The sequence below is a fragment of the Sebastes fasciatus genome, chromosome 7, assembly GCF_043250625.1.
Source record: "Sebastes fasciatus isolate fSebFas1 chromosome 7, fSebFas1.pri, whole genome shotgun sequence".
Taxonomy (NCBI): domain Eukaryota; kingdom Metazoa; phylum Chordata; class Actinopteri; order Perciformes; family Sebastidae; genus Sebastes; species Sebastes fasciatus.
Genome location: NC_133801.1, coordinates 2,531,270 through 2,595,934, shown reverse-complemented (window position 1 = coordinate 2,595,934; position 64,665 = coordinate 2,531,270). Strand labels below are relative to the sequence as shown.

Below are 64,665 nucleotides of genomic sequence, written 5' to 3'. Positions count from 1 at the left end.
TTGTAACCTTGTTTTGAAAGGTGCTATATAAATACAATTATTGTTGTTATTATTATTATTATTATTAAAATTATTATTATTATCTTCAGAGTGTGAAGGGTCCTGAACTCAAACTGAACTTACGAGTTACGATCAGCTCTGCTCTTCTGGTCAGATGTGCAGTTTCCTCTCCATCTTTTAATCAGCTCATCAGGCTTCGTGCAGTATCTCTCTTAACGTCAGCGTCAGTGGATTTGCTAACAGGAAGCTGCAAGTGCTAATCATATACTAACATCCTGCACCCTGGTGATGTTTTTAACATCAGTTAAATGTCAGGTACCGCAGTAACATTTACTAACTGGAACTGGACTGTGTTCCAGCAAAAGTGTGACGTGTTTCTACCATTTGGGAAGCCTGAAGGGGAAAATATTCAAATTATAACTTAACCCCATTTAAAAGTGGGATTTAGTTTTTTTTCACTGGTTTTCAGAATTCATTTTAAAATCAGGTCCAGCATTTTCAGTGAATGTTTAAATTGACTATATTTGAAATTACTCAAATACTCAATACTCAAAAAAATGTTTCTAATGTGAAACTATTAATAGTAAAACGATTAATAGCGCACAGTAAATGTCCTGTATTCAAATGATTACTTCAAGTGAAGAGTGAAAGAGAGGCATTATCAGCACAATGTACTTAAATTTACCCAAAGTCAAAGTGGAGCTTTCAATTCTAAAATAATGTTGAAAAGTTGAGTAATTAATAATAATGCATCATATTTTAATTGTTATATATTACAACGTTCTGCCAACAATGAGTGATTTTCCTGTCAGCAGACTTTCAGTAACCAAGAGGTGGCCGAAGAGAAAAGAATCAATCTAGTTCCACTCAGTCGATGCAAGCTTCATTTATTGAGATACATTTTAAAAAGCTCATTATTTAACAGTTCAGAAACATTAACAACACATTATGTTTGTAATTTGGTTTTAGTGGCTTCAAAGCCATCGACTCCTAACTATTTACACATTAAGTCGATTATTTTAGCTCTTAAATTCTTCATAGATTTCTCTGAAAACTCAGTAGTATTAAAATTAGCTACATGCTAACATGTTAGCTCTGTATCTGCCATGTAAATAGAACTGTCTGCTCACAGCAGATGTTTTCTTCTCCTCTGGGATGATTCTGTCGGTCATTTCTCACAAATGGACTTGTAAAGACAAACGTAAAACAGAGTGAATGTTTAAGGTTTACAGAGTTTATCAGCAGCTCTCCGTGTTTCTACTTTCTTTGTCTTTTTTTGCTACTTTTTGGTGACTTCTACCTTTCTACTGCACTTAGTTTTGTTAATGATAGTATACTGCACACTATATGTAAATAGTTTCCTTTTTCACAGCCGTCTTATTTAGTTAGCCAGACCAACGGGCATGATCGGCGGCCAACGGACAGTGTATTCGCGTGAAGCGCTCCTCGCCCATCGGGACCGAGTAGCAGCGCCACCGAAGGATTTACCTGCCGAGATACGGCCACACAGACGGGGATCAAGAGCCGGCGCGATCGTCAGGGAAAGGAGGGAGAAGAGGAGGAGATTTAAACCATCTTGGACTCAATCTTGGACTCAAACCACTGGCGCACTTTACACTTACTTTACTCTATACATCCTATATACAACTTTATAGACTGCACACATGTACATATTACATCTATTTATTCTACATACTACATGTATTTATTGACGGACTGCACACACTATGTTAATAATCATAATATTAATTAAAGCTGCAAGCAGCGATGAACGGGCCCTCGCCCTTATGGGCACGTCTGGGGAACACGCTCGTCGGGGTACCTGCTGTCGTGGCATGTATATGTCTTCAGGCCAGGACTATTATCAAGCTTGAGAAGTTTGGGGCAGCTGGGACTAGGTAAAGGCAAGTAACAAAAGCCTCCTGTGTTAAGGCGAACTTTCGAAATTCACGTATAACATCACCGTTCGAGCGATCAAAAAATCCTTCACAATTTATCATCACTATAGTTTGAGGGTTATACCACCCACATTTCACGCGAATCCGATGAAGTCTCTCGGAGTAGTTTGTAAAAGTATGCATGAAATACATAAATTACATGAAAAGCACAAAATCCAATATGGCCGACTTCCGGGTGGGCGGAGCTAATGAAACCCAATGAGGAATATGTTTCAAATAATGAGTGGGATATGCATACCAAATTTGGGGAAGATTGGACAATGTATAGTCAATTTACAACAATTTTCTATTTCCTGTAGGGGGCGCTATGACTTTCACTTTTAATGTCACATATATGTCTTCAGGCCTGGTCTCTTATCCAGCTTGAGTAGTTTGGGGCAGATGGGACTAGGTAAAGTCAAGTAACAACAGCCTCTTGTGTCATGGCGAACAATCAAAAATCGCGTACGACATCACCGTTCGAGCGATCAAACATTCCTTCACCATTTATCATCACAGTAGTTTGAGGGTTATACCATCCAAATTTCACGCGAATCCGATGAAGTCTCTAGGAGTAGTTCGTGAAAGTATGCATAAAATACATAAATTACATGAAAGCCTGGACGTACCACTGAGTCATGGCGAACTTTCGAAAATTCGTAAAAGTATGCATAAAATACATAAATGACATGAAAAACACAAAATTCAATATGGCCGACTTCCGGTTGGGCGGAGCTTATGAAACCCAATTAGGAATATGTTTCAAATAATGAGTGGGATATGCATACCAAGTTTCATGAATATCGGATCAACTATTTGACCAAACTACGGCCTTCCACGCGTTAGGGGGCGCTAGAGAGCCGGCTAAACCCACTGAACCTAATGGCTGTACATTTACATAAAGTTCACAGGTGTCCATCATATTGCCAACTTTCATGAGTTTTCGAGTACCTCAAGGTATGTTCCATATCTAAAAGACATAAAGGGGCGCTAGAGAGCCAACATGCCACACCCAAGCAAAATTTCACCACTAAAATAAAGTAATTACGAGTTTGGATGTGCGTGTAAAGTTTCATAATTTTTTGTGCATCCTAAAGTCTTCAAACATGTGTTCGTATATTTTAAAATCACGCAGGAAGTCCAACATGGCTGACTTCCTGTTCGCCGAAAAAATCTCAAAAATATTTAATCCAGGTATGAGGGCGTGAGTTATGACATACTTGAATTTCGTGAAGATCGAAGAAACTTTCTCTGAAAAAGTGCCTACATTAGGGGGCGCTATCTCGCCCCCTGGAGACACCCGAGCCGGGTCATTCCAGAACATTGAATTTCCCACCAGTTCTGACGCATATTCCACTTTTGGTGAGTTTTTGGGGATGGGAAAGGTCCCAAAAAGGCGATCTCCCGGCAGAAAAATAATAATACTTAGAAAAACAATAGGTTTCCTTGCACTTCGTGCCAGGACACCGTTGGGGTCCTGGCACTTTCGTGCTCGGGCCCTAATAATACATTTTATTTGGTGGCGCCTTTCTACACACCCAAGGACACCTTACAAGGATCAATTTAAACATAGACAGATAAAAACAAATAAAAACAACTGGACATGACAGAGACATATTTGTACATACATGATGAACTGATGGGTACTATAGAGAGTAGGCCAGTTTAAGCAGGTGGGTTTTGAGGAGGGATTTGAATGATGAGATAGTGTCAGACTGCCGGATGTGTGGGGGGAGTGAGTTCTAGAGCCTGGGAGCAGAGCAGCTGAACGCCCTAGCTCCCATGGTGCTGAGGCGTGAGGTGGGGGTGGTCAGAAGTCCGGCTGATGATGAGCGGAGGGAACGGGAGGGGGTGTACTCCTGAAGGAGGTCTGTGAGGTAGGTGGGGGCGAGGTTTTGGAGGGCTTTGTAGGTGAGCAGAAGGTTTTTGTAGTCGATCCGGTATTTAACAGGGAGCCAGTGTAGTTGGATGAGGATGGGTGTGATGTGGTCGGAGGATCTGGTGCGGGTGATGATCCTAGCGGCAGAGTTCTGAATGATTTGGAGTCTGTTGAGTAGTTTGATGGGAAGGCCAGAGAGGACAGCGTTGCAGTCGTCGATCCGGGATGTGACAAATACGTGGACCAGGATTTCAGTGCTGGAGTGAGACAGGGATGGGCGGAGTCTGGAGATGTTGCGGAGGTGGAAGAAAGCAGTCCGGGTGACGTTTTTTATGTGGGGTGTAAAGGAGAGGGTGCTGTCTAGGGTGACCCCAAGGCTCTTGACGTGGGTGGAGAACGGAACGGAGAAGCCATCAATGATGAGATTTGGAGCAGTGGTGTGTTGTGATTTGGAGGTGGTGTTTTTTGAGCCGATGAGCAGGGCCTCGGTTTTATGGCTGTTGAGTTTTAAAAAGTTCCTGCTCATCCAGCTCCTGATGTGTTGTAGGCAGGTGGTGAGGGAGGTGGGTGGCAGGGCAGCAGTGGGTTTAGTTGAAATGTAGACCTGTGTGTCGTCGGCATAACAGTGTAAAAGGTTATTGTGATGACGGAGGATAGTGCCAAGGGGAAGGAGGTAAATGATAAATAGGAGTGGACCCAATACTGACCCCTGGGGGACACCCAGTGAAACTGCGGAACACCTTGACCTGTGGTTGCCCAGCTGTACAAATTGTTGTCTGTCGGTGAGGTATGAGGAAAACCATGAGTGCAACACCAGTGATACCAATATCAGTCAGACGTGTGATAAGTAGTGGGTGGGAGATGGTGTCAAAGGCAGCAGTGAGATGGAGGAGGATGAGGATGGTGAGCAGTGCAGAGTCAGCTGCACGGAGGAGGTCGTTGGTGATTTTGACCAGGGCTGTTTCAGTACTGTGTTTGGGGCGGAAACCCGATTGGAAGGGTTCATGGAGGTTGTTTGAGTCGAGGTGGGACTGAAGTTGGGCGGCAACCACTCTCTCAAGGGTTTTGGAGATGAAGGTGAGGTTGGAGATGGGCCTGTAGTGGTGCAGATCAGCTGGGTCAGCACCGGGTTTTTTGAGAGTTGGTGTAATTGCAGCAGTTTTGAGGGTGGGGGGTACAATACCGGTGGTGAGGGAGGAGGTAATGATTCTTGTGATCATGGGGGACATGGAGGGCAGACAGGCTTTGAAATAGACAGATGTGTACTATGTTCACCCATTCACTCTGTATCTTTTATATCTCTATTATTGTTTTTATAATGTTTGCTGATGTTGCTGCTTTGACACCTGAATTTCCCTCCGGGGATTAATAAAGGTTCATCTTATCTTATCTTATTTGCTGACTCCCTAGGAGCCTGATCGATGCCTGAGATCCTCTGGCAGGGCCCTACTAACGGGTCCAGATTCCAAACTTGTCAACAAAGCTGACCGGGCTTTTGCCTTCCGGGCCCCTCAGCTGTGGAACTCCCTACCTGAGGATCTCAGGCAGGCAAACTCAGTGTCTTCCTTTCAATCTCTTCTCAAGACCCACTTTTATATTATGTCTTTTTCTTAACTGATGGTGCACTGTTGTCTCTGATGCTATATAAAAATAAATTGAATTGATTTGAATTGTTGTAACTATTTATATGATTTTATTTTTTGTATTAATATTTTATTTTGTTTAGATTTTAAGTTCTGGGTGTTAATTATTTTGATAATTCTTTTATTGGAAAACACTTTGTAACCTTGTTTTGAAAGGTGCTATATAAATAAAATTATTATAATTAGTATTATTATCTTCAGAGTGTGAAGGGTCCTGAACTCAAACTGAACTTACGAGTTACGATCAGCTCTGCTCTTCTGGTCAGATGTGCAGTTTCCTCTCCATCTTTCAATCAGCTTATCAGGCTTCGTGCAGTATCTCTCTTAACGTCAGTTTCCAGGATTTGCTAACAGGAAGCTGCAAGTGATAATCATATACTAACATCCTGCACCCTGGTGATGTTTTTAACATCAGTTAAATGTCAGGTACCGCAGTAACATTTACTAACTGGAACTGGACTGTGTTCCAGCAAAAGTGTGACGTGTTTCTACCATTTAGGAAGCCTGAAGGGGAAAATATTCAAATAATAACTTCACCCCATTTAAAAGTGTGATTTAGTTTCTTTTCACTGGTTTCAGTAACCAAGAGGTGGCCGAAGAGAAAAGAATCAATCTAGTTCCACTCAGTCGATGCAAGCTTCATTTATTGTGATGCATTTTAAAAAGCTCATTATTTAACAGTTCAGAAACATTAACAACACATTATGTTTGTAATTTGGTTTTAGTGGCTTCAAAGCCATCGACTCCTAACTATTTACACATTAAGTTGATTATTTTAGCTCTTAAATTCTTCATAGATTTCTCTGAAAACTCAGTAGTATTAAAATGATATCTGACAGTTATTTTAAGCAAAAGACAGAAACCACAGACAGAAGCATCAAAGTATTCCTCATGGTTAATGTAATGAGCTTCCTTCAAAACATTAACAACAATATACTTATCATTAGCTTTCTTAACTGATAGAACGTCATCTTGTTTTCATCATGCAAAGAATATAATAATGAAAAACATCCCTTTATGTACTGTGACAGTACTTGTTAATCATGAATAAGGCATGCTAACACTTTACCCTAGCCCTCGTCTCTTAACTGTTGTATTCATCACTCTTATAGAGGATGAGGAACACAGTTTTTCTTTGCCTGGCTCTGCAGATTATATGATGCTGCAACAGTTCACTCAGCAGATTATATAGAATACAACAAAATGTCCCATTGTCCTCACTGCATCATGTTTAGAATCAATTACAGAACGCTGCTCTGATGTGACTGTTGTGTGAGAGCTGAGCCGTCCATCTGGATGATCCTACTCTGTCCCCTGGGCTCCTGCCTCTTCACCCAGCAAGTCACCAGCACCACCGAGGTGATCCAGCTCCATGTTGTCCTCTCGTCTTGGTTTCTGTCCTCTGGGGGCCTAGAGAGACATGACAGAAAATGTCTTCAAGTCACAGAATAGTGTAGGAAGTGTTGAGTTTGATACGTAGCATGTAGCTTTTGTTTTCCCCTCAGTACCAAACACATACCAAGCTGTGATCCCAAAGTACACCAAACACTGAATGTTGGATATTACATCCCTACAGTCCTAACATTGATGTGTAAAGTACCTTGCAGTAGCAATACACGGCAGCATTGGACCCCACCATCAGCACCATCAGCACCAGGAGGACAACCAGTCTGATGATCAGATCTGTTACAGAGGCTGGAACAGATTCACAATCATGATTACATCAGTTCATACAGGAACATGTGTGCAGCACTTTCCTCTGAAGCTAAAGTTGCTTCATTCAAACTATTTTCAGCTTTTACATCTTGTATTTTTTTTAATGTGTGATTGTTCCTTTCAGCTGAGAGGACACATGTCCACAAATCACAAGTCCTCATTGTCTTTGTGGTTGTATTCTGACTTATTGCTGCAGTGTTTGCAGTGTGTGGATCACACCCTGTGCATACTTCCTCTCAGCACCTGGAGGGGCGTGTCAGTGTTTGATTGGCAGCAGCTGGCAGGCTGAGCTCCAGCAGGAGAACCAGAGACAAACATCAACTTGTGCTGTAGCTCACAAGCCAGTAAGAGTAAAGGAGCACACCAGCATCTAAAGTGAGCAAAGAGATATCTGCAGGTATGTTAACATGCTGTTTAATGTGCTGCAGCTGAGCAGCTGATTAGTCATCTAGCCTGCAAACTGGAGTTAGCAGAGCACTTTCCCCCCGTGGATGTTTGTTTGGTGGCTCGTTCAACAAGCTAATAATAAAGCTTTAATGCTATTAAACTTGTTTTTTCTGACTTTTAGTGGTTGAATTCCTCACAAAGCTGCACTTCTTATCCTCTGTCTTCTACTGTGTGCATGGTATTTAAAGAGTCCTGGGTAAACTGATCCACTCTATAGTCATGAACAAAAATCACAAATCTGTAGACTGCAGCTTTTCTGGATGGAAGTGACTTTTCTTTATCTCATTAACACTAAATGTGTTTTCATGCAGTCAAATAATTGTATCAACTGGCTGATTCAGATTGTCAGGTGATCAAATAAACACATAATAAAATGTAATGAACTACATTAATTATTCTGAACAGCAGCAATAAACATGAAGACATTGCTGTCTCATGCATGTAAACAGTTGGCACCTCATGACGTTTTATCTGATTCAGATGAATAACACTTTAAAGCCTGCGTGCGTTGTCAGTGTCACATTTCCCTGTTTGACTCAGATTGTCTATGAAGTTACCTGAGACAGTGAGATGGAGCGGCTGGCTCTCAGATGAGAAGTTATAGGAGAAAACATAGAGGTGATAAACACAGCGGTACTCCCCTCGGTGGGCGGGCTCTGCAGCAGAGAACAGGAAGTGGGCATAGTGATTGACAGCTGGCAGGGTGTGGTTCTGTGATGTAGCTGAGGTGGTCAGAATAAGCTGGAAGGAGCCTCCTGGGTACTGTGGCAGGATGGAGCAGCTGATGGTGAAGCTGGAGCCCATGAGCACCTGAATCCCCTGCTGATTGGCCTCAGAAACCCCGTCAATGAAGGTAGCGAAGGAGATGTTTGGCTGAGTCAGAAAATCTGTTAAAACAGTGGAAGATGAAACATGAATCATCTTTATTTGTTTTGTCAAAGTGATGAAAACTGAGCCCAGTAAGATGACAGGATTTGTTCATTAGCAGGAGCCATGGGAAATGGAGGACTCTTGGATTCATATTTAATATGGAGGACTTAGTGAGCAACTGCTCATTGAAAAAGTTAAGGATGTGACTGTCACTGTTTAGGGTTACCTGAGCAGATCACCTCCAGGATGTAGGGACTTCCAAAGTTACGATTTAGCCTTAAACACTCCCGTAGCATCAAATGAGACTCAACACAAGAAGGCCGGATCCCCCACAGATCCGTCCATGAAGAACTGGTGCTTATGTTTGTTGAAACAGCAGAACCACAGTCCAGTCGATTACACACTGCAGCTGCTCCCTTCTGGTCCCATTCAAAGACTTCATCAGTCACTGGTCTCCACTCTCCATGTTGTTTCATCTGTAGCGTACCATCACAGCGACTGGATCCTCCTAACAACCTGATATCATCAGGCTCTGAACAGAGACAGGAGAATAATTAATAAAATAAATAAAGTAATTTACATTAATAAAATCAAAGCTGCAGCTCCTCTTCTACCTGAGCAGGTGAGTCCAACAGCTTTGCCAGGTGAGCAGGTGTTTCTATCTGAGTCTGAGCTGTCACAGTCCAGGAGAGCAGACTCATGGCCTCCACACTGGAACTCTTTGGTCCACACTGGAGCCTCCACGTCTCCATAGAGCGCCCCCTGGAGGACTGAAGGAGCCCCACAGCCAAGCTCCCTACAGACCACCTCAGCATCCTGCAGGTCAAAGTCATCTTCACACACTGAGGACCACGACTGGTTGGACTGGTTGGACTTCACCTCCAGTCTGCCTGAACACAGACTCTTCCCATTCACCAGCCTGACAGAGTCTGGAGAGAGAGAAATAACACATCAGAGAAACCTCTAACCAGGCTCTCAACAGCACTAAATCACTGGAGTACATCAGTAAAGTTTTAAATCAATGTATAAAATAATAAGTGCCAACCAGTGGCGGCTGGTGACTCAAAACATTGGGGAGGAAAACCAACCCACAGCGTCATGTTATTTTATTAAGTTATTTAGTTTTATCTCTGCCTGAACAAAACACAGCTTCCTCATTCATTAGAATGAGGCCAGTCTGGTGGTGCAGCCAGGGTGCCAACACAGAGGACTTCACCTAAAAAACTGCAGGGTCATCCGGCAAAAAAGTAGAACCTGACTCGATCTTTGCCGGCAAAACACTGCAGGAGCCAATCAGATATGTACAAGAGTTCATTCCCGTTGGATTACCCCGTAACATCAACACCACATGTCTACTGTGTTCCCTGTGATCATCACAACAAAATGGGACTTCTTAGATTGTATTTCATGTCTCATCAGTGCCTGAAGCTACACACCTCACCAACCCAGCTCCCTGCATTGTTTAAAACAGGACTGTTTCCGTGTTGGTTCAGGCCTCAACTCACGACAACAAATCCTTTCACCAGTACTGCCGTGACAACATATGCTTGGAAATAATAGATTACCTAATTTTCTCTTTCCTCAAAATGACAGCTATTTCTTTACTAGTCCAATGAACAGACAGGAAAGAGATTATAAGGATTCCTGTTAAAGTTACTGCCATTTATAGTGTTACCTGAGCAGGTGACCTCCAGACTCTCACTGGCCATACCAGGCCGTATTGATACACATTCCCTGATTGAAGACTCAGACTGACCACAGGAAGATCTGATCATCCATGCATGTCGTTGGTACGAATCATTTCTTCTTCCTGTTGAAAGAACAGAACCACAGTCCAGCTGTTTGCACACAACAGCTGCAGACATCAGGTCCCACAGAGAGTCGTCGTCAACCACTGGTCTCCATTCTCCCTTGTGTTTCATCTCAAGTCTACCGACACAGCGACTGGCTCCTCCAACCAACCGGACGTCATCAGGCTCTGAACAGAGACAAGAGAGTAATTAGTAAAAGAAGTAAAGTAACTTGCATTAGAATAGAGATTCTACCTGAGCAGGTGAGTCCAGCAGCTTTGCCAGGTGAGCAGGTGTTTCTATCTGAGTCTGAGCTGTCACAGTCCAGGAGAGCAGACTCATGGCCTCCACACTGGAACTCTTTGGTCCACACTGGAGCCTCCACGTCTCCATAGAGCGCCCCCTGGAGGACTGAAGGAGCCCCACAGCCAAGCTCCCTACAGACCACCTCAGCATCCTGCAGGTCAAAGTCATCTTCACACACTGAGGACCACGACTGGTTGGACTGGTTGGACTTCACCTCCAGTCTGCCTGAACACAGACTCTTCCCATTCACCAGCCTGACGGATTCTGAAGAAAGACAGCGACAGAGATAATTACAAGTTGAACTCTCTTATTCAGGTTTTTGACCTTCTCATTCTCTACAATCAGCCAGTGAACAACAACTAGTCCCACCGGCACTGCAAGGCAGACAACCTCAATCCAGACTGTTCTGCTGTGTTCTCCCTTGGTGGCTGAATAAGATCTCTAACTCAATGCTGCCTTTTCATTTCTTATGCACTTCTGCCTTGCTGCATGCTCCTACAACAACGTGACACTTGTGTCAGGTGGAAAGTCAAACTGAGCACTTCTTCTTGATGACTTCTCCTTGATCTACTGTGGCTTGGATGATACCTTGTTTGTACGTTGCTTTGGACAAAAACATCAGTGAAATATAAATGTAAGTGAAAAGACTGTAGAGATTACAGTTATAGATGATGGATTTGCTGCTGTTACCTGAACAGTTGATCTCCAGGTTGGAAGAGGAAGTGGAAGACTTTGTGTATATACACTCCCTAACTGCAGACTTGGACTGAAGACAAGTTGGTCTGATCCGCCATACACGTTTGTTAATGTAACTCTCTCTCTCTGCTGTTGAAACAGCAGAGCCACAGTCCAGTTTTCTACACACTTCATCTGCTGTCTTTATATTCCAGCCAGACATTAGGTCAACCACTGGTCTCCAGTATCCCTGTTGTTTCATCTCCAGTTCACCAGCACAGCGACTGGATCCTCCCACCAGCCGGACAATATGGAGCTCTGAGCAGACAGAAGTAATTGGTGAAAACAGATGAAGTCACATTTATTAAAAGAGAAACTCAAATCAAATCAAATCAAAGCTACAGCTCCTCTTCTACCTGAGCAGGTGAGTCCAACAGCTTTGCCAGGTGAGCAGGTGTTTCTATCTGAATCTGAGCTGTCACAGTCCAGGAGAGCAGACTCATGGCCTCCACACTGGAACTCTTTGGTCCACACTTGAGCGTCCACGTCTCCATAGAGCGCCCCCTGGAGGACTGAAGGAGCCCCACAGCCAAGCTCCCTACAGACCACCTCAGCATCCTGCAGGTCAAAGTCATCTTCACACACTGAGGACCACGACTGGTTGGACTTCACCTCCAGTCTGCCTGAACACAGACTCTTCCCATTCACCAGCCTGACAGAGTCTGGAGAAGAAGAGAGAGAGAGAGAGAAAACCATGCAGACAGAGAGATGAAGTACTAGTGCAGCGCCCGTTCAAAACATGTCCTTTAGAACGGGCTGAATGTTTGGTCTGTGGTGTTGCTGCTTGCAGCTTTCTCGAGAACCGCTCATCCAAACTTCACACTCGACTCTGAGCTTCTTTGGGTCCTGAGTAAAACACCTGCCATCACATAGTTGCGTTACACACCCAAGAGGAAAACATTGTTGTACTGCATTTACCTGACAGAGAATTGTTACTGGCTGCGTTGCAGATTCAGCTGCATGCTCGTCTCAATCTGCAGAGCCCTGAAGCCTGTGTGTTTGTTTATTCAAAGTTTGTTAATATTGAATGTGTCTTCTGTCAAATTACACCAAATATGAAGTAGATCAAATTAGTTGTTCTCAAGATATACAAATAACACAGACAGACAGAGAGTCCTTGCTTCATAGTTAGAGAGGGCATAGCAAAGAATACACTGACACATTACAATCAATGCAGTAGTCCTACTGTGTGTGCCCATTTGGTGAGGATAGTTTTTGTTGAGATTATGAGAGCTGTTGGTTCATTAAGGATCATTCAGTCCTTGTTTGTCAGTACATGTTTCTGAGCACTGTTCCTTTTCCTGCATTTGACATTTCCTTTCCATGTTTTTGAGACTATGGGCCTTTCCCATTTCCGATTTTATACGGCTCGGTTCCTCTCCTTGAGGAGGCGAGGAAAAGACACTAGGAGAGAGGAAACGAGGAAATATGTTTTTAGAGACATGAGACGTTGTTTCCTCTGAAGCGTCACGTGAAGCGACGTCCGTTTCTGATGACAGCAGCAGCTGATCACATCTGGATCAGCTGTCAGTGGGCTTTAACAGCTGTTGATGTCTGAACTGATCTAATACTAATAAAGACACTCAGTTATTCTCAGTGGCAGAGCAGCAGTGTTTCTCTCTGTAGCCTGTTACCTGTTTAACAAACACCTGCACATGAATAACAGCTGCAGTCTGTATTTCTACTGTGGACTGAGTCCTGCTTAGAGGACCAGGAACCATCTCTACTGTGGACTGAGTCCTGCTTAGAGGACCAGGAACCATCTCTACTGTGGACTGAGTCCTGCTTAGAGGACCAGGAACCATCTCTACTGGCACAACACCTTTATATTATTTATTCATTATTAGCGTCTGTAGTTATTGATATTCTGACCAGAAGTTATGTATCAGGCTGAATGTTTCAGGGAAAATGTAAATGATGTAACTCATATCAAACCCACATTCAGGAATTATCATCCTCATGTGACTGAATGGAAATGAGGATAAATGATGTAAAAGGTGTAAAAGACAGACCCTCCTTCTCTCTCTGACTTTAACTGGATCCTTAATAAAAGTTAACGGAGGAAATAACAGATCATCAAAGAAAACTCTTTCTAATAAATGCAGAATGCCTTGGAGGACCGAGAGACTGTCCAAAAGTGTGCACCATCTGTAAGAGTCATGGTGTCCCACCCAGCTCCACTAGTGGAAGAAGGTCAGTTCAGTGACAGTCCCCTACTGGTGGCTGCTGTAAGAGGAATATCAGTATGGAAGGTTTGAAGCCATGAGCCTCCAGCAACAAGCCCACTGATGAGCTTTCTTTGCATTTGTGTTTTTGTGTTGTGGATACTGATGTTGTTGCCTGAGCAGGTGATCTTCAAAATGGTAGTACTAAATGAAGAAGTAAAGGACCCTTTTGCTAAACATTTCTTCAGACTAGATTCAGACTTAAGACAGGGAGGTGGGGTCAACCATGAAGGTTGAGATCGACGTGTTGAGGAAGTCTGAACCACAGAACCACAGTCCAGAAGTCTACAAACTCCGTCTGCTGACTTCAGGTCCCAGTCAGGGCCACTCACTCCTGTCCAAACTCCCTGGAGCTTCACCTCTAGATCACCAGAACAGCGGCTGGATCCTCTCACCAACCGGATAGCATCAATCACTGAACACAGGTAAGAGAGTAATTAGTAAAATAATCTCTTGTGTAATTCTTCTTTTATATATTTGTATTCTGTTTACCTTTGAAAGCATCATGTTCTTCTGTCTGGAGACCTGGGGAGAATCCTAAAAGAGATAATGCAAAGGGTGATAATGAGTTGTCCTGCTCTGGACAGGTCAGGCAGAAAGGTTGCAGTAGAAGCATCCCGTCACACATTTCTAAATATTTGTCACAGATTTGCCAAATGTAGTTTTGTTGGTCTTCCCTGCAGGGTCCTATCAGGATCAGGTCAGGTTGCATTGGAGCTCTGTGGATTTTGTCCCCAATCTCTTCAATTGGAGAATCATTTAGAGTGGATTACTTCTTAATGTTACTCCTGAAAAGCTGCAGTCAGGAACTTTGAGTAAATATGATAAAAAAACTTGTCTCTATATCCTGACAGTTCCTCTGCCTGACCCTAACCCTGCCTATATCCTGACAGTAGAGAGACAGATAATCTGTGAAACAAAATAATTAATTAATAAATTAATTAATTAATATGTGTGTTTGTGTATATATATCAATTAATTAATTAATTAGACTAGTGTGTGTGTTTGTGTGTACACTATGTATTTACCTGAATTACTTTAATATTTATACTTATCCACCTATTTAGATGGCTTATTAATTAATTAATTAATTAGACTAATTAATTAATTAATAAACGTCTGGTTAATTAAGTAATACATATGTGTGTGTGTATATATTTACGTATGTATACATACACATATATATATATGTGTATGTATACATACACATATATATATATGTGTATGTATACATACACATAGTGTATAGACTTAAATCAAACACAACAGTTGTTCAGCCAGCTATTCTGTAAATCAACTATAACTAATAATATAGTTAAATTAAATAAGAGTTCCACCTTTATTCCCCTAAACAACTGTTTATTAATAGATATATTCTCATATAATTGTTATCAAATTTATTTTATTTTGAAATATTTGGAAATATATTTTATTTGATTTCAGATTCTCAAATATTTCAGAAGATCTTAACAGGGTCAAAAGAAAATAAATGCTTTACAGTTTAATTTGTTTATTGAATTTTAAAGTAAAATAGTACTAATACTGTAACAAATAGTGAAATATGTTGTTGTTAACAACAATAATGAATTACTGTGTAATTGTTTTGGGCTTTTACTTTGTTAACAGCAAGTAACCAGACATCTTGGCCTCCTTGTATTTCTAGCTGTAGCCACCAGAGGGTGATACCAGACTATTGTTTGTGTGTGTCTGTGTTTATACCAAAGTTCTGGGTACATAAATATGTCCACACAGCACAGTGACATTGTGATTGGCATTCAGTTCTGATTAAGGTCATAGTAAGCTGAAAGTTAGTGAAAACAATGTGTAACCGAGCCATAACTATTCCATACAGGGACGTAGCCATGGTTTAGACATTAGTGAAGTCCACAATGTTTTCTGTTAATGGAGATTAAGAATTAAGAAAACAATAAAGGTTTTTGATCTAAAACTATGTAATTTAACATAATGTTTGACCATCATGATAACGCCCAAAAAGCTTAAAGAGAAAACTTGTTCTAGTTATTTTATTATTTTATTATTTACACATTTCACAGCCTTCATCTGAACATTTAATTCTTCTGGAAATATTTGCCCTGTAAAATCATATTCTGTAAATCAAAAGAGCAGATTCAGAAAACTTTTAAATAATGTTTGATTAATTATATTTGTTCACAAATAAAAAAAAAAAACGAACGGTTCACTGATTATTTTACAAAAAGTAGGTGAACATTGTATTGATAAATTACAGCACCCTCGTTCTCACCCTCCTCCCCAACGCCGTGCCGTGTGTTGGCTCATCCTGATTTATCATTTCAAGCCCCAATATTCCTATAATATCAAATAATATCCATACAGGGACTGAGAATATAAATAGTAGAGGTTATTGATTTTATAGTCAATTTAACAGCTACTTTACACATGTTTACATTTACATGTAATATGATATAATAAGAAGAACAAAAATAATTTTTAAATATTAATTTAATTAGTTGATGTTTCTTTCATCTGTATTGTATTTATACCTTATGATTCAATAAATTGTTTAATTGATCATATCATATAGTAACGCACATTGTGTTCTGATTCTAGATCTGATTATAATACAGTATGTTTCTCCTGTATTATTAATATTATAGGGACCGTCGGTCTGTGCATCCTGTCCAGAGGTTCTTCAGAATATGACCCACTCAGAGACATCAGTACCACCACACCCAGCACGCTGGATCAGAGACAACGTGAGTTTCAGACCTGAGTGAACACATGCTATTTGGTCTCTGCCTCTAACCAAGTATAGAAACATCCTGAAAGCACACAGCTTCTCTCAGCTCTCTGCCTCACTTATTAAGAGTTTCAAACGTCCATCATGAAATCAGAGTCCTACCTGAGGTCCAGAGCAGCACAATCAGCACTCTGTGATCCATGTCCACTCAATGTGCCTGTCACTGTGTCTTCTTCATCTGCTGTCTCTGTCTCTTTATCAGACCAAGAGTCAGGCCCAGCCCCCTGAGAGATACATATTTCCTGTTCACCTCTATCAGGTCATCACAACGCTGTAGTTTAGGCTGTTGCCTCTCACGGCCTGCAGTACCTTATTTTGAGGCTATAGATCTATTTGGTGAAATATATAAATTCAATTAAAACTTAATATTAATACTCAAGAAGACACATGGCATTTGGCAGAAAGTTTCCTGAAACAAAGGCAATAAAAAAGGTTTAATCTTGCTTCAAGTCTGAAATATGACTGTACATTGTTTCACACCTGATGTGAACCGTACCCGAGTACGTATGAACCGTACTCCAGACCACCTTTTCAAGTGGACTCGAGTACGGATCGACGAACCGTGCACGAGTACGGTACGGAGCGCTCGCACTAATCAGACTAACTGGACTTGGGGGTCAGGTGTACTCGGATCCGGGCCCGGGTCCCGGATGTGACAGCACCCTGAGAAAACCTTAATTAGCATGAGGCGTATAGGTTGTCAACAATATGTAGATTGTTAGTTTTCCTGAAGATGTTTAGAGTGAATGAGAGAGAAAGAGTCTGTTACACAAAATTATGAACATTTTTAACCTTTGTTTTTAGCCTTTTTATACCCCCACGTGTCCTTCTTTCCGTCCGTCCTTCCGTCAGTCTTTATGTCCGTCCTTACGTCCGTCCTTACATAAGTCTGTCGTCCGTCCTTGTATCCGTCCTTACGTCCTTACGTCCGTCCTTACGTCCGTCCTAACATCCGTCATTACGTCTGTCCTTCCATCCGTCTTCACGTCCTTCTGTCCGTCTTTACGTCTGTCCTTACGTCCGTCCTTCCATCCGTCTTAACGTCCTTCCGTCCGTCCTTCCTTACATAAGTCTGTCGTCCGTCCTTGTATCCGTCCTTACGTCCTTACGTCCGTCCTTACGTCCGTCCTAACATCCGTCATTACGTCTGTCCTTCCATCCGTCTTCACGTCCTTCTGTCCGTCTTTACGTCTGTCCTTACGTCCGTCCTTCCATCCGTCTTAACGTCCTTCCGTCCGTCCTTCCTTACATAAGTCTGTCGTCCGTCCTTGTATCCGTCCTTACGTCCGTCCTTACGTCCGTCCTTACGTCCGTCCTTACGTCCGTCCTAACATCCGTCATTACGTCTGTCCTTACATCCGTCTTCACGTCCTTCTGTCCGTCTTTACGTCTGTCCTTACGTCCGTCCTTCCATCCGTCTTAACGTCCTTTCGTCCGTCCTTCCGTCCGTCCTTCCGTCCGTCCTTCCGTCCGTTCTTCCGTCCGTCCTTCCGTCCGTCCTTCCGTCCGTCCTTCCGTCCGTCCTTCCGTCCGTCCTTACATTTGTCTTTACGTCCTTCCGTCCGTCCTTACATCCGTCCTCCTGTCCTTCCTTATATAAGTCCTTACGTCCGTCCTTACATAAGTCCTTCCGTCCGTCCTTCCATCCGTCCTTCCATCCATCTTTACATCCCTCCGTCCGTCCTTCCATCCGTCCTCATGTCCTTCCTTATAGAAGTCCTTACGTCCGTCCTTACATAAGTCTTACGTCCGTCCTCACGTCCGTCCTCACATCCGTCCTTACGTCCCTTCTTACGTTCGTCCTTACGTCCCTCCTTACGATCGTCCTTACGTTCGTCCTTCTGTCCGTCCGTCCTTCTGTCCGTCTTTACGTCCGTCCGTCCGTTCGCATGTCACACTTTCGTTTCTGGAGCAAAACTCGGAAACGATTTAACTTAGGAACCTCAAATTTGTAATGATGGTTGACAGTGTGGTCTAGTTGGGCCTTTTGGGGGTTTAGAAGTCCAGGGTGCCCAACATTTCAAAGATTTTAGGCACCCTGGACTTGAGGAAGGAGAGCTAATAACAAGCTACATTGTGCTCAATAGACTAATTCCATTAGTTCCAAAAGGGCAAAACCTTTGGCCCTAGTTTAGTAGAGGTCAAGCAGTGAGCGGGGGTTTGTGAGCCAGGCTCACTTTTGCCTTGCTTGTGGGAAGTACTGAATAATCCCCTCTAAAAATCCTTCATATGAACCAGCTCTGCAAGGAAAGGGATTCTTTAGTTCACCTGCTCACAACTGTCTAAACTGAGGCCATAACATGTGATGATATGAAATACTTCTTGCCAGTTTGTGCTTTGCAGCTTCTTATATAATTGAAGTACCATATTTTATTAGTAGTAGAGTAAACCACCCTGAGTTTGAGGTGCTCAAAGTGAAGACTTCAGTTACGACATATCAGCTCACATGTGCTGCTTCCTGTTCATCCTTTTATCATCTCATCAGTTTTCTGTGGTTTTGATCATCATCAGTCCTGCTGTTTCCTGCTGGATGTACAAACATAAAGCTGCTGTTTTATAACTCATTATACGCATTCATTTCCCATAGTATCATTTATACTATACTTTTAATTTATACTATACCGTTTGGAGTGTTATTTAGCCTCCTTCGGAAAAAGCTGGCTGCTATATTTTCTGATAAGCCAAAAGTTGCTTTATAGCAGTTGCAGCTCGTCATGCTCTAGTTTGGATCCTCCCTCTGCTGTCTGGTTCGTTTATGCACGAGATGCAGGTTCAAGTACACTTTCTTTAAAACATGTCTCTTTGTCCATACTTCCAGGTGGCTCTGGAGGCAGCCAAGGCCCTGCATGAGCGCAGCTGCTGGGAGCGTCTGGGTGGTGCAGCGCTGCTGCAGGATGTTGAAGTGTGCTACCAGAGGACCAAGAACTTTGACAAGCTCACCTTCCTCTACCTCATCACTGTTAACCTGGCCAAGCTGCACAAGATGATGATCGGTGAGAGATGGAAACTCACACTGTTTATTGAAGGAATGTGCTAAAGATGTGGTAATTTGGTTGGAGGTTTGTGTGTCTCATATGTCAGTGAACTTATATCTAATACTTTTTGTTTGTAGCTGACATCAGGAAGTACATGAGAGATCACTACCAGGCAGCTCTCTACCTGTGATATGTCAGTGAGAGGGTCGGCATCCTGAACAACTGTGGACAGAGTGAGTTCAAGTGTCACCTTCATCACATAATGACTCCTATTTTCTGTTTTGCTCTTTCCACTGTTCTTTTGTAGTTGAAACTGAAGCTTAATCAACCTGTTAGCTACGAACATCAGCCCTTGTGTCCACCTCATTCTTTAGCAACTACTGCCCTGCATGTAGGATGCGGCGCTGTAATGAACCAACTGAAATCACGTACTTTACTTCACGTCTCCGCGCCGGAAAAATTTTATGTTTTAATGACACACTATACTATGAATTTTTTTTATGACTTTTACTCCATACTATACTATGACTTTTTTCGGGACTTTTTTCGACATACTATAATATTACTTTTTTATAACTTTTTTCGACATGCTATACTATGACTTTTTCTGATGACTTTTTACGACATGCTATACTATGACTTTTTCTGATGACTTTTTACGACATGCTATACTATGACTTTTTCTGATGACTTTTTACGACATGCTATACTATGACTTTTTTCATGACTTTTTTCGACACGCTATACTATGACTTTTTCTGATGACTTTTTTCGACACACTATACTATGACTTTTTTCGACACGCTATACTATGACTTTTTTTCATAACTTTTTTCGACATGCTATACTATGACTTTTTTCATGACTTTTTTCAACATACTATAATGACTTTTTTATGACTTGTCCGACATACTATACTATGACTTTTTTTTATGACTTTTTACGACATGCTATACTATGACTTTTTCTGATGACTTTTTACGACATGCTATACTATGACTTTTTCTGATGACTTTTTACGACATGCTATACTATGACTTTTTTCATGACTTTTTTCGACACGCTATACTATGACTTTTTCTGATGACTTTTTACGACATGCTATACTATGACTTTTTTCATGACTTTTTTCGACACGCTATACTATGACTTTTTCTGATGACTTTTTTCGACACACTATACTATGACTTTTTTCGACACGCTATACTATGACTTTTTTTCATAACTTTTTTCGACACACTATACTATGACTTTTTTCGACATGCTATACTATGACTTTTTTCATGACTTTTTTCAACATACTATAATGACTTTTTTATGACTTGTCCGACATACTATACTATGACTTTTTTTTATGACTTTTTACGACATGCTATACTATGACTTTTTCTGATGACTTTTTACGACATGCTATACTATGACTTTTTCTGATGACTTTTTACGACATGCTATACTATGACTTTTTTCATGACTTTTTTCAACATACTATAATGACTTTTTTATGACTTGTCCGACATACTATACTATGACTTTTTTTTATGACTTTTTTCGACATACTATCTAATTACTTTTTTCGACATGCTATACTATGACTTTTTTCATGACTTTTTTCAACATACTATAATGACTTTTTTATGACTTGTCCGACATACTATACTATGACTTTTTTTTATGACTTTTTACGACATGCTATACTATGACTTTTTCTGATGACTTTTTACGACATGCTATACTATGACTTTTTCTGATGACTTTTTACGACATGCTATACTATGACTTTTTTCATGACTTTTTTCGACACGCTATACTATGACTTTTTCTGATGACTTTTTTCGACACACTATACTATGACTTTTTTCGACATGCTATACTATGACTTTTTTTCATAACTTTTTTCGACACACTATACTATGACTTTTTTCGACATGCTATACTATGACTTTTTTCATGACTTTTTTCAACATACTATAATGACTTTTTTATGACTTGTCCGACATACTATACTATGACTTTTTTTTATGACTTTTTACGACATGCTATACTATGACTTTTTCTGATGACTTTTTACGACATGCTATACTATGACTTTTTCTGATGACTTTTTACGACATGCTATACTATGACTTTTTTCATGACTTTTTTCGACACGCTATACTATGACTTTTTCTGATGACTTTTTTCGACACACTATACTATGACTTTTTTCGACACGCTATACTATGACTTTTTTTCATAACTTTTTTCGACACACTATACTATGACTTTTTTCGACATGCTATACTATGACTTTTTTCATGACTTTTTTCAACATACTATAATGACTTTTTTATGACTTGTCCGACATACTATACTATGACTTTTTTTTATGACTTTTTTCGACATACTATCTAATTACTTTTTTCGACATGCTATACTATGACTTTTTATGACATACTATATTATGACTTTTTCGACATGCTATGCGATGATTTTTTTCGACACACTACACTGACTTTTTTTCGACATACTATACTATGACTTTTTTTATGACTCTTTTCAACATTTATATACTATGACTTTTTTCAACAAACTATCTAATTACTTTTTTCGACATACTATACTATCACTTTTTATGACATTTTCCAACATACTATACAATATACCCCAAATAGATTAGTCTTCTTTTAATAATAAAATCTTTATTCTCAGGATTTGGCTGTTGAAAACATTACATAGCCTGGTGTTACAGCAGAGAGTTATAGTCATCTGGTTAGTCAGGTTGGTTGGTCTGTTGAGGGTTAGGGGTTGTTGCATCACCGTACCACCTCATCCTGTGTGAAGAGGTGCGCAGAATGTCGTCATGATAAGGACATGTGCTTTCTGCTCTGTCTCAACAGCTCCTGCCACGCTACGCAAATCGCCAACCCAGGTGTTACTCCAGTTGAGTTTACAACAGTCCAATATTAAGAAGGCGGCCAGAGGGATGCTTCCTCTCTGATGCAGAGTTGGCTCTGGAGCTCAAATGCTGGGTTAGTACTTATATATTCTACTGACACATTACAGTTACTTTGTTAATTTCCTCTCATTCAGTCAGCCAGTTAAACCAAGTGTCCCAGTGCACTCAAGACGTAAAAATCCAGTCAGTCGATCTTTGTTTGTGTAGGAAATTTGTGGGTCACAATATTTCAGCAGCTCAAAACACACCACCTTTAAAATGCCAGTTACAGTGTGGAAAACACATGAGCTTGCAACAAACAAAACAGTAAATATAGAAGGAAAAAAAAAAAGGTTCAGGCACATAAATAAACAGCCTATGAGATCATGCCCTACAACTGCATGTGTTTGTGCCTCTGAGCAAACGTTTTGTCCCATTTTCAGGCAAGAACTTTTCCGTCCAGCAACTAAAGTGTAGTAATGTCTAAATCAGAAGGTCTCCACACGGCGGTTGATCGTCTGTAATCTGTTCCCGCTGCCAAAATTCACCTGCTTGGCTTGTGGTTACCTGCCCATGTTTGTTTTGAAAACCTATTACTTTGTTCATCTCCATTTTCAGAAGCGTGCAGTGGGCTGATGATGTGTCGCCAGTTGTCCACTGTTGGCTTTGTCTCTCAGCATAGTCAGTGCCGTGTTGGAGAAATCCCTCAGAATGTCCACCGTCTCCCTCTGCAGCAGCAGAGACTCTTGCACAAACTCTTGCTGGCTCTCCACCAGCAGCTGGACAGACTGAGCCAACATCTCCAGAGACTGAGACACCGAGGTCAGAAGCATCCTGCTGGTCCGCTGCTGTTGGAGGCTCTGAGATGCCATCTGGGCCACGTTGTCATGGGCCCTGTGGAAGGACGCTCCAGCCGGGAGAGGGTCAGACAGGTTTGAGCCTGAGGTGGAGGGATGATTGGGTGGGAGGACTGAGGAAGGTTGATAAGAGTTGGAAGAGGAGGTTGCAGTAGAAGCAACAGAGGAAGATACAGCAGCGATGTAAGTGAGAGGAGCAGGAAGTGGTAGGATGGAGGAAGAGGAGGGTGCAGGGTGAGAGGTATTGGCTGCAACAGATGTAGAGGATGAGGAAGGAGCAGGGAGGGAGGAGGCAGTCATGTTGGCGCTTGAGGGGGACTGCGACGGGGGAGGCGCAGCAGAGGATGAGGCGGTGTCTGAATCGGACACTGAAGGGAAAACCAAGGAGGTGGAGGCCACAGAGGAAGAGGGTCCAGGTGGAGGTCTGGGGGAGGTGTGGTTCTGGCTGTTGTTTCGGGAGTAGGTGTGGACTGGCTTCATCCTCAGAAGGGCGTTGTCAGGCAGGGGATCCAGGGAAGTGGAGGAGGGTGGGGGAAGAGAGGAAGGGTAGGAGAACATGGAGTCGTCAGTTTCCTCAAAGTCCAGGGTGCATTCTAGTAGATCACAAGACAAGAAAACATGTCAGTTCATTTTACACTCACTCTGAACACATTCGTTTTTCACAGGTTTTACAAGAAGCAGCAGAAGAGCTCCAAATCAATTCAAGTCATAAAAAAAGGTATGTCAAACAGTCATAGCATAGTATGTCGAAAAAAGTCATGAAAAAAAGTCATAGTATGGAATTCATGAAAATGGTCATTGTCGTCCTTCTGTTCCCTTTAACTTTCCCTGCAGCCAGAAGCAACAGTCAGATTGCTCGGCTGAAAACATCAGCTGTATAAAACTAGTCTTACCTCCATCATCGGCCAGGTCAAAATCAGAGGAGGAGTGGAAAGGATCGCCTGCAAAACATCACCAAGCAGCAGTTAGAAATTTTGCAATGCCAAAATGTAGAATACCTCAAACTTGAAGGCAATGTGGTAGAAAAGATGTGCATAAAATTAAACTGCTGTCATCGGCCCCCCCACTGGGTTTGTTCTCACTGAGGTCTTGTCTAGTTCGTAAATCACGAGTAAACCCAGAGATTAGAATCAGTCTTTGTCTTATAGTACCTCCTGTTACAATATATCATAAGTTTTCTTTGCTTGTCTTGAAAAATAAAGTTTTTCCCCACTGCCTGAGAATTGTGTCCCCGTCTCCTTTCTACTGTGAAGCTCAGAAACAATGCACAAATCCCTTAACACACTTTAACTAAATGTGCATGGGTGAATGGCGAAGAAAGCTCTATGAAAACTGTGCATCATGTGGCCGTTTAAAGGTGTAGTTTGGATTTTTTAAGTGAGGTTGCATGAGGGGCAGCAGCAAAATGTATTTTAGACACCTAGAAAAAGAAATCAGTATCAGTTGAAGTGTACACTATTTTTACAATATTTTCACCTGTCTACCTCGCCCTCCGACAGTGAACTGAAGTCGTTATCTATGCTCTCTTCAAAGCCACCAGACTCCATGACAAAAACAGCAATTGTACCTCGCAGAACTTGGGAATTGGCCTCGATCAATTAGTTTGTTATTGTGCGACTGGTGTTTTAAAGTGTTTCACCAATTTCACCAAAGTGGCACAAGCAAACTAACCGATCGAGGCGGCGGTAGAGCAGAAACTCCCGCGTTCTGCCAGGTAAAATTACTGTTTTGTCAAAGAAGTTTGGTGGCTTTGAAGAGAGCATAGATTAAGGCTTCAGTTCCCCGTCAGAAAGGGCCGTCTGTCCGAGGCAAAGCAGTGAAAATATTCTAAATATAACGTACACTAAAATCCATTTAGCTGCTTGCTGCCCCCGTCCACAGCAGGTATGGTACTCCTGTCTGTTTCTCCAAACTGGGGGCGTGTCGTCGACTGTCATCTACTGTAGGTAATATACACTGGCCCTGTTCATATCTGTCATTACATGCGTCTTGGGTGATCCGATCACAAGTTCTACGAACGCCTGGCATTAGAATTTGTCTCCACATGCGTCTATAGTGACCACTTGTGATCTGATCGCACTTCCCCGCTCTATATGCAAACAAACACGTAGTAAACACACAGCTAATACAGCAGACGTTACGACGTAATATTACAGGAATGTCAGTAGTAATATTCTACATATTTGTGAATTCGGGTACATTCGGTTATTATCTACCGGCGGTCTCAGGGGACCTCCATACCCCTGCTTCTGCCACGCAACAGCGGCACACAGAGCTTCAGAGCCGGGGATGAGAGCGAGCGGGCGGGTGTCGACTCCGTGCAAAGCACCAGAGTAAAAACACCGGCACATCTTCGACAGTATGATAATAATGCACTTTGCGTGCCTAGTCTGATATTCTGTATACTATGTAGCCTATAGATATGCTATATTTTAATAAAACACAGTTGTACCGTCAGGATACAGTAGAGCACAGAGGCTGTTTCCATGCCGCGAGGTTCGCGTCTGTGTCTATTAACATGAGGAGCACAGAGACCCCGCGGATCCCAGCGGGACGTCAGCAGAGTAGGCGGTCCTTAATGTCCTTAGGTGTGAACAGACGTACGTAAAGCTGTCCACTTGTGATCGGATCACCCAGGACACGTGCTAATACCAGGTCTGAACACTTCAAAAAAACTAAACTATTCCTTTAATCCACTTCCTGGTTGCAAATCAGGGAAAACGCACCAAGTATTAGCTCACTAGCAGCCACTTTGGTTCATGATGTAAAGATAAAGGGTATACGGAGAAACTGAAAATGTTCACATTAGTGGTCACAGATAATTCCCTGCCCTGTTGTATTTCTTATTATCCGCTCTACTCACCACCAAGCTCTTTCTCTGGTGAGGACAGAGGAGAGAGGTCGAAGGAGGCTCCTCCAGGTACAGAGTGGGAACTGTCCGTCAAGCTGAGGTAGGAGTAGGAGGGAGCGTTGTGGGCTGGGCCTTTACTGTAAAGCTTTGAAAAGTCTTCATCTTCGCCGTTGTCCAGATCACTGTCGCCACCTGAGAACCAACAAACGAAAACTAGTTCATTAAGGAGAAAACAACAACCCTTTGATTCAACTAAAAGGACGTTTGGTATTTGACCATCTCTGCTCCATACAGTACGGTTTTTTGTAGGACATTTAAAAGGGACTATTTGTAACTTTCAGAAATGATTCTTAACAGCGACACCTGTGGCCGTGAAATCAACGAAAGTCAGCGTCGGGCTCGTGCTTGTGCTCGCTCTACATAGACATGAACGAGCATCGCTCAAAACAGTGAGGCGACACACGTCAGCTAAAACCACAATATCACTCTATATTTCAGCTGCTTGGCAGTAATGTTAGCTGACCAGACCAAGGTCTCTCCATGAATCAATGCTGATACTGTGTTTGATTCTCCTGCCTCATCGCAGGCTGAGGCAGTGGGGCTCTGCAGCGAGAAACTCGTCTCCCTCCACCCGCAGCCGGAGAGAGCAGGAAGACACCGGCACCCGGTCGGTAACGAGACGGTAACGTTTCTCTCTGCGGAGCCCCGTCACTTCACAAGACACGGAAAACCTCTGTTGGTCTGGAGGAGCTGCAGCAGTTATTTCTGACCAAACGTCCGCTGTACATTCACTAGATATTCTCAGAGCTAAACTAACTCTTCTGCAGTGTGGAGTGAGCGCGCGTTCACGTCTAGAGGTGGAGCGAGTACGCGAGAATGCGCGCGCTGTCTGAGTGAAGGCAGGCAGGCTAAGGAGCGGGGACGCCGGCCACACGCGAGCGCGCATATGCGAGCGCGCATGTGTCCCGACCCGGTACATTTATACGCTTAAAAAGTTAAAAACAGTCCCTTTAAGTTTTGTTTTTTTGTTTAACACCACAGCTGTTTCATCTAGGAATGTCACGGTATGATCTGGATTGGCATAAGAGCAGATTTAAGTTGATTCATTTTATCAACCTGAGTTCCAATAATTTGCTTGTGTTCTCAAAACACCCAATTTCATACCGCTAAAACCCTCACACACAGCCGTGTCAAACCACACACACACACACACACACACACACACACACACACACACACACACACACACACACACACACACACACACACACACACACACACACACACACACACAGCCTCTCTGTTGTTTTGAATTCATTTCAGGAACACTGCTTAGATGCGCTGTATGCTGCTGCATTTTAATGTCTATTTTCTTTATACCCTCTGAGACCCACGATAGACTCGTGTTTGTCTCTTTTAGGAGGGTACAGGGGGTCTTTAGGGGGAGATAGCAGGTCGAGGTGGTGTACATCATCTGAAGGTGAATTTGAGCTGCAGCTCAGCACTGTGAGTCTAAAAGTAAAACTAAATTATTTCTCTTCTATTGTAACATTTAATGTCTCTACCGAAATGTCCTGTGTTGAACAATACAAATATTATAAATATGCATACTATTATAACTATTTACTTATTTATTTGTTAAACGTTTTGCCCGGCTGTTTTCCAGAGGAGCATAAAGTGAGTGATGGACGGAAATCGAAGTGCAATCTCAAACGAGTATATGTCCAGTAAACCAGACTATGGATGTATTAGTAAATAACCTACAATCAATGTAAACTCTTTGCTACTACTACGTTAAATCCTGCTGATGTCATGCTACTAGCGCTACTATCTACTGGCCAATAGCCGGCTGTTTTGGGAACAGAGACGTTAATACATCCACCACGGTGTACAGGCTGACAGCATACAGCTCATGGGTGTATTAGACGATAATAAAAGTGATGAATTACAGCCAATAATATATCCATTATTACAGCCGCATACAGCTAGCAGGGAGCTGGCAGGACCCGATATGTCGTATGAACGTGCAGGGTGGTGCGGTGCAGTCCCCCGTCGGTCTGATGCACGTTCATTATGGCGAGGAAAATAACCCTGGATTCAGCTATTAGTTAATTTTACTACTTTTAGGATGTAATGATTTAAATGAGGGATATTGAAGTGTTCCTACCGGGAAGTTGATTGACCTCTAAAAAAGGATCCTCTGATTTACAGACGTCTCTTTTTACATCCATGGACACAGACTCATTTCAACTCACTCGACCGCAGCGCCATCTAGTGGCTGTTGTCAAGAAAGCCCCAGAGTTTAGTCTCTTTGCTACTGCTGCCTCCATGAGTTAGTGTTATTGTGTGACTTTGGTGTTTTAAATGGTTAGTTTGGATTGACCAAATCCACACAATAATAACAACAAACTAACCGATCGAGGCAGCCGTAGAGCAGCAGCTCCCTCGTTCTGAGAGGTACTGTCAAAGAGGTCTGGTGGCTTTGAAGAGAGTATAGATTGATATAACGGCTTCAGTTCCCCGTTGGAAAGGGCTGTCCGACGGCGAGGTCAAGCTGTGAAAATATTAGACATATAGCGTACACTTATACTGATATTGATTTTTCAGGTATGCTATTCTTTTAGGTGTCCAAAATATGTTTTGCTGCTGTCCATCGACCCTTTCTCCCGACTGGGGGCGCGCCGACCGCCATCTACTGTAGGTAGCACCTCATACAACCTTGTTTCTTGTGCTTCATTCTATGCATTGAGGCTCTCACAACAAAGACCCTTCCATAAATTCACTGATAAAACCCGATTTGACATGTCTTTGGTTGCTTCTCCTCACCTCTTCTAGGACTCATCATTAGTATCTTATTGACCATCCTCTCCACAGGGCCCAGGTTCTTCTTCCTCAGGTTGCTGCCGTTGGGGCCCCGGAGGGCTATGGCGCGTCGCCTTCCATCACATTTGAGGTCCGCCCATTTCTTCATGATCTGACGCACCTGTGAGAAAATTAAACCTCCTTTAAAACGTTGTCTACTGGGTCACAATATTTTATATTAATACATTCTTTCCATGTAGGAGCCTGCTACCACTACAACCTCTGCTGATGATTCAAACTAGTGCTGATTACAGTGGAAACCGCTTTTAGTAATCAAGTAGTCCGCTTACAGTGTTCATTTTGGGTCTTTTCATACATGACAGCCAGAGCTGTCAAAGTTAACGCAATAATAGCGCGTTTTTAGAGTGAAGATAGTGGTATCATATGATGAATCCATCGGTACCAACCATGTCATACTAGCTTGTAGTGAAGGAGGTTAAATAACACTCCAAACTTACTCTAAATTTCAGTCCAGGTAAAACTGTCATGGCCATTTTCAAAGGGGTCCCTTGACCTCTGACCTCCAGATGTGTGAATGTAAATGGGTTCTATTGGTACCCACGAGTCTCCCCTTTACAGACATGCCCACTTTATGATAATCACATGCAGTTTGGGGCAAGTCATAGTCAAGTCAGCACACTGACACACTGACAGCTGTTGTTGCCTGTTGGGCTGCAGTTTGACATGTTATGATTGGAGCATATTGTTTTATGCTAAATGCAGTACCTGTGAGGGTTTCTGGATCAATATCTGTCATTGATTTGTGTTGTTAATTGATTTCCAGTAATAAATAGATACATATATTTGCAAAACCAAGCATATTGTCCTCTCCCATGTTGATAAGAGGATTAAATACTTGACAAATCTCCCTTTTATTTAACCCCGATTAATCACGATTAAATATTCTAATCAATTGATGCCCTAATGAAAACACATTTTAAAACTATGTTAGACTAACATTAATTGTGTTTTTACTTTACTCCCTTGATACTTTGCTTTGTGGACCGTCTGCTTTACTACTGGATACCTGAGGCTGATGCTCGTGCACACTGATCGGGAAAAAAGAAAGTTGTGTTCTCTCAATGAAAAATGAATATATACGGAGAAAGCACCTGTTGGTGAAGCCGCCTTCGTCTAGTGGATTGATGACGCCTGGTCATGTAATCCTCCCCCCCCCCAAAGTGAATCTTTACCGACCGACTCCTCGGCACCGCAGCACCGGCAGCTCATGCAGACCGGCGCCCGTCTCCCTTCATGCCGCTACCGGGTGAGTGAGCGAGGAGCCCCGGCAAAAGGGCTCCGTTCAATGCCTGGAAAAGGCAAATGAACTGGCAGCGAGCCAGTAAATAGCAAAGCGGTCCGTTTCATTACTTTGTATTCATGTAATAATAAATATACAAATGTCATGAGAAATGATGCACGACAACAAATACTCGGTTCATTCCCTTATAATGATCGATTTGACCCAGACAGACGTGATCACTATAGGCGGTTTCCAATGCAGCCTGGACAGAATTAATTAATTACCAACAATTTTGATAATCGATTAGTCATTTATCAAACATAAAATGGTTCCATATCATATCGTAGTGAAGGCTCTGACAAATGTGGTGTGTATTTTTAACTTTATAGACAAAATGATGCACCGATTAATCAAAATACTAGAAGTGCTAATCCTTCATCGCAAGATAAATCGGACGGGTCATGAGACGGTCAACGAGGACAGAAGAACGTAGTTCTGCTACACAAAATTGTTTTTAAAACATCATTTGTTTCTCTTGTGGATTAAATGGACAATTTGACCTTGAAAGGCTTCTATAAATTATTCAGATAAAAACAATCTGACAAAGAAGGATCCGTCTTTGGTTGGACGGGTCACAACCCGTTGACAAATGCAAGTTGTGCAAAGGGGTTCCAAGTGGACATATCTTTGTTTGCAAATTAAACGTTTGGGAAACACCGACGTAATCTACACAAAATGCTTATATTTTGAATTCCTAATGATTCAAAATGCACTAAATGTAGATTTCTCCATATATAACTAAAACAAAATTAAGTATACCTCAAATTTAAATAGTCAAAAAAATCCTAGATAGCCACTAACATGACTAAAAATAAATAGTGATCACAACTACAAACCTCTCTGTGATTCTCTCCTAGACCGTTGATCTGATTGGTGATTTCAATCCAGGTCGCTTTCTTGGTATCAGCCGACACACCTTGGTTAAACTTCCCTGCAGAGAGAGAGAGAGAGAGGGATATGATTTGAGACATCAGTCCTAGTCCAAGTCCAACTATGACGCCTAAAGGCCCCGTCGGCTCTAGTCTGCGCGTGTGGGAGGTTTTTCGGCCGATTCAGCATGTTGAATCGGTGGCGGATGGGGTCTGATTAGCACCCGCCACTTTGGTAGACAGGAAAAACGCTCGAGATGGGAGTAGAGAACCTGTTCCCGTTGAGAACCGGTTCCTAGTTGTCTGATTCCTTGGCATCTCATGCCTCCGTGACTATTGACTCCTCTGTATTGATGCTTTCCCACAGTTACACATGCACAATAACGCATACGCTGCATCATGTTTCAGTTTGTTTGGGACCGGAGCCACGGCGGAGAGAAGAAAAAAAAGCGCCCAACAGCGTGGCGCCACTAAACCTGAGGGGACGCACCCTGTTTTTCCCTGATAAAGCGACACTGTGAACAACAAACCCGTGTTGAAATCAGCAGGAGAGTTAGTGACGTTAGCTGTTAGCAGCCGGTGGGCAGCACAGTCCGCCTTGGTTAAATAACGGAGCTGCTAACGTTAACGGAGGTGCCATTCAGTTATTATTATGAGGCGTTCAAACTCTGCTCACAAAGTCCGGTGAGTAACACTCTCCAACCAAACAGCATGAATAAAGATAAATCTCACACAGTCCTTCCTACTCACTGAGGAGGATGTATCTGTTCCTCTTCACCGCCTCCAGGAGCATTTTGACCTCCGTGAAGGAGAACCTCGTTTTGAGCCTCGAGCCTCTAACTCCTCCCAACTTAAACTCTTCATCGTCCTCGCGCCACGAGGCCGACATGGCTCCACCTGTGCCTCGTCCACTCCTCCTCCTCTGACGGCCGACTGCACCTCAATTTGGTGCAGAGTCCAAATTTCGCCGCCCTCCAGGACCGTCCTGATGGTCCTGATCCACCTGCCAGTCTGAACTGAAGACACCCGTCTGACTGCACAGGGCCTGCAACACATGAGAGACAGAGAGGGAACGATGAGGGAGACACAAACACAATGTTCACAGGTGAATTATGTGACTAAGTAAACAGACATAATATACCAAATACTGCACTCTAACACAGACAAACTAACATTATTGCTTTACTACTGTGTCTAGAAACTATAAAACCTGATGAATCCATCAGTACCATCCGTGTCATACTAGCTTGTCGAGAAGGAGGATAAATAACGCTCCAAACTTACGCTACATTTTGGCGTGAAGAAAACTGGCATGACCATTTTCAAAGGGGTCCCTTGACCTCTGACCTCCAGATGTGTGAATGTAAATGGGTTCTATGGGTACCCACGAGTCTCCCCTTTACAGACATGCCCACTTTATGATAATCACATGCAGTTTAATTAATGTTTTTTGTCTTTTTTCTGTCTGTACATTACCATATTGATGATTGTAGTTCTGTTTTTTAAAAATAAAATGCAAAAATAAATAAATAAATTTAGAAATTAACACAAACAGATACTTTAATAAATAAAAGGGAAAATTAAGCAGAAGAGTCAATAAATAAGGGAATTAATACAAAGATAAATAAATAGAGAAGCAAATTAAACAGAAATATCAATTTATGCCACATTTTATCAATTAATGGCTACATTTATTTTTTTGCTACATTTAATGACATTTATTTATCAAGTCATTTATTTATTGATTGGGTGTTTTTTATGTCTGCTGTCTCTCTGTACATTACCACACTGATACTTGTATTTCTGTTTATTCTGTCTTTCCTCTGTTATGTAGTGATTGTGATATATGTTTGGACCAAGGGGTTTTATCCTAATAAATAAATAAATTTGAACACAAAATGCTGCTAGGCTAGATTAGCTTCTGGATGGATGTAGTTGTAATATTTTCCCCATTTTTTTTTTATTTGTTCGACTAGCTTTTCTATTAAAGTCTGTTTTTAACAACATGCCAGATTAATCGACAATGAAAATGATCATTAGTTGCAGACTTATTTTCAATGTTTTAATTAATTAATGCATCTTTGTTTTTGGTCTGTAGTCAGTCTATACATCACCATTTTGATACTCTATTTTTTATTTATTCTGTCTTTCCTCTGTTATGTAGTGATTGTGACATCTGTTTGGTTTTATCCTAATAAATAATTTTAACAAAAAATATTGTAAAGCTAGTCAAGCTTCTAACTTTAATGTAGTTGTAATATTTTTTCCCATTTTTTTGTTTTTAAGTCTGTTTTTACCACAACACGCCAGTTTAGTGTTAAAACACGCAGTTAAAACGTATAAGATATGAACATGTTAATAACGATTGAGAAGAACTTTTTAATATTTTTTTTTGCCATTTTATTAATCATTGATTAATCGAGACAATAACCTACAGATTAATCGACAATTTAAATAATTGTTACTTGCAGCCCTAGTTTCAATGTTTTCATCAATTAATATATGTAACGTTACCATACTGATACTTGTATTTTTTGTTTTATATTTATTCTAACTTTCCTGTTATGTAGTGATTATGATGTATGTTTGAACCCCCTAAAAACACAAGATGGTACATTTTAAGGGGTCAAGCTCACATTAATGTAGTTGTAATATCTTTTGTCCCTAGCTGTTCTATTAAAGTCTGTTTTTACCATAACACGCCAGTTTAGTGTTAAAACACGCAGTTAAAATGTATAAGATATGAAAACGTTAATAATTATTAATAAGAAACTTCTTAATATGAAATTATTTAAATCAACATGGCGTCTTTTTTGTGTTCTGATCACGTGGTCCGTCGGAGCCAATCAGCGTTGTTCTTCTGGTGTCTTTGTTGAGCTCGTGCTGCTGCTGCTGCTCGTGCTGCTGGCGGCTCACACAACAACCAGCAGCACGAGCAGCCTCCTCTTCTTCTTCTTCTCTAACCGCCATCTCTCTCCGAGAGCTCTACCGGAGCGGAACGATAAAACACCGCGTTTTAAAAAGCGGTTAACAAAACGTGGGTTCATCGTGGATGTTAAAAATACGAGGATGTGTTTGCGGAGCCGAGTTAAAACCGCGAATCAGTCGGTGGAGATCAAGATGTCTGCTCGCGTTCTTATTTCGAATCGTAGCGAACAGCCGTTCGAACCGTTCGCGGCGTTCTGACGCTGAATCAACGCGTTTTGTGAGTTAATCACGACGCGGAATATATAAAGCTGAATATGTTGGAAATAATTACCAGTAAAAATGGCGTAGTGTTCTCTCCCTCCTCCCTTCTTCCTCTTCTTCCTCCTCCGCGGTGCTTCTCTGGTTCTTCTTCTCCCGAAAGTTCGGAGTGTCGAGAACAACGCGACTGCGCAGACTCCGACTTTTTCTTTTTTCCTTCCCTTCAACGCGCAACATTTTTCCGCCTCGCTGCTGCTGCTGCTCCACATACACCAACAACCAACCACAGCGTTACACCAACAACCAACCACAGCGTTACACCAGGAACCAACCACAGCGTTACACCAGACACGAACGCATCGTCAACACGATTCAAACGCACAATTATGCGCAATGAACTCATGTTTTTCATGAGGAAATAAAACTTTTTTTATTTTTTTTATTTCAAAATTACAGTATCCATAGTAACAGCAGAAAACATTTACATACAAAAGAAGCATAGCGAAAACATAAACAAAGAGCTGTGACAAACATAAAAGGACAACAGAAATGAAACAAAACAAATAAAAAAAAAAACACGATACAAATAAATAAGTAGATAATAAAAAAGACCACGCGAGAGTATGCCATAATTTCACTTAAAAACATCGTCAACACTATTGAAACGCACAATTATGCGCAATGAACTCGTGTTTTTCATGAGGAAATAAAACTTTTTTTTATTTCAAAATTACAGTATCCATAGTAACAGCAGAAAACATTTACATACAAAAGAAGCATAGCGAAAACATAAAACAAAGAGCTGTGACAAACATAAAAGGACAACAGAAATGAAACAAAATAAACATGAATTAAAAAAAACACGATACAAATAAATAAATAAGTAGATAATAATAAAAAAGACCACGCGAAAGTATGACATAATTTGTCGCTGATTGGCTCAGACGGACCACGTGATCAGAACACAAAAAAAGACGCCATGTTGACTTAAATAATTTCATATTAAGCTTAACATGTATTTATTCGGCTAAAACCCCTTAAAATGTACCATCTTGTGTTTTTAGGGGGTCCAAACATATATATGATAATCACTACATAACAGAGGGAAGTTAGAATAAATATAAAATAGAAATACAAGTATCAATATGGTAACGTTACATATATTAATTGATGAAAACATTGAAACTAGGGCTGCAGGTAACAATTATTTAAATTGTCGATTAATCTGTAGGTTATTGTCTCGATTAATCAATGATTAATAAAACGGCAAAAAAAACATCCCCCCCCCCCCCCACTCCTGACCTCATTAATTACTCCAAAAGTCATCATGCATGCCATGTTTTTATTTTATTTATTTTTTTATACTTTATTTTTTCCCTTTTTTCAAATATACAATCCACTGTTTGTAATTACAACAGTCTATAAACCAACTTTTAAGTAGATGAGCTTACAGACAAACCCATCAAGTACACTAGAGAGAAAACAACCTCAACATTCAAAACCAAAATAAAACCAAGAAAATAAATAACAATAATAATAATGACAAAAAGAAAGAGTAGAGTTAAAAAAACAACAACAAATCAAACAAACAAAAAACAAAAACACACATAACAAATAAAAAATCATCACAACACAACACGCCCTCTAGTTGCGCCTTTTTAACGTCATAAAAACCTGCTAGTGTGACAAGCATGTCAACAAAATATATTATTACCAGCATGTGAATTCCAGCATTAGGCTACTCTCATCATGTAGGTCAAGACTGCAGCTAATAATGTGAATTATGACAATAATGAAAAAAACACACACAAAGTAGTTTCTATAAATGCTGTGTGAATCAGATCCAAATGATGGATTATTAGCGAGGACACCCAATTTCGTCGTCATTTCACCACCATTTTATATCAACATGGAGAAGAGAGAAGATGGAGAGAGAGGGCCTGCATGGAAGAGGAAGAGGAAGAGGAGGAGGAAGAAGAGGTTCCATGTGTGTCCGCTTGGTGTCGCCAGAGATCTTCCTCTGGGGACAAATGCGTGTTTCCATAATAATAGTAAAGTGTGGGGGGGGGGTGGTGCTTTATAATCATGTTTACATATATGCTTGCACACATTAGAGCTTTTATTTGTTGTTGTTTTTAAATGATCTGCTCGGTATCACTCCCATCGGCTTCAGGTTCACGCGGAGGAGGCCGATTCTTTCGCTGTGTTTTGCTCTAAAAGGATTTCTTGACTTCTTGTCTTCTTGATTGTGTGCTCTCTGCTGCTGCTGGTGGCGGTGGTGCTGCTGCAGTGACCCCACCTACAGGGATCATTATTATTATTAAAAGCTTGATATGATAGAACTCGCTGGAGTGTGAAATGTATAGTGGCAATAAAGGCCCTGCTGTGAAATAGTTATAATAATCGGACAAAGGACGTCATATCAGACTATCAGGCCAGTATGAGAAGAAATAAGAACGCGAGATAAAACTGAAAACGTATTGTCCCCTATAAACCAGCAGTAGTCCAGGGGTCAGCAACCTGCAGCTCTTCAGCTCCTCTCCAGTGGCTCCCTGTGGAGGTTTGAAAAATGGAAATGAAGAACTGTTTTTTTGTTTACATTTTCATTTTTCTTTATCATTGTTGTAGGTCTATGGTACGACAGTACTACGAGTATCAGGGCCACATTGAGGGAAAAAAATTAATCTGACATTACGAGAATGAAGTCATAATATTACGACAATAAAGTCATAGGTTTACGAGAAAAAAAGTTGTAATATTTTGAGAATAAAGTCATAAAATATTTATATATAAAGTAGTAATTTTACGTGTTATTTTCTTTTTTTCTCGTAAAGTTAGGACTTTTCTCGTAAAATTCCGACTTTTTTCTCGTAAAGTTATGACTTTATTCTCGTAATATTACGACTTTTTTTCTCGTTAAGTTATGACTTTATTCTCGTAATATTACGACTTTTTTTCTCGTTAAGTTATGACTTTATTTTCATAATATTACAACTTTTTTTCTCGTAAAGTTATGACTTTATTCTCATAATATTACAACTTTTTTCTCAAAGTTATGACTTTATTTTCGTAATATTACAACTTTTTTTCTCGTTAAGTTATGGCTTTATTCTCGTAATATTATGACTTTATTCTGGTAATCTCAGATGTTTTTTTCCCTCAATGTGGCCCTAATACTTCGTAGTACATTGTCTCTTTGGCCCTCACTGCATTAGAGTTATATACTATATACTTAGACTATAAACTGTGTTACCTTCATCCCAATGATCACATGTTTTGCGGCTCCAGACGGAATATTTTGGTGTTTTTTTTTGCCTAAAATGTCTCTTTTGATAGTAAATGTTGCTGACCCCTACTATAGGAATATCACAGCAATCGTGTGTGAGAGAATAACAGCAGCAACACTTTGGCACGGCATGCAGACGGATAGTAATTGGAAAGTAAGGGGAGAAAAAAGAGAGAGAAATGGAAGCGCGCTCCTTCTATCGCTTCATGAGGTTGTTGGCTTTCTGGTTGGCGGCGTCGATGCGGGACACGTTGAGGATAGCCTGCAGAGAGAGAGGAAAAGGGAAACAGGAAATGTAAACGAGCTCTCTGTGTCTCTCAAATTAAAGTTGTTTTTTATTGCATTGGCTAATCAAATACTGTCTTCTCAAAGCAGGTTGTGAAAGCCTACAATGTCAGCAATCCAAATTAAAGAAATGTTAAGGTGTAGCTTCTATTAAAATATTAAAAAAAATCATTATTGTTATTGTTAAGTGTGCTGCATTCATCTCTCTCTTTCTCACATGGTATGACATGGTTGGTACCAACAGATTCATCAGGTTTTCTAGTTTCATATGATACCAGTATCTTCACTCTAACTTTAAAACGAGCTACAACCTAAAGTACAAGTTGTGTTAACACGTTAAAGAAATCAGTGGTGTTAATATGAATTTGCGTTAACTTTGACAGCCCTAATGTGTATACAGTATATGTAGCAACGTCGACATGCAGAAACCTTTCTGCTGTCTTTTATCACTGGAATCAGTGATATGCAGGTGAATTGAATGTGACTGTAACCCCGCCCTGCACAGAACAAGCGGGTATAGATATTTGATTGATGAAAAATGTTTTCTTTTTCATTTAAGTTGATAAAACTGTTTGTCTTGGTGGTGTTTCTTTTCTGATTGGGTTATATAAATGTATTTGTTTAATAACTCCAGCAAACAAATGTTCCCCTAGTCCAGGGGTCAGCAACCTTTACTATCAAAAGAGCCATTTTCGGCAAAAAAACAAAAGAAATCTGTCTGACGCCGCAAAACATTTGATCATTGTGATGAAGGTAACACAGTTTATAGTGTAAGTATATAGAATATAAGTCTAATGCAGTGAGGGCCAAAGAGCAAATGAACTACGGAGTATTAGGGCCACGTTGAGGGAAAAACATCTGAGATTTACAGAATAAAGTCATTACTTAACGAGAAACAAATTGTAATATTACGAGAATAAAGTCATTACTTAACGAGAAACAAATTGTAATATTACGAGAATAAAGTCATAACTTTACGAGAAAAAAAAAGTCGTAATATTACGAGAATAAAGTCATAACTTAACGAGAAAAAAAGTCGTAATATTACGAGAATAAAGTCATAACTTAACGAGAAAAAAAGTCGTAATATTACAAGAATAAAGTCATAACTTAACGAGAAAAAAAGACGTAATATTACGAGAAAAAAGTCATAATAACACGTAATAAAATACCACGTAAAATTACTACTTTATAATATTATGACTTTATTCTCGTAATATTATGACTTTATTCTCGTAAGCTCAGATTTTATTATTTTTCCTCAATGTGGCCCTAATACTCCGTCGTACCGTCGTACCATAGACCTACAACAATGATAAATAAAAATGAAAATGTAAACAAAGAACAGTTCTTCATTTCCATTTTTAAAACTCCACAGGGAGCCACTGGAGAGGAGCTGAAGAGAGGTTGCTGACCTCTGGACTAGTAGGTCAATTAAGATTTAGATGAAAATAATTCTGGTAATATTTGGTGCCATCTGATGCTACTTGGTAATTTTTGTGGCCTGCTGTGATTTTGGTTTATATATTAGTTGATATGTGGTGTTCTGTGACATACTGCGATGTTTGCTGATACCTCATGAAGCGTTTGTAATTAATGTGGCAGCAGTACCTTTCCCTGTATGCGTTCGATCTGGACGTTCTGCGTGTCTATCTCGTTGCCCATGTCCAGCGCCATGCTCTTCAGATTTCCGATGATGCTGCCGACGTGAGTCAGGTTCTCCTCCATCTCGTCCTCACGGGCGTCGTTAGTCACCCTGAGACAGAGCGGCGGGAAGAGTGTGAGTGTGTGTTTGTGATGACGTGCTGTGTTGTGATGACGTGCTGTGTTTGGCCAGCTGCCTGTATGACTGATGACTGGTGGTATTACATTACATTACACAGCTGCCTCTCCCAACACAATACACAACCTACAATAACATCATTAAACTCTCTCTCTACCTCCGTATGTGTCCTCCGCTCATGATCATTTGCTCTCTCTCATCGACGACTCGAGACGACGGCGGCTGATTGGACACGACGCCATCCTGACCGGAGCCTCCACCCCAAACCGCCTTGTACGCCCCGCTCTCCTCAAAGGCCTTCAGTCTGAGAGAGAGAATGACCTTATGATCTTATCTTTTTATTGTGAGTTCAGCCTGTTTAATGTGATGCACAAGAACCACACTGCACCATATGGAGGACGGAACCTGCCAAAATAAAAAAATAAATCATTAAATAAATAAATGACTTGATAAATAAATAAATATGTCTTTAAATGTAGCAAAAAATAAATACATTTAGCCATTAATTAATTGATAAAATGTGGAAAAAATTGATATTTCTGTTTTAATTAGCTCCTTTATTTATTAATCTTTGTATTAATTCCCTTATTTATTTACTCTTCTGTTTAATTTCCCCTTTTATTTATTTAAGTATTTTTTAAATTAATTTTTAAATGTATTTATTTATTTTTGCATTTCTTTTTTATTTATTTATGTCTTTTTTAATATTTCTTTTTAATTGTATTTATTTGTATGCTCTGACCGCATGACACACATTGAGAGACAGCCCCCTCATTTGCATAATAAAGCAAAAATGCATAAAGAAATGAGAAAAAAAAAATTGTGAAAATAAATGCATAAAGGAAAGAATACAGAAATAAATTTGTACATTTTAATAAGTTTGGGTAAACAAATAAAGGGTGAAATGCAAAGGGAAAATTTATAAATAAATAAATAAATAATGAATTAAAAAAATAAATGCATAAATAGATAAATACAAAATAAATACAAAAATTAATTAATTAATTAAAAAATAAAATATATGAATGAAAAAGGGGAAATAAATAATGGAATTAATACAAAGATAAATAAAATAAAGAGGCAATTTATGTCACATTTTATCAATTAATTAATGGCTACATTTATTTTTAATATTATTTTTGCTACATTTAATGACAGATTTATTTATTTATTTATTGAGTCATTTATTTATTTATTGTTTTATTTTGGCAGGTTCCGTCCTCCATACACCCATACCGGTCCTACGGCTGCAGTACAGTCGGCATTATTTTATTGGCTTTGTTTCTCAAACATGCAACAAGGAGTACAGTGTAGTGGTCCATTTAGACAGTAAAGCTGACAAACATGTTGTAAGATGATATCTAAACAGCTGAACATCCACACAGCAGCAAAGCAAGCTGGCAACAAAAGAAAGCTAAAGCAACTAATTGTCAAAGTATGAAAACTAGGGTTTGCCGACACATTAATGCGTGTATTTCTCAACGCACATTATCCGTGTGCAATGTGCACGGTCTCATGAACTACCACTGAATGAAATCAAACAAACTGGATGGAAATGTTTTCATTCTAAATCACTATTTTAACAGAAAGTTGACTGATATCTTCTGGAGGAATCACAACATACTTACCTCAGAATGATGTGTAGTAGTCGAACACACACGCACACACACATATGCACGCACGCACACACACACACACCTCCACCTACTTATCACAGGAGCAGAGGCCACAGCACTTGCCGAGGTCAGTCAGGTTTTTCTCGGCCTCCTTCATATCAGAGTTGATCTGATCCAAGCCCTCCTCTATACGCTCCAACTGCTCTATGAGAGGAGACGGAGGAGGGGGGAGGAGGAGGAGGCAGGAGGAGAGGAAGAAAGGAAGGAGGTGGAGAAGGAGGAGGGAGGAAGAGGAGGATGGAGGAGTAGGCAGGAGGAGAGGAAGAAAGGAAGGACATGGAGAAGGAGGAGGGAGGAAGACAAGGATGGAGGAGAGGAGGAAAGGAAAGACATGGAGAAGGAGGATGGAGGAAGAGGAGGATGGAGGAGTAGGCAGGAGGAGAGGAAGAACATGGAGAATGAGGATGGAGGAAGAGGAGGATGGAGGAGTCGGCAGGAAGAGAGGAAGAAAGGAAGGACATGGAGAAGAAGGATGGAGGAAGAGGAGGATGGAGGAGGAGGCAGGAGGAGAGGAAGAACATGGAGAAGGAGGATGGAGGAAGAGGAGGATGGAGGAGAGGTTGTAGGAGAGGATGGAGGAGAGGATGGAGGGAGAGGATTGAGGAAAGGATGGAGGAGGGGAGCGGAGGAGGAATGCAAAACAAAATCACCAACTATTTGCTAAAAGCCCCAGAGCTGAACTGAAAAACCAGCCACCAGCGACTGAACACGAGACGCCCAAAACTATAACAAACAAATGATAAATACCACTAACAAACGGGGCTGAGCTGTGCCGAGCTGTGCCGAGCTGTGCCAAGCTAGGCCGAGCTGTGCCAAGCTAGGCCGAGCTGTGCCACATTGTGCCGGCTGTTTGCACCCTGACCTCAGTGCCCAGTTCCATCATGCTCTCTCCATCAGTTTTTGGAATGAATAATGTTTATGCAGAATGAAACTCCTCGATATTTGCAATACGGGAGATATGACTTGGATAGAATTGTAAACATGTGTAGACAGATTTTTTGGTGCATTTAAAGAGTGGTGCCCCTCCCCCCCAAAAAAAGTTATTCTGAACTGTGTTTACAGTAACGTGTTCCAGAAACGATTTGATAATGGTGCCATAATCTCAAAGAAGATGTATTTAACATGACATTGGGCCTCGTGCACGAACCACTCTAACCAATAGATTCGTTCTGGAGTGGCTTTTACGAGTGATTTAGGAGAACTTGTCGCATTCACCAATTTTTCTCTTAGGTGCGAACACAATTTACGATGGTCCAGACCTGTCGAAGGAGTCATGTGCAGTTACTCTGCTGTTATCCAAAGTTTTGCACTTAAAGGGACTGTTTGTAACTTTATAAGCGTATAAATGTACCGGGTCGGGACACATGCGCGCTCGCATATGCGTGCTCGCGTGTAGCCGCCGTCTCTCCTCCTCTGCCTGCTTGCCTTCACTCAGACAGCGCACGCGTTCTTGCGTACTCGCTCCACCTCCAGACGTGAACGCGCGCTCACTGCACACTGCAGAAGAGTTAGTTTAGCTCTGAGAATATCTAGTGAATGCACAGTGGGCGTTTGTGCAGAAATAACTGCTGCAGCTCCTCCAGACCAACAGAGGTTTTCCGTGTCTTGTGAAGTGACGGGGCTCTTCAGAGAGAAACGCTACCGTCTCGTTACCGACCGGGTGCCGTTGTCTCCCCTGTTCACTATAGCTGCGGGCGGAGAGAGACGAGTTTCTCGCTGCAGAGCCCGGAGAAGCCAACACAGTATCAGCATTGATTCATGGAGAGACCTTCGTCTGGTCAGCTAACATTACTGCCAAGCAGCTGAAATATAGAGTGATATTATGGTTTTAGCTGACGTGTGTCGCCTCACTGTTTTGAGCGATGCTCCTTCATGTCTATTTAGAGCGAGCACAAGCGCGAGCCCGACGCTGACTTTCGTTGATTTCACGGCCACAGGTGTCGCTGTTAAGAAGCATTTCTGAAAGATAAAAATAGTCCCTTTAAACTAGCAATATATAAATCTAGAAAACCTAAAGAATCCATCGGTACCAACCGTGTCATACCAGCTTGTCGTGAAGGAGGTTAAATAACGCTCTAAACTTACACTAAATTTTGGCGAGGAAAAACTGTCATGGCCATTTTCAATTATGGCCATGACAGTTATGCTAAATGCAGTACCTGTGAGGGTTTCTGGACAATATCTGTCATTGTTTTGTGTTGTTAATTGATTTACAATAATAAATATATACATACATTTTGCATAAAGCAGCATATTTGTCCACTCCCATGTTGATAAGAGTATTAAATACTTGATAAATCTCCCTTTAAGGTACATTTTAAACAGATAAAAAAAAAGGTGAGATTAATTTGAGAATTATCACAATTAAATATTTTAATCAACTGACAACCCTTGACTGTATATTTCATTACTTTGAACTACGCTCATTTACGCACAGGTGTCATTCATCATTGTTTACGCAGGTCATTTACACAGTTATCTGACGTTAGGAGCATTAGGGGTCACTCCTACGAGCCCACGGTGTGAAAAAAGGAAGAGAAAGTTAAAAAAAAGAATACAAAAAGGTTGTTGCATGAGTCCCAACGTTCCCAACACGTGTTAAACACTAAAAATATCAAAGAGTTAACCAATCTAGCATGTTTGTTAAAATAATATTGGTTACAGTGAAGTAGCTATTGGGTGTGTTTGTGAATAATTATAACTGTATATATATATTTATGTATTTATCTATGTCGCTGTGCACTTATTTTATTTCAGGTTTTTTTCTTACATGTGTAACTACGTCTAAACAGTATATACCTCCTCGAGGGGTCATTGCGGAATAAAGAAAAGTCTAAAGAAGTCGTGCAAAAATGACTGAAAGCACAACGTTTGGCAGAAGGTAGTTTGGCAAGTAACTTCAGCCCTCGTTGACTAAATTAACAGCGTAGAAGAGTAACACTGGGAGGCGTTAAAGCAGCATAAACTATACGTCTATATACGGATAAGCTGGCATGGAAAATTGTTGGATGGATGGATGGATGGATGGATGGATGGATGGATGGATGGATGGATGGATGGATGGATGGGTGGATGGATGGATGGGTGGATGGGTGGATGGATGGATGGATGGATGGATGGGTGGATGGATGGATGGGTGGATGGGTGGATGGGTGGATGGATGGATGGATGGATGGGTGGATGGATGGATGGATGGATGGATGGATGGATGGGTGGATGGATGGATGGATGGATGGATGGGTGGATGGATGGATGGATGGATGGATGGATGGATGGATGGATGGATGGATGGATGGATGGATGGATGGATGGATGGATGGATGGGTGGATGGATGGATGGATGGGTGGGTGGATGGGTGGATGGATGGATGGGTGGATGGGTGGATGGGTGGATGGATGGATGGGTGGATGGGTGGATGGATGGATGGATGGGTGGATGGATGGATGGATGGGTGGATGGATGGATGGATGGGTGGATGGATGGATGGGTGGATGGGTGGATGGGTGGATGGGTGGATGGATGGATGGATGGGTGGATGGATGGATGAGTGTTCTTATTGTGGAACCATATTCCAATTAAAAGCCTTATTTTAAGTTAATTTAATGGAACTGGGCACCAGTATGTTTCTTTTTAAGGCCACCGGGTGGGTGAAGGTGTGGATCCCGGAAACCAAGACCTACTTCCTGATTGGCCAGATACACAGACCACAGCACTGGGCCATGTCTGTGAGGTTCTTCTCGGCCTCTCTCATGTCCCGGTTGACGGAGTCCATGCCTTCCTCAATACGCTCCAACTGCTCTGTTAGGAACAGGAGTTTTATGGTGTTTTATGCAACAGATGGGTTTTAACCGACTGATCTGATTGGTCAACGACACGTTCAGACAATCCTCATAAATCAAAGCTCAGGATGTCGTTGAGTAGGTCTCAAACATCGTGTTCAAAGGTTTCATACAACATGTATGTGGACTAACTGAGAGCTCTCTCAGTGGACTGACTGGTAAAGAATCTGCAAATTCACCATTATATGACATTATATACAGCACAATAACAATCTGTGTCAATCCTTGTTAAAACCACCACTGAAAACACACCAGAGGTTTAAAGAGGACAGCTGTGAAGTTGTTGGACAGCACAGCAGTCTGTCCAGCTTCCTGTATTTGTGCTAAACTGGGTTAAAAACAAACGTCACAGAACACAGAGACGAAAGTTCAACACAGTCTCACGACAGTTCGTGAAGTAGTCACAACATTTTTCGTGATTTCAACATATTTTTTTGTGCGTTTTACTATGAATGTCCAGAAACACGTGAAGCACGTGTCAATTTCTGCTCCAGTCTTTTCAAAATAAAACTACTTAGTTCGGTACATAGATCAACATAGTTAGGTTTAGGAAAAGATCGCAGTTTGGATTATATGGATTATAATACTGTGACTCCGAAAATGGCGTAACTTAAGTACGGAAGTTACGTGAAAAAAACTACTTAGTTAGCTTTAGGAAATGATCGTGGTTTGAGTTATAATAACTCAGAAAATGACGTAACTTAAGTACGGAAGTTACGTGACAAAAACAACGTAATAGTTTTTAGGAAAAGGTCGCGGTTCTGGTTATAAAGTCTCCGGAAGTGCCGTAACCTAAGTACAGAAGTTATGTGACAAAAACTACTTAGTTAGCTTTAGGAAAAGGTTGAGGTTTGAGTTATAATAACACCGGAAGTGCCGTAACTTAAGTACGGAAGTAACGTGACAAAAACTACCATATAGTTTTAGGAAAAGGTCGCAGTTTTGGGTTATAAAAACTTCGGAAGTTCTGTAACATAACCCATTCATCCCGACCTCCTCGTTCCGCAGCGTTCGCCGCTCTTCATACTTCCTGGTTCACATTACGTGGATTACATACAAATTGATTTTGTGCAGACCATCATGAAAAAAAAATTTAATTTGTGTCTATTTCACGAGCTGTCGTGAGACTGGGCTGGAAAGTAAATAATAAAATATTGGAGTAAAAACTCCTGACCTTCTTTCTTGGAAAACATTTCTATTTTACAGTTGAGAACACATTGATCAAGGCTAAAACAAATGTAAGTGATCAAACAGAACTGATTACCTCCTTGTTCATCCAGCATAACCACAGCTCTGATCCCAGCATCTTTACTCTGCAGGAAGGAGCACATAAACACATAAATACTAATACTGTTATGGCTTCCAGGCAGCCATTGGCTTCACTTCATATGTGTGAAAATCAGCTTGCAGATAGATCAATATATGACTGTCATGTGATGATTGTCTCTCTGCAGCAAGTTCAGACTGATTTCTGGCTACCTGAATGACAATATGAATAGCAGTAATGTTTGTTTTTTTGGGCTGGATCGCAGAGGGCCGGCTCTCAAACACAAATGTCTGTCACTGAGTGATGAAGTTACACGATTGGTCGGCCGAGTGTTGGAGTTTCCTCATTGGCCGTTCAAAATGAAAAGGCGGGGAACAGTCCTTTGTTTGCGCTTCCCAGCATTGGACGCTTGACAGGCTGCTACTAGACACCTGATTGATGAACACTTTCCCTCCGTGGGCTGAAATAGTTAATTGAAATGTGTTTCTGAAAACATTTTATGCAAGAAATAATCCCTGCAGTTGCTGAGTCTGTATTTTAGATTGACAACGGTTAGTTTAAAAGGGAGTTTCTCTGGAGTTTCCAGAGGTGGCGAATCGCGTCAGACGCCCGTGATTTGCATAAAGTAGACTAGACCTCAACTTTATGCAGATGAGGAGCGGCCAACGTGACGCCCCGTCTCTCGAAGCGTGCCGCCACGCTACTAGAATGCATTGCACGGCTGCTTACACAGACGATGAATGGGAAACGTGGAATGGACGGAGGATGTGGACACGTACCAATACTGGATATATATATATACTGTATATGTATACGTGTATATATGTGTGTTTATGTGTGTACCTCTTCAACCAGCTGCATCATCCGTCTTGTGCTCTCCAGGGACTGAAAGACACAAAAATGGGTGCTTCAACATGTGATATATAGTCAGCTGAATTTATCTACAGGTAAGCATATAATTCTGCAGATATAAGAAATTAAGTTTTACATAATAATCGTCATGAATGGATGTTCAGTTGCGTTTAAATTGAGAATTATTTGAAGTAAATTCCCCTGGAAACGCTTTTTAAACTAAACACAACAAATTATCTTTCATCTTGTCTTTCCCCCATAATTTGTACCAAATATAATGTTTTTTTTCCCAAGGATATCATTAGGAAATAGCAGACCTATAAAATATAGTGTTGCCTAAAAGTTAGTCTATTATTCCCAAAATGATTGACAGGTCGTTAACATTTTTTTGATGCAGTTTGTTTTTTTAAAGGAGTAAATTATGATTGACTGATTAATACACAAAACATTATTATATAAAAGTTTTGTTTATGTGAACAGACATATAATTTATATACACTGTAGGTATATAGTCAAAAATATACAGATTGGACCTTTAACTGCTTTTTTGCCCTGATCTATGGAAGACAGAACCTGCCAAAATAAAAAAATAATAATCAATAAATAAATAAATGACTCGATAAATAAATAGATGAATAGATAAATAGATAAATAGATAAATAGATAAATAGATAAATAGATAAATAGATAAATAGATAAATAAATAAATAAGTCATGAGATGTAGCAAAAATAATATTAAAAATAAATGTAGACATTAAGTAATTGATAAAATGCGACATATATTGAGTTTTCCGTTTTATTTTGCTTCATTATTTATTTATCTTTGTATTAATTCCCTTTTTTGTTTACTCTTCTGTTTCATTTTGCCTTTTATTTATTTATGTATTTATTTTTTAATACATTTTTAAATTAATTAATTTCTATATGCATTTATATTTCATTTATTTTAGCATTTATTTACTTATTTCTGAATTAAATTTTTTATTTATTTTATATATATTTTTGAAATGTATGTATTTATTTATTTCTGTACAATTTTCCCTTTTTATTTCACCCCTTATTTCTTTCCCCAAACTAAATTTATTTCTGCATTCTTTTCTTTACACATTTATTTTTACATTTCTTTATGCATTTTATTATTTCTTTAAATGTATTTATTTATTTTTGCATTTATTTATTTTTTATTTATATTATATTTATTTTTAAATGTATGTATTTATTTATGTATTTATGCATTTATTTATTCATTCTTTATTTATCTCCCCAAACTTATTTATTTATGTATTCTTTTCTTTACACATTTCTTTGTGCCGTCCCACCGCCAGTCTCCTCCCCGAAGTTTAGCTCGTTCACAGTCGGAACCTCCAGGCCGATGCCGCCGGAAACGGGACAGATGCACCCTGTCATCGGACACGCCGCCAAACCCGTTCTCTCCATCACAGTTCATCATCATACTACTTATTATATTTATTGATTTATTTATTTTATTGTGGCAGGTTCCAACCTCCATATAAACCTTAAGAAAGTCAACACACAGCAGAAACGATGAGCTGTGTTTACACTGTGCTCTCACACACACACACTAATTATTCTCTCTCCGGTCTTTCCGCCGCTTGCTGTGTGTGTGTGTGTGAGTGTGTGTGTGTGTGTGTGTGTGTGTGTGTGTGTGTATTGTGTAAATATCATGTTAATCCCTGGGGACTTCCCCACTGAGAACCGTGAGGACCGAGGGGATGACGAGGTGACAAATGGCTTTGACCTGCAGTAGCCTCTAAACCCCATGGTGTGTGTGTGTGTGTGTGTGTGAGCTCATCCATGCCTGATGTCTCTCTGCAGATAGTGGCACTGGGAGACCAGCCGTCTCTATGGCAACCAGGTGAGTCAGGTGTCCTTAAAGGGACACTCCCCTCAGGCAGAGCACTGCTCTCTGTAGCTCATAATGACACGTCCCGTCTCTTCTGTGTGCTGTTCCACATTTTGTGTATTTTAGATTTATTTATTTTATTTATTTTATTTATTTTATTTATTTTATTTATTTTATTTATTTTGTTATTTTATTTATTTTATTTATTTTATTTATTTTATTTATTTTGTTATTTTATTTATTTTATTTATTTCGAACGCATAACAAATGAGTAAAAAATAAAAACACTACCTTGTGTATAAAGTTCTGTCCTAAAACCCGAGAATGAGTCAGTATTTCGGCACTTCTTGTCAATGGGTTTTTAGTTCGATGTCTGTAATAAGGTCTGTGTTAACACAAGCTGAAGAGATTTTAATGTTTTCTTCTACGATATAAAATACGTCAGTAAATATCCCACTTGGGAATTTTGAAGCTTTTACGTGTCTTAAAATAGGCAGTTGCTAACAAGTGGTTAAATGAGACTACTAAACATCATCACGCCCATAGATAGATAGATATACGTAGGTTAGATGCCACATTGGCATTTGGATCGTGCGTCAGCGTCGCCGCCATATTGGGGAGGTCAGGCCTGGATTTTCTGGATAAAAAGCCCGATAACGTCTCCATTTCCTCAACCGATTTCAATGACTCGTTTTTATACTCAAGCGTTTATAATCTACGTGGAGTACTGGAGGTTAGATTCGATTCGGTTCAGTAACGTTCTGTACTGCTTCCAGTTCATGGATCATCGGCCGGTCTGTCTGTTGACATGGTATTAAAACTCTCTTAACACATTTTATATATAATATTTAATGAAGCATATTAGTTGGGGAAGCCTTCTAGATGATCTAGAATATATCCATTTCTTTACCTCATCTGTGACCTGATTGGCTCTCCTCTGCAGCTCCTGCTGCTCTGTCAAGATGGGCGGGTCTGACGCCATGTTGGCCGTCCGTCCTTCTGTGTGTGTGTGTGTGTGCGTGTGTGTGCGCGTGCGTGTGTGTGTGTGTGTGTGTGTGTGTGCGTGTGTGTGTGTGTGTTCAGTCCCAGGTGACCAGATTAGGCTGCAGCATCAGGTGGTTTTTGCACCTGGAGAGCAGAGAGACACCGTGATTATTTATAATGACTGACAACAGAATCGACCAGAGAGACGGGCTGGCAGACAGACAACAGTTCATTACAGTTAAATTTACTTTATTTCACCATGATAATCCTCTCAATACTATATATTAAATATAAACAATAAAACAACAAAGACATAGTGGTACAGCCTGCTGATCAGATGTGTCCAGATTTGTTCCTGTGTAGTATGGAGGACGGAACCTGCCAAAACAAAAAAGAAATCAATAAAAAAAAAATGACTCGATAAATAAATAAATATGTCGTCATTAAATATAAGAAAAATAATATTAAAATAAATGTAGCCATTAATCAATTGATAAAATGTGACAAATTGATATTTCTGTATTAATTTGTTTATTTATTTACCTTTGTATTAATTCCCTTATTTATTTACTCTTCTGTTAAATTCTCTCTCTTATTTATTTATGTATTTATTTCATGCAATGTTTTTATTTATATTTATTTTTAACTGTATGCATTTGTATTCTCTGACCCCATGACACACGTTGAGAATTGCATAAAGAAATGTGTAACGAAATGTATAAAGAAAAGAATACAGAAAATTGTGCATAAATAAATAAATGCACATTCATACATAAATAAATACATTTAAAAATAAATGTAAAAATAAATAAATACATAAATATAAATGCAAAAATAAATAAATTAATAAATTAAAATAAATAAATAAACATGAATACATAAATAAATAAATAAAAGGGAAAATTAAACAGAAGAGTTAATAAATAAGGGAATTAATACAAAGACAACTAAATAAAGAAGCAAATTATAACAGAAATATGAATTTATGTCACATTTTATCAATTATTTTAATGGCTACATTTATTTTAATATTATATTTGCTACATTTAATGACATATTTATTTATTTATTTATCGAGTCATTTATTTTCTTAATTTGTCTTATTAAAATTAAGCAGGTGTCGACCACGTTTACCAAACTGTAAAGTATAGTAATTTATACAAAAATAAGTCCAGATTTTCCAAACTCAGACTTTGTGGTCTGTGCAAGGTCAGAGAGATGATGTACAATATTTATTTTTTCATTTTCTTGTGATTAATAAAAAATGTTCAATACATTATATTACATTCGAAAGTAAGTAAAATTAATTGAACAGTTGTGTTTGAACTAGAGCTGACATGGTTATGGTGACCAAAATAATTCACAGTAATGATATCTATAAAAAAAATTGGAAAATAATAATAATGCTATCAGTCAAATTCATATTCAATTTAGGTTATTGTGCATTTTGTCTCTCATTTGAAAAATTAATTACACTCTAAATATGACTGTAAGGAGGTGGAGAGAGAGATAACCATAACTGTACAAGAGCGTGATTGAAGTCTCACACTATTAACATGATATCATGGTTTTATTGTCGATACCAGTGTACCGCGACACCCCTAGTTCAAACAGTTTTATCATGATCGCAAAGAAATAATCCTCATAACATACAGAGCTGGTTTTGTTAGATCATCATATAAATTCAATGGGACCTTCAGAAAACAAGCTTGAAAATACTTTGTGACTCAGCTATGAAAAATGTAAATGACTGTTTAGCACTCTGGTGGGTGTTTAGCGTCGCTGCAGACGGAGAATGTCAGTAATTGTAGGTTTCCAGGAGCCGCTGGTTCTCCCGACAACCAACCAGTTGACACACCAGGCATGCCAGCTAGTTAGAGAGCTGATAGTAAAATATTACAACAGGAGAAACCAACAGACCTAAGTCTAACCAGTGGAGAAATGAAGCAGTAATAAGCAATCCCCAGGACTCAGACAACTTTTTAAGCGTCAAAGTCCTGCAACAACTTCCTGGTTGCCGATCAAGGTAAAAAGTAGAATAAAACAGTTCACATTCAAGTTTCTCAAAACGATATCCAGATCATTAATATAACAGCAAACAACTATTGTCTATGTAAAGATATAGAGGGGTAATGTCTACCTGAGCAGAGAACAAAGTCACTCTCCCTCTTTATTACTTGGCCTTGTTGAATAATCGATTCTGATTGGTCAATCACGGCGTTCTACGGTCTGTTATTTCTTTATAGCAGACCGTTGCTATGTATAACAGACCGTTGCTATGGAGGCAGTTCTGATGTCGGACTCTGGCGGACCGTTTTTGTGTCAAATAATTGATTTCTTACAGTAAAAGTCACGACAGAAACTGCAGCTTAAGACAGCAGCACAAGCCGTTGTTACTCTATCGAGCTAAATTAAAATCAGTTAAATCAGGTTCAACTTTAACCTTTGTTTGTGGTCAGCGAGCTTTTAATATCCAACCAGTGAGATGACAGCTCCCATCTCTCAAACTCTACGTTAAAAGCATATACCGCCATCTTGTCAGGAAGCATGGCACAAAGTCAACAGTCAGACTGCTGTGAACAAGCAGATAGTAAACAATGAAGCCTACCTGCCACCTGGTGCTCATTGTGACGTCACCTGTACTCTGCACACCGCTCTGCACCGCACCTCACGGCACACAGCTCCTACTGCTGATCATGTGTAAGCCTCTACAGTCTACGGCCACTGACTTTCAAACACACGGTGCTTTTACTGATTTTACACTTCAATATCTGCATTTTGTTCATTAACATTAAGAGGGAATTACTCAGCAGGTAGTCTTGTATATTTTAAAATATTTAAATGTGCAGATTTACTGAATTTAAAGAACATAAAAGATGATTGAAGACAAATCTGTCCATCTGCTGTTGAACACACTCATTGTTCTGTTTACACTGAGAGACATTAGAGCTATGGAGGATGGAAGCTGCCAAAATCAAAAATAAATAAATAAATAAATCACTGTCATTAAATGTAGCGGAAAATAAATATAGTCATTAATTGATATTTCAGTTTTATTTATTTATCTTTGTATTAATTCCCTTATTTATTTACTCTTCTGTTAAATTCTCTCTTTTATTAATTTATGTGTTTAATTTTATTATTTTTTCAAATAATTTATTTGTAAATAAGGTTTGAAATGAAAAGGGAAAATCCAAGCATGAATAAATAAATACATAAATATATAAATAAATACATACATTTAAAAATTTATATAAAATTAATAAAAAATAAATGCAAAACATCAATAAATAAATAATTGCAAAAATAAATCAATAAATAAAAATACATACATACATTAATTAATTAATTAATTAAAAATTAATAAAAATAAATGCAAAAATAGATAAATAAATATTTGCAAAAATAAATCAAATAAAAAATTAATGCATTAATAAATTAATTCATTTAAAAATTAATGAAAATAAATACATAAATAAATAAAAGAGAAAATTAAACAGAAGAGTAAATATATAAGGAAATTGATTAAAAAAAAGATAGATAAATAAATAAAAATAAAAGAATAAAAAATAAAATAAAGAATTTATTTATTTATTTTGTATTGTGATAGGTTCCTTGGAGAAAATCCAATATCACAATATTTTTTTTACCAAATACCTCGATATCGATACTGAGACGATATTGTAGGGTCGACTAAAACATTTAGAAAATATATTTTTTTTTTATAAATAATCATCACTAATGTGGATATGACTGCTAAGTTCAAAAAATGACTTCACTTTACTGTAATGCAGCCTGTAAAACCAGGAAAAGACAACACATATACAAAATATAAGACGATATCTAGTCTTATCTAGCAGTTGGTTTTATAGTTACTTTAACATCTTCATGTATTTCTGTAATATGAGTAAAGTCTGAAATCAGCCCTCCTACCTTTCATCGGCTCTTCTTTAGACTTTTTGTGCAGATCTTCCGGCTTTAAAACATCCACAGAAACCTGTTGTTGCTCCTGTTGTCGTCCCTCCTCCTACTCAGCATCTCTGTCTCTCTGCCTGTCTCTCTCTGTCTGTCTCTCTCCTCAGCACCGCCCCTCCTCCTCCTCCACACCGGCCCCGCCCCGTCCCTCAGCAAACACACCACAGCGACCTGAAAGTTCACACAATAATAATATCACAGACAGAAATCACAGTAAAATGGGATTATATACACTTTAAAAAGGTCGCATTCAACATAAAAAATACAATGTTCCTTCTCTTTAACCAGTGAGTCTAATATAAAAAGGAATATTATACTCAGTAAGAGTATTATAGCAGACAAGATTCACTTTATTGTCATTTCACTAGTATTATTTCACAGTATTTGCATACACAGAAGGAAACAAAATATTGTTTCTCCCAGCTCCCATCAGTGCATTAAAAAGGATAGAATAAATAAGTATTAAAATTAACATACCTAAAACTAAAACTAAAAATTAAAAAAATAAATAAGTAAACGTTTTAGACACAATTTCATACAATTTGCAGTCGTGTTTAGCAGCAGAGAAACGTGCATTTATGTCCATAGTAACATGCTGTTTGCATTACTGTTCCTGAAAGTTCATACAATAATATCACAGAAATCACAGTAAATACTTTAAAAGGTCGCATTCACCATACAAATACAATGTTCCTTCTCTTTAACCAGTGAGTCTAATACTAAAAGGAATATTATACTCAGTAAGAGTATTATAGCAGACATAAACATCAAAATAATACGTTATATTGGGTCATTATATGCTAAATACCATATACACACTATTGGCCCATTTACAGGAATAACAAAAAGAACTTAGAAAAGACTAACTATACTTCGCTTATACTTGTTCTTAATCTTTTGATCAATTAGATATACTTACGTACTTGTAGTATAAAAACGATTTAACTAGTAGTTTACTGAGAGTATATTTAAAGTGTACTTTTATAAACTAAAAATGGGCCTATTTAATCCCAAGAAGTACTGGAGTAATACACTTACAGGTATATAACTAGTAAACTATCTGTATACTTATAGTATAGTTGCAGTAGAAAATAAGACTTAAATGTAAACTAGCTGTGTATTCTTACACTTAAAAAGACTTAAAAAGACTTAAAAGTATACTTTTATAAACTAAAAACTGGGACAATTTAGTCCTTAATTACTACATAAAGTATACTTGGGAAATATATACTTGAACTTTACTTCAGTATACCTCATGAAATAAACTTTAAGATATGCTTTTTCGTAAGGGTTGAGAAAAAAGTGAAAAAAACTGAGATTGTATATTATTTATATATTTATATATAAATAATATATACATATATTTGTATATTATATATATATATAATATATACACACACATATTTGTATATATTAAATATATATATATATACAAATATATGTGTATATATTAAATATATATATATATTTATATTATATAATACTTATTATATATTATATATATATTATATTATATTAGTATGTAATTATGCATTCATTTATTATTATTTAATATTTTTAGAGGCTTCGAGACAAAATGAGGATGAAAATCAAAGATTTGAGAGAAACCTGAAAAAAGCGAGGTTGTAAACTTAATGTAAGATATAAAAACTGGTCTGACCTCACATGAAAATCATATTCATTTATACTAAAATTACAGCTGTTTTTCATCTTTATATGTATAAAAACAAAGAAGGTGTTGAAGAACAGGTTGTAAACCTAAAGAAGATCTAGAAAATATTAGATATAGTATTTTCAGGTTAATACTTATATTTAGGTTTTTTTACTAGAACATGTTTTGTGCTTTCACGTTAAAAAAAACGCCTAATTTTTTCCTCATAACGAAAAACCAATGAAATCAGAAAACCCAGAAGAAGTTGTCCCACCCACAAACTAGCAGCAACAACTTTTAGGTGTCAGTTGTGTCACTTTATTCAGTTTCTGTTGAGACCTTTTAAAATGTAAAAACATAAAGTGTAGAACTCTGTAACACAGGGACGTTGCAGCAGCGCCGCCTGGCAGCAGCAGCGCCGCCTGGCAGCAGCAGCACCGCCGCCTGGCAGCAGCAGCACCGCCGCCTCGCAGCAGCAGCAGCTCCACTTTGGTCCAATTTTTTGTTCCCCTTTTGACTTCAGCTCTTACGACATGTTTTGGTCCCGTTACCATGACGACGGCGGGGTTTCAAACACTATTGCACATCCACACAAGTGTAATGAGTAACGAGAGGAGGGGGGGAAGAGAGAAAGAGGGATGACATGAAAGAAGAGAAGAAGTTTGTTGTTTGTTGTGGAGCAGCAGCTTCCCTCTTCACGAATACATCGTCAGCTGAAGCCACTGAGAGACGGAAACAGACACACCGTTAGTGTCAAATTATTGTCTGATCACCAGATGTTTTCACAAATAAAAAAAAAAAGCAAATTAATCGCACATTTTTTTATCCTCTTATCAACATGGGAGTGGACAAAGGTGCTTTTCTTTATGCAAATATATATATTTATTACGGGAGTCCGCCTTTAGCATCGTGGTGGTGACGTGAAGGTAAAGAGGAGACTCGTTGGTACCCACAGAACCCATTTACATTCACATATCTGGAGGTCAGAGTTCAAGGGACCCTTTTAAAAATGACCATGACAGTTTTTTCCTCGCCAAAATGTAGCCGTGAGTTTGGAGCGTTATCTAACCTCCTTCACTACCAGATAGTCTGACATGGTTGGTACCGATGGATTCATCAGGTTTTCTAGTTTCATATGATACCAGTAGTTTGTGTAATATGAAATAATTAGTTTATAAATGATATATTGTATAATAGCTGATAAGAATAAGAATAACAATTAAATTCTGATTACATCAGTAAACTATTTATTAACAGTTTATCGTTTATTATAACAGTCCACACAACATTTTATACACTATATATATGTATATATAGTGTATAAAATGAAATAATGTGTGCAACAATTAACTGCTAAAATAATATAAATTATAGCATTACTAATAATGAATAAACATTATTTGCTAGCAGGAAAATAACTAAGTTTAATTGACTTATTTAATTGATAAATGATGGTTATTATAAACTCACGGTCACCTGCAAACTCACTCAGGGCTAAAAAAAAAAAAAAGGATCCAAACTACGTATTTCTGGTTAGAAAATGTCATCTACATTTTTATATTTACAGTTAATATTATTTTCATAAGATATGTCAAATCAGTCAAGATCAGTGATCAGAACGTATCAGGTAATAATAAAGAAAGCAATTATTAATTAGGATTACAATACAGAGGTTTATGTTGCGTTCTCTGTTTATTATACTAACAATATCGTGGAAAGAACAAATTAGATAATTTTATTTATTTTTCCTGTACCCTTTGATCTACAACTGCTAAACTGTGTTTTACCTCCTTGATGTCCAGGTCGATGGAGCCGCTGTTGTCCTTATCCAGGGTCTTAAAGGCTCCTGCAGAACAAACACACGTACATCATTTACTGCACTCAATACAGTCATATTAATATTTAATAAGTGAATACTGATTAGTTTAAAGAGCAGCTGTCAAAAAGGTCGACGGCATGAATTGCAAATACTCTTAAAAGAGTCACTCCACAGATTTGATTCCCCCATGATTTACTTGATGTTAAACTAATAAAGAACACTTTGGATAATCTTTATTATGCATATATTATTTATGTAAAACAGAAGGAGAGATTATATTTATTATGCCGATTCACAGTTGCAGAGAAACAGCCGGAGAACACTTTCTTTTCTTTGGACATTACATATAAACATTCATAAAGTGTGATTCGTTCAAAAAGATAAACAGTATGTCTGGCTGATTTTTATAGGGCTGTCAAAATGAACGCGTTGACCCAAAATTATTTTTAACGCCACCAATTTCTTAAACACATTAACACAACTTGCGATTGTTAGGTTGTAGCGAGAGTGAAGATACTGATATCATATGAAACTAGAAAATGTAATGAATCCATCGATACCAACCATGTCAGACTAGTTTGTCATGAAGGAGGTTAAATAACGCTCCAAACTTACGCTAAGTATTTTAAATCGACTGACAGCCCTAATAAAAAGTCATGCATGACTCATCTAGACCTGCTTTAACAACAGAGAGGAGAGAGGATGAGGAAGGTGAGGAGGAAGAGAGACTCACTGCACATGGCGTCCAGTCGCACCAGGCAGCCAATGAAATTGTCAAAGTCCATGCTGCCGTGCTCGTCGCTATAGCGACGGATAATCAGCTTGAAGAGCTGGTCGTTCAGAGGGAAACCTGCAAAACACACACAGAGACGATTAGTTTGAAACTTCACACACACACACACACACACACACACACACACACACACAAACACACACACTTATACAGAGTGTTTCTCACCTGCAGCCTTGAAGGCATTTGGCAGTTCGTTAGAGCAGATGGTTCCTGATCCATCAGCATCATATTTCAAATAGGCAGCCTGGAGATCAATAATAATGATAATAACAATAAGCAACGCAGACAAACAACATAAACTGTTTTTAATGGAAATGACTTTAAATAAGAGTCAAATTAAAGAAGAAGACAAACTGACCTGCCACCTCTTGATGTTGTTCCACAAGTATTTGAACTCGTGGAAGCCCAGTTTACCTGTGCTGTCACTCTGAAGGGAGTCGGGTCAAAGGTCAAACTCACAAACCAGAGCACAAAATACAACGAGAACACAGAGACACGTTTCACAGCCGACTGTCTGATTAAAACAGAGCTCTGCAAACCCAAACAGCAGCCTGCTAAATATAGCCTACTACTACTACTACTACTACTACTACTACTACTACTACTACTACTACTACTGTTTCTATGTGTATGTGCAATATTTTCTAGGGTCCCTTGGAATAATCTGACGTAGCCTATTTTTTTACACTTCTATGTGAAAGAACAACACAAGAGAAATGCATTACAAAGATATTAGACATGTATTAAACATATTTGCAGATTCTAACAGTTATAGATTTGTTAGACTATTATACCAACCCAGTCGTCAGAAAAAAACAAACGCTGGCATTGTATGTTTCTGCAAACCACGGGAAACGTTGAACGTCACGCTTGCAGAAACAACGTTACGCACGTAAAGTCAAATGTTTACTTTAGGTTTCACACGGGACCTGAACAGTCAACGGTCTCCTGGGTGAAAGTCCTGTTTGTTTGACCCATAAAGTTGAATCATCCACTTCTAGGGACTTTTACTTTGGAAAATATCTAAATTAATCCAGTGAAAATGTTTGATTTTCAGCATGTATGTAGTCAGAGACGTCCTAAAGTCAAATATATCAGGATCATTGTCAGGAATTATTTATTAAATGTTTTCCAGCAACCCAAAAATCACAGAATAAAAACATTTCCTTCACAGATTAGTGGTATTTTCTTTTTAATTTATAAGCGACATGTAATGTTTTATACTTCTGCTGACTATAATCCATCAATCTTATTTCCATAGATGTATTTTATATACACAGTTCCCTTTGTTAACACCTTATTTTGAAAAGTGGACGTAGTCCCACGTGTCTACTTCCTCTAACTTCTCCAAGGTGGTCTCTAGCTCTCCCGTCAGCTCCGTTCTCTTTATCCATCCATGGTCAGCTCCATCGGGGCCGTTTCAATGCATTTAACATACTGTAAATGTCAGTATCTGGGTGCTCTACAGTTGTAGCGTCGGCCCATTTGACCACGGAGACGAGAGCGACGGCCGGCTCGAACGCAACGTTACCGCTTTACGATAACGTTTCCTGTCCGTGACAGAGTTAGCATGCAGCTTTAGCTCTGCTCTGTCTAGCTCTGCTTTTCCTGTCAATGTGTGAAACCCAAAGTGTTTCCATCCTTTACTGGATGTGTAGTGTTTACCACGCTGGATTTAACATGTGAGGGTGCAGGTCATATCCACGACGACCCTCCGCCGTTTTATACTCGCTACGGTTTGTTTCGGTTGACGGATACAGAACGGATATGACGTCACGTTACTCAGACTACCACAATAAAAGCGTAACTTCCTTCTACCTCCATATAGACTGAAAATGAAGCAAATATATAAATTCTGGTATTAAAACATCAATTTAAAATCATATTTTTAAAAAATCGTGATACATAGGTGAATCCATTTTTTTCCCCACCCCTATCGTGGTTTGCGGATAATTGCACGGAACTACATTTCTAATTCCATGACGAACACTAAACGCCGTTGCACGTGGTCAGTGAGTCGGCATCGATGCAGACTCGCTGTTGGAGGGTTATATAACCCACTTCAACTCCCCGCTGATCGGTTTGGGATGGCACTTAATATGGCGGACCCTCCACGCGAACGTGCAAACGAAGCGGAAGTAGGTAGGTAGAGGGTGTAGGGGGCGGACTGAGACTGTTTACCTGCATTCAACCAAAGCCTGCTGGAACGTGATTGGTCAACACTACTCGGACTACAAACGGAAACTCTTCCGGTACCAAAATCTTGTCCCGTTGCCTCCAGATTATACATGTGAATGCAGATTACTGAAACTACAACTACTAATGATATACTGTAGTACTCAGTATCACCAGTACTGCATGGTGTTAGCACCATGTTTGGTGGAAGGATACGTCCATGACAGCGACCATGCTCCTGCAGCACTCGATGCTGAAGCCGTCGGTCCTCAGGCCTCCATCTGAAACCAACATCAACTGATTCAACCCTCAAATAAAGTACAGTCAGTAAGAAGTACTAGAACGTTTAGCAGGCAAGAATAAGAACTTCTGAGGTGCAGTAGTGATGAGAGAAAAACAAAAACACAGAAATACCTTCATGTACTAAGAGAAAAGTAAAGCCGACTCACGTTTGCTGATGATTTTGTTGAGGATGTCCTTCAGCTCTGTGGGGCTCACCTCCATGTCCTGTTAAAACACACAGACACACATCAGGAAGGGTGTTTGTGTTCGGTTGTTTCTTTCCACAGAAGAAGCCCCACAAACACAGTGAGTCACAGCTGACCTGAGCGTGACTCAAGCTGTTTCCTTTTATTTCCTGTGATATTTTTACAGCTTCTGACTCACTGCTGAAAAAAACAACTCAGATTTCCTCCCTGTTGCCAGAACACTGTGAAGCAACGCCTTGTTGCTCTCTCTGGACGCAGCGTCCGTTCACATTTCTTAACTCATTCCTAATTATAATAGAAATATTTTTGCGGTGAAACTTTGTGCGTGTGTGAGAAAATATTAATGCAACGGAAATTAAAAGGGCCAATTTGGTAAAGATGGTTTTGTTTTCATCACAGCTGGAGAAGTTTGTTTTAACGCCACTAATTTCTTTAACACATTAACGCAACCTCCGAATTTATGGTTGTAGCGGGCACATTTATAAAACTAGAGTGAAGATATTGGCATCATATGAAACTACAAAACCTGATGAATCCATCGGTACCAACCAGGTCAGACTAGCTTGTCGTGAAGGAGGTTAAATAACACTCCAAACTTGCGCTAAATGTTGGCGAGGACAAACTGTCATGGCCATTTTCAAAGGGGTCCCTTGACCTCTGACCTCCAGATCAGTGAATGTAAATGGGCTCCATGGGTACCCACGAGTCTCCCCTTTACAGACATGCCCACTTTATGATCATCACATGCAGTTTGGGGCAAGTCATAGTCAAGTCAGCACACTGACACACTGACAGCTGTTGTTGCCTGTTGGGCTGCAGTTTGACATGTTATGATTGGAGCATATTGTTTTATGCTAAATGCAGTACCTGTGAGGGTTTCTGGATCAATATCTGTCATTGTTATGTGTTGTTAATTGATTTACAATAATAAATATATACATACATTTTTGCATAAAAACAATCTGTGATTAACTATTTTATTTTCGATTGACAGCCCTAGAGTATTTTCATATGTTTATGCTGATGCTTTATTTACCTTGCTAGAGTAGATTTGATATGTCTATGTTGATGTGTATTTGTCTACTCATGCACACGCCAATGCAAATTCCAATCAATGGTTCATTGACATGGTAATACGTTTTTGAATCTTGATCTTGAGGAGCAGATAATGACAAAAGAAAAGGAAAGTACATACATTTAAAAATAAATATAAATAAATGAACAAAAAAGAAATGCAAAAACAATATTTTAGAAATTAATAGAAATGAATACATACATAAATTAAAGGGATAATTAAGAAAGAAAGATAAATAAATAAAGAAGCAAATTGAAACAGAAATATCAACTTATGTCACATTTTATCAATTAATTAATGGCTACATTTGTTTTTTATATTATTTTTGCTGCATTAAAAGACATATTTATTTAGTTATTTATTTATCTATTTATTTATTTTATTGCTTTTATCTGTTTATTTTTTTAAGAAAGAAATGTCAACTAAAATCCTCAACTTTCCTCCCGACCCACTGTGGATGTTTTCAGACGGTGCTGTTGGGTCACAATTAGTTTTTTGTACCTTTTTTACAGAAAAGTCACCACAGCGGACTTTTACTCCAGATCCCCACCCACCGGGAGCTCAGCCAGGTGGGTGGGGATATACTTTACTACAACCATCTTCATCCTCTTCATCATCACTGCTGTTGATTAAGAAAACCCACAGTAAACTGGTCTAACTGGTGCTCACACCCCTCTGATGAGTCAGAGAAAAACCTCAGACACACACACAGAGAGTACAACGCCCCTCAGGCTGGAGCGCCGCCCTGCCAGACAATGGCAGGAATGCTCTCTCTCTCTCTCTCAGTCCAACACTCCCTGAAGCCGACGCTGCTGTTTCCACACGTTTGTCAGAAGACAGAATAAATAGATTCACTGTTTATCTCTGCAGACAAACGACGCTCTGTGTCTGAAGTCCAGCTGATATGTAAAAAATCTGGTTATGAGAGTTTAATCCTCCACGTCCCAGAATGTCATGTAAATAAAGATAATATTAGTCGGATCGGGATTGTAACAGAAGAAACATTTAACCTCTTAAGCCCTATAGGGTGCTGGAAGGTGTGGTTCTCCTAGACAGACATACCCAAAGTAAATCAAGAGTAGCTCCACAACTAGCAGGTCTATCTGCTTGATCTTAGTCTCTATGGATAGGTAAGACCTCAGAGAATTCATCCCCAGTGGCAGTAACATTGTGACTGTTACTATGCCTGAGTAAACATTTTTTATCCTCGCCTTAAACTGTTTTCTAGATTAGACAGTAGATGACACCTTTATAGCAATGATGCCATGCACAGAGACGCCACTGAATTCATTCAGCAACTCCTCGACTACAACTGTGCCAAATCAGATATAATCAACACAAAGCACATAGATTCTACAAAGGTTTTAGTAAAGATAGAACCAGGAGGACTCTCCATTTGGTCACTTGGATACCCAAAGTGTGCCAAATGAGGTTTTGTACCTCTTGAAAGGGAATCTGGCTCTAAGATACTACTGATATCCACTACAGGAGGACACAATGGAGCCTTTGGCCACGACCTTTACCCTGTGCATCATCACATTCTACCATTGTGCATCATCACATTCTACCATTGTGCATCATCACATTCTACCATTGTGCATCATCACATTCTACCATTGTGCATCATCACATTCTACCATTGTGCATCATCACATTCTACCATTGTGCATCATCACATTCTACCATTGTGCACAGTAGAAAATCATTAAAAAAAACATATAATGAAATATGATCAAGTGAAACTTATATAATAACAAATCAGATCAATAACAATGTAAATAAGATAACAAAAAAGAATCCAAAGTCAATTATGTACATTCAATATTATAAAGTAAAAATAAAATTTACTCATGCGTTGATTTTGTAACTAAAATATTGAAATCATTACCAAACAAACATTGTTTGGACTTAGAGTGTTTTAGTCGCGTTAAGTCCTCGTCTTTTAGAAACTATTCAGAAAAAAAGCGCAGCACAGCATTTTATAAAGTTTTTTAAAGGCAGTGTTTTAACACACAGCGCAGCCGAAGCCCGGTACCCTTCCAGTACACTTCCACTCCGGAGCTTTCTCTGCTCTCTCTGATTTAATCTCACAAGGCTGTAAATCACATTACTGGTGAAGATGGCATTATGAGGCTTCCTGAGATAACAATCTGTCAAACTCATTCTCTGTCAATAAGACATGAAAACACAGATTTTCTTCCCTGTTTTGACATTTCCAGCCCCCAAAAAACGTAGGAAATGCTCTCCAAAGTGGAGGAAAAAAGAAGGAATAACTAAGATATCATACGAGCCGTTGTAGGACAATACGCTGAAAATGAATAAGCGAAATTGAATTTGACTGAATTAAAGTTCAAAATGATGTCGATGCTCGACACGAGAACACTGACTGAAGAGGAGTTCGTTGTTCTGCAGGCTGATGAGCATTTTTTCTGTCTTTGTCTCGGATTCATCTTGTGAATATTTCGAGACAGGTCGAAGCTACAGAACCTGTCGGGCGTGATGGTGATGAACCAGACAAAGAGAGTGAAACAGAGAGAGGAGGGTGGAGTTTGGAATGCGGCCGACAGCAGGCAGACAGGTGTGGTGAGGTGAAGGATCAGCTGAAAAGCTGAGAGAAAGACCGACTGATAAACAGAGACAGACGAATCTTTAAAAACTTGCTGAGCAGCCAAATCAGGTCGACATTTCAGTTGAGTAGTAAAACAAT

At 39.5% G+C, this 64,665-nt stretch overlaps 5 protein-coding genes and 1 long non-coding RNA gene across 11 annotated transcripts in view; 1 reads left to right on the top strand and 5 right to left on the bottom strand.

The window, feature by feature from the left end:
* Positions 1-6,085: 6,085 nt before the first annotated feature.
* Positions 6,086-12,200, bottom strand: LOC141771084 (scavenger receptor cysteine-rich type 1 protein M130-like). The gene is made up of 9 exons (XM_074641005.1): positions 11,680-12,200; positions 11,279-11,581; positions 10,538-10,852; positions 10,168-10,470; positions 9,107-9,421; positions 8,719-9,024; positions 8,180-8,509; positions 7,060-7,154; positions 6,086-6,869 (listed from the first exon to the last, which is right to left on the bottom strand). The coding sequence occupies exons 1-9, from the start codon at positions 12,017-12,019 to the stop codon at positions 6,762-6,764; spliced, it is 2,415 nt and encodes an 804-aa protein (XP_074497106.1). The 5' UTR covers positions 12,020-12,200; the 3' UTR covers positions 6,086-6,761.
* Positions 7,447-19,571, top strand: LOC141771092 (coatomer subunit alpha-like). Of its 3 annotated transcripts, none has more exons than XM_074641021.1 (5): positions 7,447-7,572; positions 13,914-13,973; positions 16,185-16,283; positions 19,146-19,320; positions 19,440-19,571. In XM_074641021.1, the coding sequence occupies exons 3-5, from the start codon at positions 16,227-16,229 to the stop codon at positions 19,490-19,492; spliced, it is 285 nt and encodes a 94-aa protein (XP_074497122.1). In that variant the 5' UTR covers positions 7,447-7,572; positions 13,914-13,973; positions 16,185-16,226; the 3' UTR covers positions 19,493-19,571. The 3 variants fall into 3 exon arrangements, 2 of the variants coding, with proteins under 2 accessions (XP_074497122.1, XP_074497121.1); XM_074641020.1 differs by having other exon boundaries at positions 13,860-13,973; positions 19,440-19,570; XR_012594661.1 differs by lacking the exons at positions 19,146-19,320; positions 19,440-19,571 and adding an exon at positions 16,530-16,992 and having other exon boundaries at positions 7,449-7,572; positions 13,860-13,973.
* LOC141771099 (uncharacterized) lies at positions 13,553-16,498 on the bottom strand. Its single transcript, XR_012594669.1, has 3 exons — positions 16,430-16,498; positions 14,041-14,085; positions 13,553-13,963 (listed from the first exon to the last, which is right to left on the bottom strand). It is a non-coding gene; the product is annotated as an uncharacterized LOC141771099 (long non-coding RNA).
* Positions 19,572-21,960: 2,389 nt separating the features above from the next.
* LOC141771088 (uncharacterized) lies at positions 21,961-34,411 on the bottom strand. Of its 2 annotated transcripts, XM_074641012.1 has the most exons (7): positions 34,218-34,411; positions 31,709-32,003; positions 30,926-31,020; positions 28,751-28,907; positions 25,937-26,116; positions 23,967-24,014; positions 21,961-23,666 (listed from the first exon to the last, which is right to left on the bottom strand). In XM_074641012.1, exons 2-7 carry the CDS (start codon positions 31,845-31,847, stop codon positions 22,831-22,833), a joined length of 1,455 nt encoding a protein of 484 aa, XP_074497113.1. In that variant the 5' UTR covers positions 31,848-32,003; positions 34,218-34,411; the 3' UTR covers positions 21,961-22,830. The 2 variants fall into 2 exon arrangements, with proteins under 2 accessions (XP_074497113.1, XP_074497114.1); XM_074641013.1 differs by lacking the exons at positions 30,926-31,020; positions 34,218-34,411 and having other exon boundaries at positions 31,709-31,845.
* Positions 34,412-37,182: 2,771 nt separating this feature from the next.
* Positions 37,183-54,065, bottom strand: LOC141771091 (synaptosomal-associated protein 25). 3 transcript variants are annotated; one of them, XM_074641019.1, is made up of 8 exons: positions 53,916-54,065; positions 49,909-50,126; positions 47,125-47,166; positions 46,279-46,327; positions 44,856-44,973; positions 39,656-39,802; positions 39,327-39,471; positions 37,183-37,692 (listed from the first exon to the last, which is right to left on the bottom strand). In XM_074641019.1, exons 2-8 carry the CDS (start codon positions 49,978-49,980, stop codon positions 37,627-37,629), a joined length of 639 nt encoding a protein of 212 aa, XP_074497120.1. In that variant the 5' UTR covers positions 49,981-50,126; positions 53,916-54,065; the 3' UTR covers positions 37,183-37,626. The 3 variants fall into 3 exon arrangements, with proteins under 3 accessions (XP_074497120.1, XP_074497118.1, XP_074497119.1); XM_074641017.1 differs by lacking the exon at positions 44,856-44,973 and adding an exon at positions 41,207-41,318 and having other exon boundaries at positions 53,916-54,063; XM_074641018.1 differs by lacking the exons at positions 44,856-44,973; positions 53,916-54,065 and adding an exon at positions 41,207-41,313 and having other exon boundaries at positions 49,909-50,006.
* Positions 54,066-55,903: 1,838 nt separating this feature from the next.
* Positions 55,904-64,665, bottom strand: part of capns1b (calpain, small subunit 1 b) — a 31,460-nt gene continuing 22,698 nt past the window's right edge. The window contains exons 8-14 of the mRNA XM_074641015.1: positions 60,845-60,902; positions 60,612-60,676; positions 58,579-58,647; positions 58,386-58,464; positions 58,161-58,277; positions 57,396-57,454; positions 55,904-56,330 (exon numbers count right to left, since the gene is read on the bottom strand). Of these exons, the coding sequence (XP_074497116.1) occupies positions 56,304-56,330; positions 57,396-57,454; positions 58,161-58,277; positions 58,386-58,464; positions 58,579-58,647; positions 60,612-60,676; positions 60,845-60,902 (474 nt within the window). The 3' untranslated portion in view covers positions 55,904-56,303. The remainder of the gene's footprint in view (positions 56,331-57,395; positions 57,455-58,160; positions 58,278-58,385; positions 58,465-58,578; positions 58,648-60,611; positions 60,677-60,844; positions 60,903-64,665) is intronic.

Excerpts from the sequence above, each read along its gene's own strand:
- LOC141771088 (XM_074641012.1), bottom strand. The coding sequence starts at position 31,847 with ATGTCGGCCTCGTGGCGCGAGGACGATGAAGAGTTTAAGTTGGGAGGA. Across the intron at positions 31,021-31,708 it reads GAACAGATACATCCTCCTCA|GGAAGTTTAACCAAGGTGTG; the intron begins GTGAGTAGGAAG and ends CTCTCTCTGCAG. Across the intron at positions 24,015-25,936 it reads ACCAGAGAAAGAGCTTGGTG|GCGATCCTTTCCACTCCTCC; the intron begins GTGAGTAGAGCG and ends GATGTTTTGCAG.
- LOC141771092 (XM_074641021.1), top strand. The coding sequence starts at position 16,227 with ATGACCCACTCAGAGACATCAGTACCACCACACCCAGCACGCTGGATC. Across the intron at positions 16,284-19,145 it reads CACGCTGGATCAGAGACAAC|GTGGCTCTGGAGGCAGCCAA; the intron begins GTGAGTTTCAGA and ends CCATACTTCCAG. Across the intron at positions 19,321-19,439 it reads GCTGCACAAGATGATGATCG|CTGACATCAGGAAGTACATG; the intron begins GTGAGAGATGGA and ends TTTTGTTTGTAG.
- LOC141771091 (XM_074641019.1), bottom strand. The coding sequence starts at position 49,980 with ATGGCGTCAGACCCGCCCATCTTGACAGAGCAGCAGGAGCTGCAGAGG. Across the intron at positions 47,167-49,908 it reads CCAATCAGGTCACAGATGAG|TCCCTGGAGAGCACAAGACG; the intron begins GTAAAGAAATGG and ends TGTGTCTTTCAG. Across the intron at positions 37,693-39,326 it reads TCGAACGCATACAGGGAAAG|GCTATCCTCAACGTGTCCCG; the intron begins GTACTGCTGCCA and ends CTCTCTCTGCAG.
- LOC141771084 (XM_074641005.1), bottom strand. The coding sequence starts at position 12,019 with ATGGTTTTCTCTCTCTCTCTCTCTTCTTCTCCAGACTCTGTCAGGCTG. Across the intron at positions 9,422-10,167 it reads TCTGGAGGTCACCTGCTCAG|ACTCTGTCAGGCTGGTGAAT; the intron begins GTAACACTATAA and ends CTCTCTCTCCAG. Across the intron at positions 6,870-7,059 it reads CCGTGTATTGCTACTGCAAG|GCCCCCAGAGGACAGAAACC; the intron begins GTACTTTACACA and ends ATGTCTCTCTAG.